Below are 72,089 nucleotides of genomic sequence, written 5' to 3'. Positions count from 1 at the left end.
TTAATCCCATAGAAAATCTGTGGAGGGAGCTGAAGGTTCGAGTTGCCAAATGTCAGCCTCGAAACCTTAATGACTTGGAGAAGATCTGCAAAGAGGAGTGGGACAAAATCCCTCCTGAGATGTGTAAAGAACCTGGTGGCCAACTTCAAGAAACGTCTGACCTCTGTGATTGCCAACAAGGGTTTTGCCACCAAGTACTAAGTCATGTTTTGCAGAGGGGTCAAATACTTATTTCCCTCATTAAAATGCAAATCAATTTATAACATTTTTGACATCCGTTTTTCTGGATTTTTTTGTTGTTATTCTGTCTCTCACTGTTCAAATAAACCTACCATTAAAATTATAGACTGATCATGTCTTTGTCAGTGGGCAAACGTACAAAATCAGCAGTGGATCAAATACTTTTTTCCCTCACTGTAGATGTAAACACACACTGTATAGCCTCAAAACATTGGTAAAACTATCATTTTGATATCATGGATGGTCAGTCCTTGCATCCATAGCTCTGTCTATGAATTTGAGAGTGGTTACATGTCTCCAGGCCCATCCCTCAACTTTGAACCAAAACAGAGGTGGAATGAACCCTTTGTTATTGTTTCAACTAAGGATTGTAGTTTTAAAACCTTTATCAAAGATCACAAGAAAATGTAAGCTTATTTCTATTTGGATATTATCACTTGGTGAATTAGGGTATGCCACGTCTCTATTTAATTTGCATAATTCAGAGTTACTCTTTCGGTTGTTGATAGTAGAAAATATATCATGATGGATTCATCCCCATAGAAAATGAAATATTTATTATTTGATGTAATGTCTAGTATTTTGATGGCCTTTCAGCTGCAGACAGGACACAAAGCTATATTATTGGAAAGGGTTGTCAGACAAGAGAAAAGGCCAGTGGATATTCACTCATTCTCTGATATGTGATGGATATAGATACTAATGACCAGTACAGCTATTACAAATTATAAACAATGGTAGGGAAAACACATTTAATAACAAAGATTTTCTGCTAATAACTAGCAAACCATATAGTTTCTATACAACAAACCTAAAGTGATTGAATTGAACTGAATAAACTTTATTTATCCCCTGAGTGGAAATTGGATGAGGAAATTTCCTCATAGAAAACATATGAAATATGTTGGTGTATAATTATGATGACAGTACAGGTGTTAGGTGTCAGGTGTGGCAGGAAAACTGAAACTCTCTCTGGTTTTCAAAGTCAATGAGATGAGGTTTCCATCCAAACTGCAGCGTAGAGTTGGGTTAATCTCATAGCTCAATACCCTTTTACGTCTTTCCCTCTACTCTTCCTCTCATCAATATCAACATCCTCATCCTCCTTCGCCTCCCCTCTGCTGTCCCTGCTGTGTGTGTGTGTGTGTGTGTGTGTTTGTTTGACAGTATCAGTATGCCCAGCAAGGTGACACCCAACATAGGACGACCTAATACCACCCATCATGAATAGGTTATAATCCAATGCACACACACACATACTCACACACCATGCTTGAGCCTCTTGCTATCGAAGAGAGGAGAGTGGTGTCTTGATTCCTAGACAGACACACTCATACACATTTAATAGGATTCCTCTCTAAAACATAGGGATTCCTCCAACCCATTTCCTACTATCCCTGTCTGCCCCTCTCACTGTGTGTGTGTGTGTGTGTGTGTGTGTGTGTGTGTGTGTGTGTGTGTGTGTGTGTGTGTGTGTGTGTGTGTGTGTGTGTGTGTGTGTGTGTGTGCGTGTGCGTGTGCGTGTGCGTGTGCATGTGTGCGTGTGCATGCGTGCGTGCGCGTTAGGGGCGAGTGGTCATTGCCTAACTCTGGTGTACATTTCATCTTGCCTGTGGGAGGCGAGGAGAGTGGTCCCAAGACCCCAAGACTAGACATCAGGATACCTACCCTACACACAACATACTGCTTCTCTGTTACAGTACTAAATGCATCACATTTTAATGACTTACTGTGATTATCCTTATTATCAATAAAAAGTAAAGATGTATATTACTTTTTTCTCTAATTTTCAGATATTGTAATAAGCTTTATTGCCAGTCTTTAATTTGAAATATAAAATGTAAAACGTTAGGACTAGATTTAAGATGTATTTTGCACATAGGCTTTTGGTTATTATTCTGTATGGGGGAATTCCGACCCGTGTTAAGTGTGTATACATGGAACATAATTTCCTTCTAATGCTTTTTTTCTTTCTATATGTATTATGAACTTTAACTTAAGCATGACATTAGCATGCTATTCACCCGCTATTCGTTAGGGGTGGAGATCAAATAAATGAAGGCGTCTACAGATGAGCCATATTCTGACCTTGACTTCATTCCCTCATAATTCCAGCATCCTTATGCGTGATGAAACTATGAATAAGGTTAGGCAACCTGTCGGTTCCAAGTGGAACAACATCTACTTTATTTTTTCCGATAGAAATAACACCATTCTCCATGCACTGTAATTTACTAATTGATAAGAGCTATTGATAAGAGCTAGGTAAATGAGTAAGCCGTTTGGATAAGAGGATTGTAAATATAAATGACTATTGTTTTCGATCTATTTTACCTTATGATCGCTGGAGACAAATGTGAAACCAGTTAAATGGCACTAATGGCAGCAAACTGAAGCATATCAATGTATCACCTTTTCCACAGTGAAGTTTATGAAATGCTGGCCTTATAACTTGCAGAGATGAAATTTGGAGACCCATGTTATAGGCTTCTGTATAGCCATCCGCAAATGACAGTATAGCGCCATACCTACCAAGTTGATTTATGATTTCTAGAATATTTTAATTATAGGCCCTGGCTTTCCCATGTATTTTCTGCAATTTGTATCCTGTTAAATATTAGACACTATCAGTAGCCACCATCAGTTATACCCATAGAATTAGGAATTAGAATAATAATACTAATATTTTAATAGTATCTTTATGGTTATACCGACATACATTTAGAACTGTCACTTTTGTGTAACTTTCCTTACATTGTGCATCATTCCATTACATCATTAGTTTACCTTTCTTTTCACTGACACATTTGTGTGGTTGTTCCTGAGGATCGTTAGCAATAGTGGATCATATTAGGGTAATATATTACAAGCTGTGCAATAATTTGGGACATGTAGCCTATTTGAATCATTATGGAACGCAGACCATACATGGCAGTTTAGACCTGGAGCCATGGCTCACGGTTCACGACGATTGAACAGTTGTCATCACAGTTCCATGATTAGTGAGGATTATTAGGGTAGATTTATAGACGACTGTTCAACTTTTCTCACCTTCCAATATTTTATGGTTTGAACAATAGAATATAGTAACCTTACTTTCAGGATGAACCAAACCACTGAATCAATACATGACAGCTGTTTTTTTTTTATGATTCATACATACCGTGACATCAGAAAGTTTTCACACCCCTTTATTTTTTCCAAATGTTGTTGTGTTACAGCCTGAATTTAAAATTGATTACATTTAGATTTTGTGTCACTGATCCACACACAATACCCCATAATGTCAAAGTGGAATTTTGTTTGTAGAAAATGTCAAAAAATATATAGAAAATGAAAAGCTGGATTGTCTTGAGTCAATAAGTATTCAACCCCTGTGTTATGGCAAGCTTAAATAAGTTCAGGAATAAATATGTGCTTAACAAATCACATAATAAGTGGCATGGACTCATTCTGTGTTCAATAATAGTGGTTAACATGATTTTTTAATAACTACTCCATCTCTGTACCCCACACATACAATTATCTGTAAGTTCCCTCAATCAAGTAGTGAATTTCAAGCACAGATTCAACCACAAAGACCAGGGAGGTTTTACAATGCCTCGCAAAGAAGGGCACCGATTTGTAGATGTGTAAAAAAAAAGACGCTGAACATCCCTTTGAGCATGGTGGTAATTAATTAGGCTTTGGATGGTGTATCAATACACCCAGTCACTACAAAGATACAGGCATCCTTCCTAACTCAGTTGCCAGAAAGTAAGGAAACTGCTCAGGGATTTCACCATGAGGCCAATGGTGATTTTAAAACAATTACAGAGTTTAATGGTTGTGATATGAGAAAACATTGTAGTTACTCCACAATACTAACCTAAATGACAGAGTGAAAAGAAGGAAGCTTGTACAGAATAAAAATATTCCAAAACATGCATCCTGTTTGCAACAAGGCACTAAAGTAATAATGCAAAAAAATAAAAAGGTGTTATGTTTGGGGCAGATCCAACACAATACATCACTGAGTACCACCCTTCATATTATGGGTATGCTTGCCATCGGCAAGGACTGGGGAGGTTTTAGGATAAAAATAAACGGAATACAGCAGAGGCAAAATCCTAGAGGAAAATCTGGTTAAGTCTTCTTTCCAACAGACACTGGGAGACAAATTCACCTTTAAGCAGGACAATAAAACACAAGGCCAAATCTACACTGCAGTTGCATACCAAGACGACAATGAATGTTCCAGAGTGGCCTAATTACAGTTTTGACTTAAACCGGCTTGAAAATATATGGCAAGACTTGACAATGGCTTTCTAACAATGATCAACAACCAACTTGACAGAGCTTGAAGAATTTTCTTAAGAATAATGGGCAAATATTTTACAATCCAGGTCTGCAAAGCTCTTAGAGACTTACCCAAGAAAACTCACAACTGTAATCACTGCCAAATGTGTTTCTAACATCTATTGTCTCAGGGGGGTGAATACTTATAAAAAATATATATATATATTTGTGTTTTATTTTTCATACTTTTAAAATAAATATTATAATTTTTCTTCCACTTTGACATTACAGAGTATTTTGTGTAGATCGCTGACCAAAAATGACAATTAAATCAATTTTAATCCCACTTCGTAACACAACCAAATGTGAAAAAAGTCAAGGGGTGTGAATACTTTCTGAAGGCACTTTACTTTCCTAACCCAACTTTTTTTCTAAATAATCTACAAGATCACAGTATTTTTAAATCTACCAGTTGGGACTGAAACGGAGACGAATATGCATATATTTAGATTGATTTCTTTAATTGATCCCTATATTCTGAACCTGTTTTCTCGATGTATTCTAGTGAGTCTGTCAACAAAATTCAAATGAAAGGTACACTGTATTTAAAGGGTTGGCTTAATATAAATGTGCTGAAAACCCTATTGAATGAATTACATTTATTCAGTGCACGCATGGTAGACATACCTGCAGGGCACATTACATGCCTGCATTACCAACTATTTGGAAGTCCATTGGAAAGGTGAACATTTACTAAATGTGAATCAGGCCCTATGAGAACAACCAGATATACTACAAGAATGTAGTTTAAATCTACTGATACAAGACAAAAAATACATCTCACTCTGAATGAGTCTGTCCACAACTATGCATGTGTTGATGAACTACGTCTCTGTATGCAGTAGCCTAGCTCTAGTGTGCATACATTGGTTTGTTTGTTGCTTTGTTTATTTATTTATTCTTAGTGAACAGGATTACCTCTAAATTATGGAGTAGCAGTCCCCTTTCTCTTCTAAAGAACAAATAACATCTGTCCGCCAAATGGAGAGCTTAGTGGTATTGTATAATTAATGGTAAAAGCCTCCAGAGCTGAGCATAAAATATACATCTACTAGCCTGGACCTCGATAACAAAGAGAGAGAGAGAGAATGTGGAGGGAGGAGACGAGAGGGAGGGTGAGCGAGCTAGTCAGTGAGGTAGAGAGAGAAGGAAATAAGAGATTAAGGGAAAAGGTTGAAAGGAAGCACAGAAGTATGTTTATCTCTTTGTAGCAGTGAGTGGATTGAAGATGGGGTCAGTGAAGATATAGTACGGTCACAAACTGACTCTCTCTCTGAAACTGTGAGTCTCACGTCCACGCTAAAATAATCTGTACTCAGAAAAGCAACCATGAGATCTGGCCCTGATCTGACTGGTACTCCTCCAACCCTCACCTCCAGTTCATCCAACCCCACCCTCTATCCTTCTCCAATCCCACACTGCCCCTTACACTACCATCCAACTTCCCCTGGGGCTGGAAGTGTACATGGCCCCTGCGTTGACACCACAGTGTCATTGGGAGGCTGAATTTGCGGGTGTTAAAATCTCGGTGTTGAGGTAAAAAGTGTTGTGAGTGTTATATCTGAGTGTTGATTGAAGTGGGGTTAACACCAGTGGGATTGAAATTGACACAACCTGCGGTGAACAAAAAAAGTGTTAACCAGGTGGTGTTGCTATTATTGGACTGGGTTGAGTTAATTTCCATGAACTGTCTCGGAGTGAAAAAGACATGGGAGGGGTCTCATGATCATATTTCCCAGCATGCTTTGTTGCAGGTTACTTTTTTATAATAGTTTGTTTAATAGCTATGTTTCTGCATGCACATTGATTGATGAATTGATCTTATACTACACAAAGATAAATAACATAAATGTTTCTGAACTAATCCAATCTGTAAGAGGTTGGATTTATTTCACCCGTTATTGAGCTGATTGTTCCAGTGTATATGATTTAGGTAGGGTCATTTATCAATCTTCCCTACCTTGGCAGTCATTCTAACTGCAGATTGCGGGTGATTAAAAGTTCAAATTGTTGGATATTCTAACTCCGGTTGGATTCCAATAGGAATTATATAACACTTTACAAGCCAGCATAATATGACTTCCCAATGTGACTACTGCAATAGTCTGAAACTGCAGTAATTTCAGACTACTGTATTAGGATAAAACTATGCTGTTGAAGTATGCTATTGTCAAAAATTAAATTGTATTGTAATCAAATTATGATAAAATATTCATTTAGGCACTCACTTGGTGAAGGCTACAGGAAGGACATACATTAATGCAACAACCATGTCTCTGTCGCTAGCAAACAAAGTCAGGGGTGGTACAGGTACCTCTAAAATTCACTCGAAAGGCAACCTGAAAAATAAATATGTAAATAAGGCTTTACACCCTACAGTATTAAAATAACACCAACATACGTGTTACATCACAGGTGTTAATTCCCTAACACTGAAAACTGTAACAGCATCAGCTCTAATAAAGTGTTAATTTAAGTCAGAATTTGCAACACCCATGGTGGTTGGGGCCCAACACTCTTGGGGTGTTAGTTTAACACTATTTCGGTGGGTCACATATACAAACTAAGAAAGTGTTAAATTGTACACTGTGGGTGTTAACATTCTTAGCTCAAATTTGCTTTTAGGGGAGAGGACAGGGTGTGATAGCTGACCTTCAGGTCGTCCAGGAGACCAAGCGGAATCGGAAGCCCCAGTGGTTCTGGAATGGAATCCAGATTGATGTATAATTGGTATGGTGAGAAGATGCAGAACCATGTACCTCGATACCAATGCAGCATCTGATTGGCTGTCAGGGTTGATCAGGAAGACAGGGTGGAGGTCCTTCGCTGAGGGTAGCGTAATGTAACCCTAACCTATTCTAAATACTAACACACACACACACACACACCTCACTGACAGACAAAAAATTATCTGCTGCTCAGAGGATATCACCATCACAAATACACACTCACCATGAAGCCAAGTTGTAAATTAAAGTGTGTTTGAGATTCCTTGTTCTATGATTGTTATCCACCCTAAATGTTGTTTTTTATACCTAGAAAATGCATATTGCGTACACAGGCACACACACACACAGATGCGTGCAGAAACAAACACTGCAGACCTCCCTGGGTTATCATCGTGTGGTGCTGGGCCCTGGCTTGGGTCAATATTTCCCAGTTGCTTTGTTCATTGATTACTGATTGAAAAATGATTGTCTGTGGAGTAAACACAGGAGCACTCTGCCTGAGGGTCAGGGGGAATACACATCCACTTAGATTTACAACTGGCCTGATAGGGAATGTGTGTGTGTGAGACAGAGAAAGAGAGTGAGTGTGTGCATGTGTGTGCGTGGGTAGTACAGAGGCATACAAATCTGTGTAGAATTATGCAAGAGGGGTTATAGGAGAGCATCATGCCATACATGACCCACTAGGGAGATGCCTTGCTTATTTATCTTTCTACTCTGTTATTTATTTATCTAGAGATGGGATGCACGAGAGAGTTCGTCCCAATGATTTGAAAAAAATCAATCCGTTTTCAGATCTCTCACTGTCTCTCTTTCTGTGCCTCAAATATTTAAATGCTGGCTTCTTTAGTGAGAACTATGTTACATGTATATCACATGCACAATACACCCACTTCAATGGATCAAAGCATTTATTTTACAAATAGCAATGTTTTCTATAATGGGTTCCCCGTTCCTCACAAATGGTCATAAATACACTACATTACCAAAAGTATGTTGACACCTGCTCATCGAACATCTCATTCCAAAATCATGGGTATTAATATGGATATGGTCCTCCCTTTGCTGCTATAACAGCCTCCATTCTTCTGGGAAGGCTTGTTGGAACATTTGTGCGGGGACTTGCTTCCATTCAGCCACAATAGCATTAGTGAGGTCGGGCACTGATGTTAGGCGATTACGCCTGGCTCGCAGTCGGTGTTGCAATTCATCCCAAAGGTGTTTGATGGGGTTGAGGTCAGGGCTGTGTGCAGGCCAGTTCTTCCACACCGATCTTGACAAACCATTTCTGTATGGACCTCGCTTTGTGCACGGGGGTATTGTAATGCTGAAACAGGAAAGGGCCTTCCCCAAACTGTTGCCACAAAGTTGGAAGCACAGAATCGTCTAGAATGTCATTGTATGCAGTAGCGTTAAGATTTCCCTTCACTAGAACTAAGGGGCCTTGCCCGAACCATGAAAAACAGCCCCAGACCATTATTCCTCCTCCACCAACTTTACAGTTGGCACTATGCATTGGGGCAGGTGGCGTTCTCCTGGCATCCGCCAAACCCAGATTTGTCCGTCGTCCTGCCAGATGGTGAAGCGTGATTCATCACTCCAGAGAACGCGTTTCCACTGTTCCAGAGTACAATGGCGGCAAGCTTTACACCACTCCAGCCGACGCTTGGAATTGCGCATGGTGATCTTCGGCTTGTGTTCGACTGCTCGGCCATGGAAACCCATTTCATGAAGCTCCTGATGAACAGTTCTTGTGCTGACATTGCTTCCAGAGGCAGTTTGGAACTCGGTAGTGAGTGTTACAACCGAGGACAGATGATTCAGCACTTGTTGTGGAAAAATAATCACTATACTTTATTAGAGTTTTTGTAGAATCAAGACTGACTTTATTACAATTTCAACAAAGCCAGGCTAATCTGCAGATTAGGCCCCCTCTCTCTTTTTGCTCCCCATCTATATAGTCCCATTCTCATCCCTTCTAGCTCAAAACCCCTCCCTCTTCAGTTTCCCGCTCTTTATTGCTCCGCCCACTTCCTTTGTCTGTGATGGCGGCTAAATTCGACTTTCATTCAGTTCAGAATCAATAGTAAAACAATCAATCAATCCCTTATCTTACAAAAACACTCATGTTTAGTTTAAACTCTGTTCAACCCCAGCTCTCAGAACCTTTGTTTAAGGAGAGATGCATTAGGCCACAGTCTGGTTTTAGTCTCTGATAAGGTGGCATCCTATGACGGTGCCACGTTGAAAGTCACTAAGCGCTTCAGTAAGGCCATTCAACTGCCAATGTTTGTCTATGGAGATTGCATGGCTGTGTGCTCGATTTTATACACCTGCTAGCAACAGGTGTGGCTGAAATGGCCAAATCCACTAATTTGAAGGGGTGTCCACATACCTTTTTGCTTGCAAAAGTATTTACCCCCCTTGGCATTTTTCCCATTTTGTTGCCATCTATATAGTCCCATTCTCATCCCTTCTAGCTCAAAACCCCTCACTCTTTAGTTTCCCGCTCTTTATTGCTCCGCTCACTTCCTTTGTCTGTGATGGCGGCTAAATTCGACTTTCATTCAGTTCAGAATCAATAGTAATACAATCAATCAATCCCTTATCTTACAAAAACACTCATGTTTAGTTTAAACTCTGTTCAACCCCAGCTCTCAGAACCTTTGTTTAAGGAGAGATGCATTAGGCCACAGTCTGGTTTCAGTCTCTGATAAGGTGGCATCCTATGACGGTGCCACGTTGAAAGTCACTAAGCGCTTCAGTAAGGCCATTCAACTGCCAATGTTTGTCTATGGAGATTGCATGGCTGTGTGCTTGATTTTATACACCTGCTAGCAACAGGTGTGGCTGAAATGGCCAAATCCACTAATTTGAAGGGGTGTCCACATACCTTTTTGCTTGCGAAAGTATTCACCCCCCTTGGCATTTTTCCTATTTCGTTGCCTTAAAACCTGGAATTAAAATTGATTTTTGGGGGGTTTGTATCATTTGATTTGAACAACATGCCTACCACTTTGAAGATGCAAAATAATTTTTATTGTGAAACAAACAAGAAATAAGACAAAAAAACAGAAAACTTGAGCGTGCATAACTATTCACCCCCCCCCCCAAAGTCAATACTTTGTAGAGACACCTTTTGTAGCAATTACAGCTGCAAGTCTCTTGGGGTATGTCTCTAAGGCTTGGCACATCTAGCCCCTGGGATTTTTGCCCATTCTTCAAGGCAAAACTGCTACAGCTCCTTCAAGTTGGATGGGTTCCGCTGGTGTACAGCAATCTTTAAGTCATACCACAGGTTCTTGATAGGATTGAGGTCTGGGCTTTGACATTTAAGCCATTCCAAGACATTTAAATGTTTCCCCTTAAACCACTCGAGTGTTTCTTTAGCAGTATGCTTAGGGTAATTGTCTTGCTGGAAGGTGAACCAGTCTCAAAATCTCTGGAAGACTGAAACAGGTTTCCCTCAAGAATTTCCCTGTATTTAGCGCCATCCATCATTCCTTCAATTCTGACTAGTTTCCCAGTCCCTGCCGATGAAAAATATTCCCACAGCATTATGCTGCCACCACCATGCTTCACTGTGGGGATGGTGTTCTCTGGGTTTGCCCCAGACATAGCGTTTTCCTAGATGGCCAAAAAGCTAAATTTTTGTCTCATCTGACCAGAGTACCTTCTTCCATATGTTTGGGGAGTCTCCCACATGCCTTTTGGTGAACACCAAACACGTTTACTCATTTTTTTCTTTAAGCAATGGCTTTTTTCTGGCCACTCTTCCGTAAAGCCCAGCTCAGTGGAGTGTACGGCTTAAAGTGGTCCTATGGACAGATACTCCAATCTCCGCTGTGGAGCTTTGCAGCTCCTTCAGGGTTATCTTTGGTCTCTTTGTTGCCTCTCTGATTAATGCCCTCCTTGCCTGGTCCCTGTGTTTTGGTGGGCGGCCCTCTCTTGGCAGGTTTGTTGTGGTGCCATATTCTTTCAATTTTCCGTGGGATGGTCAAAGTTTCTGATATTTTTTTTATAACCCAACTCTTATCTGTACTTCTCCACAACTTTGTCCCTGACCTGTTTGGAGAGCTCCTTGGTCTTCAAGGTGCCGCTTGCTTGGTGGTGCCTCTTGCTTAGTGGTGTTGCAGACTCTGGGACCTTTCAGAAAAGGTGTATATATATACTGAGATCATGTGACACTTAGATTTAATACTTATGTCATGCAATAAAATTCAAATTACTTACTTAAAAATTATACAATGTGATTTTCTGGATTTTTGTTTTAGATTCCGTCTCTCACAGTTGAAGTGTACCTATGATAAAAATTACAGACCTCTACATGCTTTGTAAGTAGGAACACCTGCAAAATCGGCAGTGTATTTTATATATATATAATTTGCATTTTATTGCATGACATAAGTATTTGAGACATCAGAAAAGCAGAACTTAATATTTGGTACAGAAACCTTTGTTTGCAATTACAGAGATCATACGTTTCCTGTAGGTCTTGACCAGGTTTGCACACACTGCAGCAGGGAATATTGGCCCACTCCTCCATACAGACCTTCTCCAGATCCTTCAGGTTTCGGGGCTGTCGCTGGGCAATACAGACTTTCAGCTCCCTCCAAAGATTTTCTATTGGGTTCAGGTCTGGAGACTGGCTAGGCCACTCCAGGACCTTGAGATGCTTCTTACGGAGACACTCCTTAGTTGCCCTGGCTGTGTGTTTCGGGTCGTTGTCATGCTGGAAGACCCAGCCACGACCCATCTTCAATGCTCTTACTGAGGGAAGGAGGTTGTTGGCCAAGATCTCACGATACATGGCCCCATCCATCCTCCCCTCAATACGGTGCAGTCGTCCTGTCCCCTTTGCAGAAAAGCATCCCCAAAGAATTATGTTTCCACCTCCATGCTCCATGGTTGGGATGGTGTTCTTGGGGTTGTACTCATCCTTCTTCTTCCTCCAAACACGGCGAGTGGAGTTTAGACCAAAAAGCTATATTTTTGTCTCATCAGTCCACATGACCTTCTCCCATTCCTCCTCTGGATCATCCAGATGGTCATTGGCAAACTTCAGACGGGCCTGGACATGCGCTGGCTTGAGCAGGGGGACCTTGCGTGCGCTGCAGGATTTTAATCCATGACGGCGTAGTGTGTTACTAATGGTTTTCTTTGAGACTGTGGTCCCAGCTCTCTTCAGGTCATTGACCAGGTCCTGCCGTGTAGTTCTGGGCATCAATGATCACCTTCCTCATGATCATTGATGCCCCACTAGGTGAGATCTTGCATGGAGCCCCAGACCGAGGGTGATTGACCGTCATCTTGAACTTCTTTCATTTTCTAATAATTGCGCCAACAGTTGTTGCCTTCTCACCAAGCTGCTTGCCTATTGTCCTGTAGCCCATCCCAGCCTTGTGCAGGTCTACAATTTCATCCCTGATGTCCTTACACAGCTCTCTGGTCTTGGCCATTGTGGAGAGGTTGGAGTCTGTTTGATTGAGTGTGTGGACAGGTGTCTTTTATACAGCTAACGAGTTCAAACAGGTGCAGATAATACAGGTAATGAGTGGAGAACAGGAGGGCTTCTTAAAGAAAAACTAACAGGTCTGTGAGAGCCGGAATTCTTACTGGTTGGTAGGTGATCAAATACTTTTGTCATGCAATAAAATGCAAATGAATTACTTAAAAATCATACAATTTAGATTCCGTCTCTCACAGTTGAAGTGTACCTATGATAAAAATTACAGACCTCTACATGCTTTGTAAGTAGGAAAACCTGCAAAATCGGCAGTGTATCAAATACTTGTTCTCCCCACTGTATATACTACCATTCAAAAGTTTGGACACACCTACTCATTCAAGGGTTTTTCTTTATTTTTTACATTGTAGAATAACAGGTCTGCCTTCATAAAAGTTAATTTGTGGAATTTATTTCCTTCTTAATGCGTTTGAGCCAATCAGTTGTGTTGTGACAAGGTGGGGGGTGGGGGCAAGAACTGCTCAAATAAAGAAAGAGAAACGACAGTCCATCACTACTTTAAGATATGAAGGTCAGTCAATCCGGAAAATGTTAAGAACTTTGAAAGTTTCTTCAAGTGCAGTCGCAGAAACCATCAAGTGCTATGATTAAACTGGCTGTCGCTTGGGCCAAGAAACACAAGCAATGGACATTAGACCTTTGGTCTGGAGTCCAAATTGGAGATTTTTGGTTCCAACCACCGTATCTTTCTGAGACGCGGTGTGGGTGAATGGATGATCTCCGCATGTGTAGTTCCCACTAAAGCTTGGATGAGGTGTTATGGTGTGGGGTTGCTTTGCTGGTGACACTGTGATTTATTTAGAATTCAAGGCACACTTAACCACCATGGCTACCACAGCATTCTGCAGCGTACACCATCCCGTCTGGTTTGGGCTTAGTGGGAGTATCATTTGTTTTTCAATAGGACAATGACCCAACACACCTCCAGGCTGTGTAAGGGCTATTTGACCAAGAAGGAGAGTGATGGAGTGCTGCATCAGATGACCTGGCCTCCACAATCCCCCGACCTCAACCAAATTGAGATGGTTTTTGATGAGTCGGACCGCAGAGTGAAGGAAAAGCAGCCAACAAGTGCTCAGCATATGTGGGAACTCCTTCAAGACTGTTGAAAAAACATTCCAGGTGAAGCTGTTTAAGAGAATGCCAAGAGTGTGCAAAGCTGTCATCAAGGCAAAGGGTGGCTATTTGAAGAATCTCAAATATAAAATATATTTTGATTTGTTTAACACCTTTTTGGTTACTACATGATTCCATATATGTTATTTCATTATTTTGTTGTCTTCACTATTATTCTACAATGAAGAAAATAGTAAAAATAATGAAAAACCCTTGAATGAGTAGGTGTCCAAACTTTTGACTGGTACGATACGTAGAGCAATAGTTTTTCCTCCTATGAAGTCACTGTGCATAAGAATGTCGTACAAAACTAAACTACAAAACATCAGTAGAAAAACTAAAAATCACATAACATAGGATGCTGCTGAGGGGAGGACGGCTCATATTAATGTCTGGAACGGAATGAATGGAATTGCATCAAACACATGGAAACCATATGTTTGATGTATTTGATACCATTCCACTAATTCCGCTCCAGCCATTACCATGAGCCCGTCCTCCCCAATTAAGGTGACACCAACCTCCTGTGACATATAACGATTGAAGTGCCTTGTGGGTAGTCATTTGTTCCCAACAATCAAGATGACACAAAGAGAAACAAAGAAAACGTTTACATCAAAAACTCTAGAACACTGGTCGGAGCACAGAATGCATTAACATGGCTACCGCTTTAAATTCACTGGGTGCTTCAAGAAGATGAACAAGGCTTTTTACGTGTCTATTTTCAAAGGATTAAGCTAAGAACATTAACAACTTAATAGTTAACAACACTATAACAATATGGAAGAAAATGAAACATTCTCCAAGAACCAATATCACTCCCTAAAAATACAACCTTATGGAACAATCCTTGGATAGCTTTTCAGAATTCAGATAAATTGGTCCACATGGAAAACTAAAGGCATAGAAACCGTAAATTACTTGGTAACAGGAAATACATGTATTTCCATGACAGAATTTAAAAGTAATTTTGGACTGACCAATATAGTTTCAAATACATGCAACTTAAAAGTTACATATCTTTTGGACATCAGAGCAACCTTGAGGGAATTTTATTTGAGTCAGAAAATAATGTTCATATGATAGGAAGATTGCAGAGAGCATATCTCTTAGAAAAAGTGATAAACTATTGGAACCAAGACTTAAAAATAACTGATGTTGGCAAAAGATGGAGGGAAAGTTGGAGCATAACCAATGAAATTACAGTTAACGAAAATGTATGCTTAATCCAGTATAAACTAAATCTATAGAATTGATGATATAGTATAAGAGACAAAATTCACAAATTCTACAGCACAACAGCAGAGTCATGTCCCAAGTGTAAAACGAATAATGGAGTGCCAGAGTGCACTGAAAGTGCGCTCTGGGCGTTCGTAAATTCAGAGCGGATATCAGATTGTCCATTCTTAATTGTAAATTCAGAGCGTTTTGCTCTCGGAGCGTTCAGAGCACACAGTGGAAGTTGGAAATCAATTAATCCGCCATCATTAACACAATGGAAAAATCAAATGATTTATTATCTAAAAATTGAAAGTGCGTAGGCTACAGAGAGAAACAAAATGATGCAGTTTGAGGCCATGTGGCGGAAAATGATGCGGGCGCTGGAGATGGGGGTGTGTGTTAGTGTGTCTGGGCAGGTGTGATGTAGTTGATGTTTGTGTGATGCTGTCATTTGTGTGCTTTGTATTGTTTGTAAAATATCAAATCAAATCAACAACAAAGAAGATTCACAATGCTCTAGCTTGAGAAAGTAAGAGCTAAACTCAGGACCTGAATGGATGTAGGTGTGGTTGTTGTTTTTACTGTTGAGAGTCGAGAGTGACCTCATTAAGACTGGAGTGGAAAAGCAAGACTCTGGGATACAGTAACTAGTACAGTAAAACAACATGTTTTCAACATTAAGACAACATGATGATGTGGTCTTTAGACCATAAGTTGTAGTTTGACAGTAAGTCCAGTGCTGTTTATCTTCTTCAGTCTCTCTAATGCCCTTTAGCTGTATAGTAAGTAAGCTACAATAAAACTGGGCCACAACTATTAGTCTATTTTAAGACGTAATTTACACGATGCTCTTAACCCCTTCAGTGACAGATTTTCCTTGCTTTGCTGCAATAATGCATTCCAATATCTAGGAATATCCAGTCATATACAACACATCCTTGTATTGTAACATGTCATTCCCTGAGTGGTTTGTCTGTCTATAGCACAGTCTGAAATGGCACCCTATTCCCTAGTGCACTACCTTTGGCTGGTAGTGCACTGTATGGAATAGAGCACCATTTAAGCTTGCCCTCCGTCTATCTCAGTACATGGATTCACTGTCTCTGAGGTTTCCAAACGGCAGACTGAAGGTGCTGCCCAGTCTCTTGGTGAATCCTCCCCCTCCCCTGTTTTTCTTCCTGTTCCAGTTGAGTAAGGAGGCGGAGCTCTGGCCCTTAGCCCCACCCATGGTCCGTTGCCAAGTGTTCTCTTTGTCTCTGTTGGGGGAGAGCATCACTGACCTCCTCTCCACCTGAACAAACACACAAAACACACATTACTGATGCAGAAAAGTACTCAAACACACATGCAGACACAGTAATACATACAAACACACAGACAATCACTCGAACGCACACACAGACACGGACGCATGCACACAAACACACACAGACCCACCTACCTGTGTTTTGTGTGTGTGCAGTGTTATGAAACATACCAGTGTATCGTGTGTGTGCAGTGTGATGACGCTGAGCTCCACTCCTCTGTCACTGCAGCTCTTCAGGTTGTGGACCACCTCTCCATGTTTAGCCCACTTACAGTCCTCTCCATCTACCGCCACTATGTAGTCCCCCTCTCTCAGACCTGCCTCCTGAAAAACACACAAACAGTATATTTCAGTGGTGCTTGAAATACTGTACATTTTCAGTTTGAGAATCTTAGGAAATAGGAAAGCAATAATAGGAAAGCAAAGAGGGTTAAGACGAGAGACAGGGTACTACTATCTCACCTCAGCACATCCCCCCGACACCACTCCAGCCACCAGAACAGGAGAATCTCCTCTGACAGTTAGTCCCAGACCCCCCTCCCCTCGCTGGAGACAAACCACACGCACCGGCCCCCAGCGCGCCCGTGCACAGAACACTGACAGGGGCCCCTGCAGGGGAGACAGAGAGAGACCATCATCATTATCATCAAATGACTCTTCATTAATTTAAAAAACATCACCATCAAAATCAGTCAGTCATCGGCGTCATTTACATTTGACTAATTTAGCAGACGCTCTTATCCAGAGCGACTTACAGTTAGTGCATTCATCTTAAGACAGCTAGGTGGGATGAACATCATCATCGTCATTTTCATTATTGTCACAATCAGACTCAGAATCTTACCACCCAAAAAAAACATACAATAAAGACTCTTACCAGCCTTTGGAAGATGTCAGTGACTGGGACAGTGGAGAAGTTGGGTGGAATTATATCAGGCTTCTGCTGGGTTTGAGCTGAGGAAGAATAGAGAGACAAATGATCAATTACTGTTTCTCACACCTACAGATAACAGCCAAAATCAAGGAAACACTTGAGTAAATGAGTGATACAAAGTATTTTCAAAGCAGGTGCTTAGGGTCATATAGAAAAATGCCCAGCGGCTCGTTATTTTGGCTACCATAGCTAAAAGAAGAGATCTCAGTGACTTTGAAAGAGGGGTCTCAAAGGAGCATAGGGGGTTTAAAGTGTGTGCGTGTGTGTGTGTCTGTCTCTCAGTCACTAGATCTGGAGATTCTGGAGTGACGCCTGAGACAGCACTTTCCACTACAATCAACAAAACATCAAATTATGGAATTTCTTGTGGAAGAATGGTGCACAGCAAATTGGCCAGTGTTGATTTTTCAGTGTAACATTTCCAGCGTTGATTCAGGAGTTAAATTCACTCTGCAAGAGTGAAATTAATACTCAGTGGTGTAAAATAACCCCCAGTGTTGGTGTTAATAACCAGAGTTCTTGTTTTACACTGGAGAATAAAACAGTTTAATCAAAACCACACCCATCATTTTCATATTTCCCAGCATGCTCTACTGCAGGTTGATTGTAATACTGTATATAGTGTATCATTATACTCCTGGGTAAAGTATTTATTTTTATGGCAATATCAGTAGAAAACATACAAATACGGAGGTTCAGGACCTTCGTAAGACTTCATAGCAAAATGGAGGGATGTATTGCAAACGGAAATAGCAAAATTGCATTATACAGGGAAAGATGGGTTAATCTGTGGACATCAGTGTTGGAGTTAAGATCAGAATGAATGGTGGATTGGCCACTGTGGGTGAAAATCCAGCACTTGAAGAAAGAGGAAGTTAGGAATATATGTAGAATTATTTAACTACAGGTACCATAGATGCCAGCGAAATAGCTGTAAGTAGCAGTGGAAGTATTGTTGTCTGTCAGTTTACTCCAATTAGAGTAGGGGGAAAAGTATAGAAAAACCCTCAAAAGAAATGGAAACAATTAAATTGATAGAACCTACAATCTAGCTGTAATATTAAAGCTGATCTACCCACTCCACAAAAAAAACACCACAATCAAGTTAATTTGAACACTTTAAGAGTTGAATGAGGAACACTGTAACAGAGTTAAATCTTGAACACTTTCAAAAGTCTTATTTTAACACCAGCTCAGTGGGACTCATATGTTCACTGAAAACAGTGTACATTGAACACTTTCCCTGTTAAATGTACACCACTAATTTTGTCTAATTACTGGTGCTCACACTTACAAAACACACTCACAATGTATCTCGGGAGCTTCTGCTGTCTCGTCGAAGTCGTCCTCTCGGTCCATCTCAGAGTATTTGTCCAAAGAGCGTTTGTGCATGAAGGAGAGCACCTCCTGTAGAATATCCATCTTCCTTAAGATCTTACACAGACCGTGTACTCTCATAGCTTCCTCATGTCTGATCACCGCACGACGCAGGTGGGCCTTACCTAGAGCACGGACACACAGACAAAGACACACAGGAAGAGCTTTAGTAGGATCTCACAAAGGCCATGCACGCGTATCAAATATAAACTCAGCAAAAAAAGAAACGGCCCTTTTTCAGGACCCTGTCTTTCAAAGATAATTAGTAAAAATCCAAATAACTTCACAGATCTTCATTGTAAATGGTTTAAACACTGTTTCCCATGCTTGTTCAATGAACCATAAACAATTAATGAACATGCACCTGTGGAACGGTCATTAAGACACTAACAGATTAGACGTAGGCAATTTAGGTCACAGTTATGAAAACTTAGGACACTAAAGAGGCCTTTCTACTGACTCTGAAAAACACCAAAAGAAAGATGCCCAGATTCCCTGCTCATCTGCGTGAACGTGCCTTAGGCATGCTGCAAGGAGGCATGAGGACTGCAGATGTGGCCTGGGAAATAAATTGCAATGTCCGTACTGTGAGACGCCTAAGACAGCGCTACAGGGAGACAGGACGGACAGCTGATCGTCCTCGCAGTGGCAGACCACGTGTAACAACACCTGCACAGGATCGGTACATTCGAACATTACACCTGCGGGACAGGTACAGGATGGCAACAACAACTGCCCAAGTTACACCAGGAACGCACAATCCCTCCATCAGTGCTCAGACTGTCCGCAATAGGCTGAGAGAGGCTGGACTGAGGGCTTGTAGGCCTGTTGTAAGACATGTCCTCACCAGACATCACCTGCAACAATGTTGCCTATGGGCACAAACCCACCGTCGCTGGACCAGACAGGACTGGCAAAAAGTGCTCTTCAATGACGAGTCACGTTTTTGTCTCACCAGGGGTGATGGTCGGATTCGCATTTATCGTCAAAGGAATGAATGTTACACCGAGGCCTGTACTCTGGAGCAGGATCGATTTGGAGGTGGAGGATCTGTCATGGTCTGGGGCGGTGTGTCACAGCATCATCGGACTGAGCTTGTTGTCATTGCAGGCAATCTCAACGCTGTGCATTCCAGGGAAGACATCCTCCTCCCTCATGTGGTACCCTTCCTGCAGGCTCATCCTGACATGACCCTCCAGCATGACAATGCCACCAGCCATACTGCTCGTTCTGTGCGTGATTTCCTGCAAGACAGGAATGTCAGTGTTCTGCCATGGCCAGCGAAGAGCCCGGATCTCAATCCCATTGAGCACGTCTGGGACCTGTTGGATCGGAGGGTGAGGGCTAGGGCCATTCCCCCCAGAAATGTCAGGGAACTTGCAGGTGCCTTGGTAGAAGAGTGGGGTAACATCTCACAGCAAGAACTGGTAAATCTGGTGCAGTCCATGAGGAGGATATGCACTGCAGTACTTAATGCAGCTGGTGGCCACACCAGATACTGATTGTTATTTTAGATTTTGACCCCCCTTTGTTCAGGGACACATTATTCAATTTCTGTTAGTCACATGTCTGTGGAACTTGTTCAGTTTATGTCTCAGTTGTTGAATCTTGTTATGTTCATACAAATATTTACACATGTTAAGTTTGCTGAAAATAAACACAGTTGACAGTGAGAGCACGTTTCTTTTTTTGCTTTTTTTATATATACAATACCAGTCAAAAGTTTGGACACACCTACTCATTCAAGGGATTATCTTTATTTTTACTATTTTCTACATTGTAGAATAATAGTGAAGACATCAAAACTATGAAATAACACATATGGAATCATGCAGTAACCAAAAAAGTGTTAAACAAATCAAAATATATTTGAGATTTGAGATTCTTCAAATAGCCTTGATGACAGCTTTGTACACTCTTGGCATTCTCTCAACCAGCTTCACCTGGAATGCTTTTCCAACAGTCTTGAAGGAGTTCCCACATATGCTGAGCACTTGTTGGCTGCTTTTCCTTCACTCTGCGGTCCAACTCATCCTAAACCATCTCAATTGGGTTGAAATCAGGTGATTGTGGAGGCCAGGTGATCTGATGCAGCACTCCATCACTCTGCTTCTTGGTCAAATAGCCCTTACACATCCTGGAGGTGTGTTGGGTCATTGTCCTATTGAAAAAGAAATGATAGTCCCACTAAGCGCAAACCAGATGGGATGGCGTATTGCTGCAGAATGCTGTGGTAGCCATGCTGGTTAAGTGTGCCTTGAGTTCTAAATAAATCACTGACAGTGTCAACAGCAAAGCACCCCCACACCATCACACCTTCTCCTCCATGCTTCACGGTGGGAACTACACATGCGGAGATCATCCGTTCACCTACTCTACGTCTCACAAAAGACACAGCGGTTGGAACCATCAGACCAAAAGGACAGATTTCCACCGGTCTAATGTCCCCATTGTGCGTGTTTCTTGGCCCAAGCAAGTCTCCTCTTCTTACTGGTGTCCTTTAGTAGTGGTTTCTTTGCAACAATTCGACCATGAAGGCCTGATTTACGCAGTCTCCTCTGAACAGTTGATGTTGAGATGTGTCTGATACTTGAACTCTGTGAAGCATTTATTTGGGCTGCAATATCTGAGGCTGGTAACTCTAATGAACTTATCCTTTGCAGCAGAGGTAACTCTAGGTCTTCCTTTCCTGTGGTGGTCCTCATGACAGCCAGTTTCATCATAGCGCTTGATGGTTTTTGCGACTGCACTTGAAGAAACTTTCAAAGTACCAAATAGAGCTATCTTCTGTATACTCCCCCTACCTTGTCACAACAACTGATTGTCTCAAACGCTTTAAGAAGGAAATAAATTCCACAAATTAACTTTTAACAAGGCAAACCTGTTAATTGAAATGCATTCCAGGTGACTACCTCATGAAGCTGGTTGAGAGAATGACAAGAGTGTGCAAAGCTGTCATCAAGGCTATTTGAAGAATCTCAAATATAAAATATATACAAATTATATATATTTTTTGGTTACTACATGATTCCATATGTCATTTTTTCCCGGTTCAAAAGTTTTGGGTCACTTTCAAATGTCCTTGTTTTCGAAAGAAAAGCAATTTTTTTGTCCATTAAAATAACATCAAATTGATCAGAAATACAGTGTAGACATTGTTAATGTTATAAATGGCTATTGTAGCTGGAAATGGCAGATTTTTAATGGAATATCTACATAGGTGTACAGAGGCCCATTATCAGCAACCATCAGTCCTGTGTTCCAATGGATTCGTATTTGCTAATCCAAGTTTACATTTTAAAAGGCTAATTGATCATTAGAAAACCCTTTTGCAATTATGTTAGCACAACTGAAAACTGTTGCGCTGATTAGTTGAGTATGTGTGTGTTTGGTGAGTTTGTGCGCTTACGTGTGTGCTCACCCAGTTTGCGTCTCTCCTCGGGGTCTCTGAGCACCTGGCTGAGTGGTGGTCCGGCAGGATTACTGACATGGAGCTGGAGGAGAGCCTTCTCTCCCTCTTCATCACACTCTTCTTCATCAATAGACTCTACGGGACACAACACACATATACACTGGCACATAGACACACATTTACTGGAATTCACACACACACACACACACACACACACTCTAACAGGCCAATTTTCTGAACCACCACTATCATCAATATCAGACTCAACTCAACACACACTGCACAGTGGTACTTACGTGTGTGGTCACAGAGAGCGACAGCAGCATAATAGTGTGAGAGAGCTCTGAAGTGTTCTGTTTTCACCTGAACCATGGAGGCCCAGGAGAATGGGACATAGTCCTTCACTAGGGGCTGAGACATGGTCTGGAGCACCAAGCTATACACGTCTGATACCTATAGCGAAAGAGGGAAAGAGAGGGATGGAGAGAGAGAGAGAGAGAGAGAGTCAGGAGAACGGAACATAGTCCTTCACTAGGGGCTGACATGGTCTGGAGCACCAAACTACCGTAAAACATCTAATAAAGTAGAATAGTCTTACTGAAGAGCTCAGTGACTTTCAATGTGGCACCGCCATAGGATGGCACCTTTCCAACAAGTCAGTTCCTCAAATGTCTGCCCTGGTAGAGCTGCCCCGCTCAACTATAGGTGCTGTTATTGCAAAGTGGGAACGTCTAGGAGCAACAACGCTTCAACTGCGAAGTGGTAGGCCACACAAGCTCACAGAACGGGACCGCCGAGTGCTGAAGCACATAGTGCGTAAAAATCGTCTGTCATCGGTTGCAACACTCCAAAAGGCCTCTGGAAGCAAAGTCAGCACAAGAACTGTCCGCCATTGGACTCTGGAGCAGTGGAAACGCATTCTCTGGAGTGATGAATCACGCTTGACCATCTAGCAGTCCGACGGACAAATCTGGGTTTGGCGGATGCCAGGAGAACGCTACCTGCCCCAATGCATAGTGCCAACTGTAAAGTTTGGTGGATGAGGAATAATAGTCTGGGGCTGTTTTCGTGGTTCGGGCTAGGCCCCTTAGTTCCAGTGAAAGGAAATCTTAACGCTACAGTATACAATGATATTCTAGAAGATTCTGTGCTTCCAACTTTGTGGCAACAGTTTGGGGAAAGCCCTTTCCTGTTTCAGCATGACAATGCCCCCGTGCACAAAGCGAGGTCCATACAGAAATGGTTTGTCGAGATTGGTGTGGAAGAACTTGACTGTCCTGCACAGAGCCCTGACCTCAACCCCATCAAAATCCTTTGGGATGAATCTGAATGCCGACTGCGAGCCAGGCCTCATCGCCCAACATCAGTGCCCGACCTCCCTAATGCTCTTGTGGCTGAATGGAAGCAAGTCCCCGCAGCAATGTTCCAACATCTAGTGGAAATCTTTCCCAGAAGAGTGGATGATGTTATAGCAGCAAAGGGGGGACCAACTCCATATTAATGCCCAGGATTTTGGAATGAGAGGTTCGAGTAGGTGTCCACATACTTTTGGTCATGTAGTGCACCATGCCATGTGGCTTTTCAGTCATGTAAAACTAGCCTACTACTATTACTTTTATTTAATATTATTCTCATTACTATTGTTGTTGTAGTTACTGTTAATATCATTCCCACTACTACGAGTACTAGGCCTACAATTATTATTATTTTATTACTGTTAGTCCGACCATTGTTGTTATACAGTATGTGTCCTTCGACAATGTAAGTAATTTAACTTGCCATGTCAATTAAGTCTATTGAATTGAGAGAGAGAGAGAGAGAGAGAGAGAGAGAGAGAGAGAGAGAGAGAGAGAGAGAGAGAGAGAGAGAGAGAGAGAGAGAGAGAGAGAGAGAGAGAGAGAGAGAGAGAGAGAGAGAGAGAGAGAGAGAGAGAGAGAGAGAGAGAGAGAGAGAGAATGGAACATAGTCCTTAACCAGGGTTTGGGACATGGTCTGGAGCACCAAGCTATACCAATCTGATACCTACGCACGCACGCGCATGTACAGTTGTGGTCAAAAGTTTTGAGAATGACAAAAATATAAATTTTCACAGTCTGCTGCCTCAGTTTTTATGATGGCAATTTGCATATACCCCAGAATGTTATGAAGAGTGATCAGATGAATTGCAATTAATTGCAAAGTCCCTCTTTGCCATGAAAATGAACTTAACCCCCAAAAAACATTTCCACTGCATTTCAGCCCTGCCACAGGACCAGCTGACATCATGTCAGTGATTCTCTCGTTAACACAGGTGAGAGTGTAGACGAGGACAAGGCTGGAGATCACTCTGTCATGCTGATTGAGTTCGAATAACAGACTGGAAGCTTTAAAAAGGAGGGTGGTGCTTGAAATCATTGTTCTTCCTCTGTTAATCATGGTTACCTGCAAGGAAACACGTGCCGTCGTCATTGCTTTGCACAAAAAGGGCTTCACAGGCAAGGATATTGCTGCTAGTAAGATTGCACCTAAATCAACCATTTATCGGATCATCAAGAACTTCAAGGAGAGAGGTTCAATTGTTGTGAAGAAGGCTTCAGGGCGCCCAAGAAAGTCCAGTAAGCGCCAGGACCGTCTCCTAAAGTTGATTCAGCTGCGGGATCGGGGTACCACCAGTGCAGAGCTTGCTCAGGAATGGCAGCAGGCAGGTGTGAGTGCATCTGCACGCACAGTGAGGCGAAGACTTTTGGAGGATGGTCTGGTGTCAAGAAGGGCAGCGAGGAAGCCACTTCTCTCCAGGAAAACCATCAGGGACAGACTGATATTCTACAAAAGGTACAGGGATTGGACTGCTGAGGACTGGGGTAAAGTCATTTTCTCTGATGAATCCCCTTTCCGATTGGGGCATCCGGAAAAAAGCTTGTCCGGAGAAGACAAGGTGAGCGCTACCATCAGTCCTGTGTCATGCCAACAGTAAAGCATCCTGAGACCATTCATGTGTGGGGTTGCTTCTCAGCCAAGGGAGTGGGCTCAATCACAATTTTGCCTAAGAACACAGCCATGAATAAAGAATGGTATCAACACATCCTCTGACAGCAACTTCTCCCAACCATCCAACAGTTTGGTGACTAACAATGCCTTTTCCAGCATGATGGAGCACCTTGCCATAAGGCAAAAGTGATAACTAAGTGGCTCGGGGAACCAAACATCGAAATTTTGGTTCCATGGCCAGGAAACTCCCCAGACCTTAATCCCATTGAGAACTTGTGGTCAATCCTCAAGAGGTGGGTGGACAAACAAAACCCCACAAATTCTGACAAACTCCAAGCATTGATTATGCAAGAATGGGCTGCCATCAGTCAGGATGTGGCCCAGAAGTTAATTGACAGCATGCCAGGGCGGATTGCAGAGGTCTTGAAAAAGAAGGGTCAACACTGCAAATATTGACTCTTTGCATAAACTTAATGTAATTGTCAATAAAAGCCTTTGACACTTATGGAATGCTTGTAATTATACTTCAGTATACCATAGTAACATCTGACAAAAATATCTAAAAACACTGAAGCAGCAAACTTTGTGAAGACCAATACTTGTGTCATTCTCAAAACTTTTGACCACGGCTGTAGGTACACACAGACAGAGAGAGAGTGAGGTGAACGGAAGAGAAGTCTTTAACAAGGGCACTGGATCAAGGTCTTGAGCACCAGTGAATACAACATGTTGGATATCTACACACACACACACACACACACACACACACACAACACAGACAGACTGGTCCCCTCACTCGTGCGGCCTCTTGAGCCACTTGTAGCTGGGAGGTGAAGTGTGTGTCCTGTGTGGTGAGTGTGACCCGTTCGAACACACACTCCTGCACTTGGGCGATCATCAGCCGGACCAGCATGCATAGCGACGTGCCGCTCATATCCAGACTGGGAGCGTTGGAAAAGTTGTCCTTCAGGTAGTTAAATGCACCTGGACACATACAGATTGAATACACTTGTAAGAACAGAAAAACTGTCAAACGCAGATAAAAAAAATATTCATACAAAGAGAAGATGACAGTTGAGTATGGGTATGACATGTATGATCTGCAGGAGTTGTGTGTGAACTCCAACTGTGGTGTGTTAATGTGTAGATTCTCAGGCACTGGTATTTCCTCACCAGGGCCCCTTGTGGTTGTGTTCCTGTATCAGTAGTTTGTGTGTGCGTGTGTTTAGGCCTACCTGCGGCTCTCTGGAAAGCGTCTATAGCCCTGTCTATGCCAGCTGCAGCAGAGCGGTCCTGTCTGGCTCCCATCTGTGTGTAGAGAGCTCCCACGTTGAACAGCACACTGCCCTTCTCAAATGCCAACGCACGCTGGCATGACGGCACACCCGTCAGAGAGTCATACCTAGAGACAGTGGTGGGGGGGACGAGGGGGAGAGAGAGAGACAGAGAGAGAAGGAGAGTGAGAGGGGGGAGTCAATCTAAACTTAAAAAACAGAGAGAAGATTGGTGAGACACACAATTCCAAGGTTAGGAGTGACTAAGAAAAGAAAGGTTGAGTGGGTGTGCCTTCAGAAAGTATTCACACCCTTTGACTTTTTCCACATTTTGCTGTGATACAGCCTGAACTTTGTGTCACTGGCCTAAACACATTACCCTATAATGTCAAAGTAGAATTATGTTTTTAGAATAGTTTAAAAACTATTTACAAATGAAAAGCTGAAATGTCTTGAGTCAATAAGTATTCAACCCCTTTGTTATGGCAAGCCTAAATATGTTCAGGAGTAAAAATGTGCTTAACAAGTCACATAATAAGTCCCAATGCCTTGCAAAGAAGGGCACCTATTGGTAAATACAAAATAAAAAAGCAGACATTGATTATCCCTTTTAGCATGGTGAAGTTATTCATTACAATTTGAATGGTGCATCAATACACCCAGTTACTACTAAGATACAGGCATCCTTCTGAACTCAGTTGCCGAAGAGGAAGGAAACCGCTCAGGGATTTCACCATGAGGCCAATGGTGACTTTAAAACAGTTAAGAGTTTAATGGCTGTGATAGGAGAAAACTGAGGATGGATCAACAACATTGTAGTTACTCTACAATACTAACCTAAATTACAGAGTGAAAAAAATGAAATATTTAAATAAAAAATATTCCAAAACATACATCCTGTTTGTAATAAGGCACTAAAGTAAAACAACAAAAAATAACTTCATGTCCTGAATACAAAGCGTTATGTTTGGGGCAAATCCAACACATCACTTATTACCACTCTTCATATTTTCAAGCATGGTGGTGTCTGTATCATGTTATGGGTATGCTTGTTATTGGCAAGGACTAGGGAGTATTTTAGGATAAAAAGGAAACAGAATAGAGCTAAGCACAGGCAAAATCCTAGAGGAAAACCTGGTTCAGTCTGCTTTCCAACAGACACTGGGAGACAAATCCACCTTTCACCAGGACAATAACCTAAAACACAAGGCCAAAATATACACTGGAGTTGCTTACCAAGACGACATTGAATGTTCCTGAGTGGCCTATTCTATGGCAAGACTTGAAAATGGCTGTCTAGCATGATCAACAACCAACTTGTACAACCAATATTGTACAATCCAGGTGTGCAAAGCTCTTAGAGACTTACCCAGAAAGACTCACAGCTGTAATCGCTGCCAAATGTGATTGTAACATGTATTGACTCAGGCGTGTGAATACTTATCTAAATGAGATATTTCTGTATTTCATTTTCAATAAATTTGCAAATATTTCTAAAAACATGTTTTCACTTTGTCATTATGGTATAGTGTGTAGATGGGTGAGATCAACAACAAAAAAATCAATTCTGAATTCAGGCTGTAACACAACAAAGTGTAGAATAAGTCAAGGGGTATGAATACTTTCTGAAGGAAAGAAAGAGAAGGAGGGAAACCAGAAAGGTTTCTGTGTGCGTGTCTCTGTATGCATGTGTGCATTTGAGTGTGTATCCTTTCTGAAGGTACTGTAAGTGAAGAGTTTGTGTGAGAGTAATAGAGTCTGACCAGTGGAAGTGGACTCCTAGTGTTCTGTGTGTGGGGAAGAACCTCTGGTCCAGATAGTACAGCTGGTTATAATACTCCACCAGGAGCTCCAAACCTGCCTCGTTACGACTGGGTGTACGCATGGCCTGATAATCACAGAGGCATATATTAGCACATACATATGAAAACACACACTCATATTTTAGAACACACACTCAATGCAACATTTGATGACATGACTATATAATACTATATTTACAAGCTATGTCAACAACATTAATATGAACACATTTACCAACTAAAATATAATTGTTTATTCACAAAACAGAATATCGTATAATTTATACTCCCACAGTGTATAAATGATATGATTCTCTGAGAATTATTAAACAGTTAGCCACCAGTTTATATTGTTAGTGATTTAGCTAGCTAAAGCCACTAGGTGGCAGTGGTTTTAAGAGCAGTTGACTTTAGTTCTAACCTGTCTGAGCTCCATAAACTCATTGATCTCCTTCTCAAACAGCGAGCTGTCCTCCCCGTAGTGCTCACAGATATAGTCCTGAGAGAGAAGAGGACAAGATCGGTCACTTTCGAAAGAAAGAAAGAAAGAAAGAAAGAAAGAAAGAAAGAAAGAAAGAAAGAAAGAAAGAAAGAAAGAAAGAAAGAAAGAAAGAAAGAAAGAAAGAAAGAAAGAAAGAAAGAAAGAAAGAAAGAAAGAAAGAAAGAAAGAAAGAAAGAAAGAAAGAAAGAAAGAAAGAAAGAAAGAAAAGAAAGAAAGAAAGAAAGAAAGAAAGAAAGAAAGAAAGAAAGAAAGAAAGAAAGAAAGAAAGAAAGAAAGAAAGAAAGAAAGAAAAGAAAGAAAGAAAGAAAGAAAGAAAGAAAGAAAGAAAGAAAGAAAGAAAGAAAGAAAGAAAGAAAGAAAGAAAGAAAGAAAGAAAGAAAGAAAGAAAGAAAGAAAGAAAGAAAGAAAGAAAGAAAGAAAGAAAGAAAGAAAGAAAGAAAGAAAGAAAGAAAGAAAGAAAGAAAGAAAGAAAGAAAGAAAGAAAGAAAGAAAGAAAGAAAGAAAGAAAGGAGGCATATGAGAGAGAGAGGCATATGAGAGAGAGAGAGAGAGGCATATTTTTCTCCTGACCTTGAGAGGGACAGTGAGGTCCACTTCCTTGGTCTCCTTCAGACCGAGTGGGATCATGGGAACATTGATGGCTTCACTGAAGGAGAGAGAAGAGAGATCAATATATGTGTGAATGACATGTCACATACATCCACATCTGCTTTGCTATCTGCCTCCCCCCACCCCATCCCTATTATGACAGTAACCATTTTGGTCAGTAGCACATCACCCCTCCACCCCCTGCCTGTTAATTACAGTTTTTATTATCACTTTGGTACTATTTTCACAAGAATGTGGTGATTTTTTTTCCTCTTAGTACAAAACTCAAAACAGGTAACACTCCACTTTTCTGGGAAGGCTTTTCACTAGATGTTGGAATATTGCTGCAGGGACTTCAGTTCAGCCATAAGAGCATTAGTGAGGTCGGGCATTGACTGATGTTGGGCGATTAGGCCTGGCTCCCTAGTCGGCATTCCAATTCATCCCAAAGATGTTCAATGGGGTTGAGGCCTCTGTGCAGGCCAGTTAATTTCTTCCACACTGATCTCGACAAACCATTTCTGTATGGACCTCGCTTTGTGCACGGGGGTATTGTCATGCTGAAACAGGAAAGGGCCTTCCCCAAACTGTTGCCACAAAGTTGGAAGCATAGAATCGTCTAGAACGTCATTGTATGCTGTAGCGTAAAGATTTCCCTTCACTGGAACTAAGGGGCCTAAACTAGACCATGAAAAACAGCACCAGACCATTACTCCTCCTCCAGCAAACTTTACAGTTGGCACTATGCATTGGGGAAGATAGAATTCTCCTGGCATCCGCCAAACCCAGATTCCTCCTGCGGACTGCCAGATGGTCAAGCGTGATTCATCACTCCAGAGAATGTGTTTCCACTGTTCCAGAGTCCAATGGCGGACAGTTCTTGTGCTGACGTTGCATCCAGAGGCAGTTTGGAACTCGGTAGTAAGTGTTGCAACCGAGGACAGATTATTTTTTACACGCTTCAGCACTCAGCGGTCCTGTTCTGTGTTCTTGTGTGAACAACAACTTCGTGGCTGAGCCGTTGTTTCTCCTAGAAATTTCCACTTCACAATAACAGCACTTACAGTTGACCGGGGCAGCTCTAGCAGGGCAGAAATTTGACAAACTGACTTGTTGGATAGGTGGCATCCTATAACGGTGCCACATTGAAAGTCACTGAGCTCTTCAGTTAGGCCATTCTACTGCCAATGTTTGTCTATGGAGATTGCATGGCTGTGTGCAACGGGTGTAGCTGAAATAGCAGAATCCACTAATTTGAAGGGGTGTCCACATACATTTGTATATATAGTGTACTTTGAAGAGCTAGTCAAATGATTGCGATCAGACAGCTCTGCAGCATACTTAGGCAGGCTAGCCTAGCTAAATAGGATGCCTAAAGAGTGTACAGTATGGTGAGCACATAGATTACATTGTCTGTCTGGCTTGCTGCTACTGCCTGAGCAGAGATGCGATGATGGCATTAAAAATAATAAAGTCAACTATACACAATTGAAATATTGTATTATTTCATAGTAATTTCCTATTTTTCTATTGATGTTTACAAAATGTGGACCTGACAAGACAATGGAATATTTTCAATGTTTTAGCAATCGAATGATCACTATTTTTGGCTTATCGAAGAGGATGTTGTTGCTAAATTGTTAGCTTCTCCCTTTTCAAGAATAACTTTCAAAAAGAAGTTAAGTTTAAAATGATCTGGTGAGTGGAACTGTGTTTTTTATTGCAGCTCACTTGCAGTTGTTAGATATCTCTTTCAAAATAACTGAAACATATAACTGAAACATTGTGGCATTTAAACTTTAGATCACCCGTTACTCTGTGTGCTAAACGTTAAATGTGTTTTGCAATGGGAAGTAATAATTGTACATGTCAATTGGGAAATGCTTAGCCTAATGGTTGTGTTTTTGTATTCTTCTGATTGGGACTTACTGGCTTATTATGTCCAAGTGAATGGACTGCTTATCCTTGAACATCATGCTGCGTGTGACTTCCATCTGCCCTATGCAGTGGTGTAGTGGTGCCTGGAGAAGCGGGTAGAGTTACATTTTGGCAAAAATTCCCAAATGGCCCGCCCGGCTAAGGAAAGGTGCCCTGTGTGAAAAATCCTGTTTTCCTGTTTTTCTATGAGTTTTCCTATATATTTTTCAGATTTTCACTCTCAAAATCACATTTTTTAAATAAAAAATAGACATAAATGGGATGTTCTAAGCACAACAATGCTTAAAGCCCTCCCCATTGATACAAATCAGCATGATATCATTCTGTCAGGTAGGTCTACTTTGCAGTAAACATTTAATTGAGAAGTTTTTTTTGGGAAAGCCTTTAGAAACTGTTCATGCAAACTGTGCATGATGACTGAATTGCCCATCGCAAATCGCCTACTAACAAAGACTTCAGACAAAACTTTTTCAATACCTGGTTTGCATACCCATTTTTGTCTTAGTTAGCATTTACTGGTAGATATCATAAGTTAAAAAGTATTTCCTACCTACCCCACAGGTGTGGTGAGATAACTCGATCCGTTGGAATACTGCGATACTAGCACTTATTTCAAAGAGCGCTCCGTAAGCCTAGCCCCAGTGGGCACAGCTAGGCATGTTGCACTGGGACACACTTTAATACAGCGAAAATACTCAGATTTTACACAATGGGTCCGCCGTGGTTCTGTGTAGCCTAGTATGCAAATATATTTGAGATCAGTGTATTGCAGTTCATTTCGTCTTTGACTTAATAAGTCAAATATCTTTGCGTAGTAAAGAGCAAGCCAACAACGAGTCCCAGACAGTTCGCAATAGATCATACCAGAGGGGGCATCATTTAATAGGCTACCTAAATTATTGGGATCATCTGGTTACCACAAGTATTTGGAATACATTGAGCTCGTTGACAAAACAGACCGTGGGATGCCTTTTCATACGAAGGTCCGCGGTGGGTCTGTGTAAATTATGCGATTATATTGGAGACAGGTTTATAGCAGTGAATGTCATCTATTAATTTACATGAAACACTGATTAAGTTTGGTGAAAAAGTGACTGTATGATTTTGTGTGTTGTACTTGGTTAATTGAAAATGTGCTTAGAGTTTTGAAACAACTACCTTTTTGATGATCTGTTTTGAGTTTTGTACTAAGAGTTGTGAAAATTGCACCAAAGCGACTGAAAAAAACTGTAATGAGAGTCTAAATCAAAGGATTTGCACCACTTGTGACCCTGAGCTTCAGCTGGGCTGGATTACTAGCGCCTCATTACTAGCATTCCAGGCCACTCTCATTAAGCTATAATTAAAGCAAATAGGTCATCAGCGCATTGAGTGTCCACACCCTCCACCATGATGTGTGTGTGTGTGTGTGTACTGTATGTGTTACCTCTCGGTCTGGTAGACCTCCATATTGCTGTTGAGTTCCTCTAGTTCTTCCTTCAGTAGCTGCAGGTTGGAGTTGACAAAGCTCAGCTCTAGAGCCACAGTCTCCTTCACCTTGTTGTTAGTGGTGGCTCTGCAACACACAAACACATTCATATGAGACACACAAACACCCTACCTGCAAAACATACAAACATCCTGTATATGCATTACACAGGCCCATAGGAATAGGAGGATGTACTAACTACACCATGAGTCTTTCATCATTGTCACCTTATGTGACCTTTATCCAGCTCAATCCGGCTCGACATAGTTCTCTCTTACGCACACATTCTCCCTCTACCTCCTGTTTTCCTTATTCCCTTTATCACTTTCGCTCCACTTCACTCTAGATAAAGGGAAGCAGTGTGTTCGGTGACTAAAGCTTCCATTGCTGTGGATGTTCTGATGTAAACAACCCACCCATCTTATAACGTTCCTCTGACTCTGATGCGTCACTTAGTTGTCACGGTAACTGACAATCTCACCATGTCACAGGAATCCTGGGTAATTCTCCTGGTAATGCAATAATGGACACTGTCTGGATCCCCGAGCAGTTTGGGCCTGATAACACAGCACACTACACACACACACACACACGTCTTGCAGGCAAGCACAAACACATCATGCACAAAAATCACACACACACACACACAATCACAAGTCAATAATAGCAGACGATATTGCCACTCTTATTGTCACGACTTCCTCCGAGGCTGCCTCCTCTCCTTGTTCAGGCAGGCTTCGGCATTCGTCGTCACCAGGCCTTCTAGCCACTGCCGCTCCTCATCTCATCATTCCATTTGTTTTGTCTTGTTTATTACACACATCTGGTTCATATCCCCTCATCAGTACCTGTATAAGTGTTCCCTCTGCCCCTTGTTTTTGTGTGTGTTTGTTTATTTAGAGCATAGTGAAGCTCGGTGGAGCTCCTTGCCGGGTTATTTTCCCTGTGTTACCTTGTTGGTTCCAGTGCGCCTGTTTTGTGAACTGGACTGTTTTTACGCTTTACTGCGTACACTGTATTCCGGAATAAGTCCTGTTATTCTGTGATTTACCCTCCTGTGCCTGACTCCTTCAAATCACCCATCACACCTATTTGCTATATTTTCAATTTAAGCCTACAGCAAATTAAATGACTGCAACACTTAACAAAGAGCTGCAGTTAGTTTCAGAGTGGGTGGCAAGGAATAAGTTAGTCCTAAATATTTCTAAAACTAAAAGCATTGTATTTGGGACAAATCATTCACTAAACCCTAAACCTCAACTAAATCTTGTAATAAATAATGTGGAAATTGAGCAAGTTGAGGTGATTCAAGTGCTTGGAGTAACCATGGATTGTAAACTGTCATGGTCAAAACATATTGATACAACAGTAGCTAGGATGGGGAGAAGTCTGTCCATAATAAAGCGCTGCTCTACCTTCTTAACAGCACTATCAACAAGGCAGGTCCTACAGGCCCTAGTTTTGACACACCTGTACTACTGTTCAGTCGTGTGGTCAGGTGCCACAAAAAGGGACTTAGGAAAATTGCAATTGGCTCAGAACAGGGCAGCACGGCTGGCCCTTGGATGAAAAACAAAGAGCGAACATAAATGATATGCATGTCAATCTCTCCTGGCTCAAAGTGGAGGAGAGATTGACTTCATCACTACTTGTATTTATGAGAGGTATTGACATGTTGAATGCACCGAAATGTCTGTTTGGCGCACAGCTCGGACACCCATGCATACCCCACAAGACATGCCACAAGAGGTCTCTTCACAGTCCCCAAGTCCAGAACAGACTATGGGAGGCGCACAGTACTAAAAGAGCCATGACTACATGGAACTCTATTCCACATCAAGTAACTGATGCAAGCAGTAAAATTAGATTGAAAAAAAAAAAAAAAGATAACAATACACCTTATGGAACAGCGGGGACTGTGAAGCAACGCATACATAGGCACAGACACATGCATACACACACGATAACATACACACTATACACATGCATGGATTTTGTGTTGTAGATATGTGGTAGTGGTGGAGAAGGGCACACAGTGTGTTGTGAAATCTGTGAAGGTATTGTAATGTTTTTTCAAATTGTATACCTGCCTTAATTTTGCTGGAACCCTGGAAGAGTAGGTGCTGCCCCAATACACACCTTCATGTAACACACACACACACACACACACACACACACACACGTAGGCCTACAGACACACACAAAGGGTCAAGAGGCACCACTCAACACGATTCTGTGATTAACTTGGATGAGAAAGCTACTCCCTTTGCCAGAAGAGTATTAGGAATCAACAAGAGTGAGTCTTTCAAGGACAAGCACAACAAACATACCACCCCAGGTGGTAAGGGTAGGTAACAACACATCTGCCACACTGATCCTCAACACAGGGGCCCCTCAGGGGTGCGTGCTCAGTTCCCTCCTGTACTCCCTGTTCACCCATGAATGCATGGCCAGGCACGACTCCAACACCATCATTAAGTTTGTCGACGACCCAACAGTGGTAGGCCTGATCACCGACAACGACGAGACAGCCTATAGGGAGGAGGTCAGAGACCTGGCCGTGTGGTGCCAGGATAACAACCTCTCCCTCAACGTGACCAAGACAAAGGAGATGATTGTGGACTGCAGGAAAAAAAAAAGAGGACTGAACACGCCCCCATTCTCATCGACGGGGCTGTAGTGGAACAGGTTGAGAGCTTCAAGTTCCTTGGTGTCCACATCACCAACAAACTATCATGGTCCAAACACACCAAGACAGTCGTGAAGAGGGCACGACAAAGCCTATTCCCCCTCAGGAGACTGAAAAGATTCTGCATGGGTCCTCAGTTCCTCAAAAAAAATCTACAGCTGCACCATCGAGAGCATCCTGACTGGTTGCATCACCGCCTGGTATGGCAACTGCTTGGCCTCCGACCGCAAGGCACTACAGAGGGTAGTGCGTACGGCCCAGTACATCACTGGGGCCAAGCTTCCTGCCATCCAGGACCTCTATACCAGGCGGTGTCAGAGGAAGGCCCTCAAAAATTGTCAAAGACTCCAGCCACCCTAGTCATAGACTGTTCTCTCTGCTACCGCACGGCAAGTGGTACCGGAGTGCCAAGTCTAGGTCCAAAAGACTTCTCAACAGCTTCTACCCCCAAGCCATAAGACTCCTGAACAGCTAATCATTGCTACCCGGACTATTTGCACTGCCCCCCAACCCCATCTTTTTACGCTGCTGCTGCTATTTATGCATAGTCACTTTAACTCTACCCACATGTACATATTACTTCAACTACCTCAACTAGCCGGTGCCCCCGCACATTGACTCTGCACCAGTACCCCCTTGTATATATAGCCTCCCTACTGTTATTTTATTTTACTTCTGCTCTTTTTTCTCAGCACTTTTTTGTTGTTGTTTTATTTTACTTTTTTATTAAAAATAAATGCTACATAAGGTGTGCGACTATGATTAGAAAAAGTCGCCCTACTGTTATTTTATTTTACTTCTGCTCTTTTTTATTAAAAATAAATGCACTGTTGGTTAAGGGCTGTAAGTAAGCATTTCACTGTAATGTCTGCACCTGTTGTATTCGGCGCATGTGGCCAATAAAATTTGATTTGATTTGATTTACTACAGGAGACTTGTCCCCTATTTTAAGGTTATCAATAACATTTAAAACAACCTCCGTCCTCACACACAACACACGTTGCAAGCAAGCACACACATCTGTGACCCCTTTCCCCATGCCCAACACAGGCTAATCTGACGTCAGACCTCATACCCTCCTCTCCTCACCCCACAAACATACACCTCTCTCTCTCTAGGACAAGCCAAGGCCAATCTGATTACAGTTAGCTTTAAAGGCTTCACACACACACACACACACACACACACACACACACTCGCTAGCACGCATGATCTACAACAGAGGGAAAAGAAACATCCAAGTATTGCTGTTAAACTAAACTGTCTGATACCGCCAGTGTATAATGTGTGTCTGTGTTGAGTGAGTCACATAAAACTGTTATTTTACTCTAGGAAAAACATCAGGGCCTGTGTGTGCTCTTCACTTCAGTTCAAAGTCACGGTCATACCACCCCCATTAAAATCCCCTGTACTGCTCTCATTTCCAGTAATGAACTGAGTGATGTCATCCTCCACAGGATTAGACTAGTTACGGTCTCCCTCTTTCTCCCTCACTAGAATTCCTTTCCCAAGGTAGATAACACACTGGCCTGTTACACCAGCATGTCAGCACATAATGAAATGTTCATCAGCCAATCAGAAGCTCTAATGAGATGAGGTAAAAAATAAAAAAAATGTAAAAATAAAAGGAAAACCCTGGAATGAGTAGTCCAGGGTTTTCCTTTATTTGTAATTTTTTTTTAAACTATTGGCTTTGTGAGATGCGGTGTGGGTGAACGGATGATCTCCGCATGTGTATTTCCCACCGTAAAGCATGGAGGAGGAGATGTTATGGTGTGGGTGTGCTTTGCTGGTGACACTGTCTGTGATTTATTTTGAATTCAAGGCACACTTAACCAGCATGGCTACCACAGCATTCTGCAGCGATACGCCATCCCATCTGATTTGGGCTTAGTGGGACTATCATTTGTTTTTCAACAGGACAATGACCCAACACACCTCCAGGCTGTGTAAGGGCTATTTTACCAAAAGGGAGAGTAATGGAGTGCTGCATCAGATGACCTGGCCTCCACAATCCCCCGACCTCAACCCAATTGAGATGTTGGGATGAGTCGGACGGCAGAGTGAAGGAAAAACAGCCAACAAGTGCTCAGCATATGTGGGAACTCCTTCAAGACTGTTGGAAAAGCATTCCAGGTGAAGCTGGTTGAGAGAATGCCAAGAGTGTGCAAAGCTGTCATCAAGGCAAAGTGTGGCTACTTTGAAGAATCTCAAATATAAAATATATTTTGATTTGTTTAACACTTTTTTGGTTACTACATGATTCCATGTGTCATTTCATAGTTTTGATGTCTTCACTATTATTCTACAATGTAGAAAATAGTAAAAATAAAGAAAAACGCTTGAATGAGTAGGTGTGATTAGTCCCCTGTAGCTCAGTTGGTAGAGCATGGCGCTTGCAACGCCAGGGTTGTGGGTTCATTTCCCACGGGGGGCCAGTATGAAAATGTATGCACTCACTGACTGTAAGTCGCTCTGGATAAGAGCGTCTGCTAAATGACTAAAATGTAAATGTAAAAATGTGTGTCCAAACTTTTGACTGGTACTGTATATATATTATGGAACACTTATTCGTGGCCATCTCAGTGAACTAATCCTTTGCGGAGGCCGAGACTAATCCATTGCTGCGGGGATGGCACAGTCCAAGAAGGGGAGTGTGGCTGCACAATGCACGTCTCTCTCCAGAATGGGCTCTCTCCCGCCAATTTGTGCACATTAATTGTTTCAATAACTTCTTTGTGTGAATTGTTTGCGTTTGATTGTTAGTGTCAATTAATTCCCAATTATATATATCACCAGTAGTACATTTACCGCTCATTCCTATAATTTCTAATCTACACTTGATTGGTTACGCTAACTTCGGTTAATGCGTTCAATATATTATTATTCCAGTCCTTTACCGTTCTCATTGACGGAGTGGACATGTTGTTTGCAGAGCGCACAACCTATGCCAGACTTGTGAGAAATCATTTTTTGTTTATTTCATTCCATTTACGAGTTTTGTTAATTTAGTCATTGTCTTTTGTTTGGAGCTCTCCTGTCAATGTTGAGTAAGGACGCGCACGCATAGAAGTAGGCCTATAGGCTACCTGGCCTGCATATAAAATGTGCCCATTTGGGGATCTGATAGTATTTCTAATTGGCTTAATGTACCACCACTAATGAGCTGTGGAGCTTCTCAAAGTAATGTTTTCACCTCAAACAGCAACCAAATGAAGTCTGTTTTTACATCCATTGTGAATGACAACAATTCCTCAATGCATTCGAAAAACCTTTCCAGCTCTCTCCCTTTCGATAACCACTCAGCGTGAAAGGGAAATGTCATGCTCCGATCCAGTGGAAACGTCATAAAGTAGGCCTACCTGATTACTTCTTATCCCTTGCGCAAATAGCCTACAGCTGTGTCTGTCCCGAGCTCACTGGCACGGAAACTCTGAGTGCCCATAATATGTTATACAATGTTGCAAGGAGCTTCAGGCCGGACCCAAGTTAATAGTTGATACAATGTTTAAAGTTTGTTGCAGACAGGCCATGCGTAGCCAATATCATTTATAGGGTATTTATTTTTATCAGGATGTTCTACCTGCAGGCAGCAATGTTTTCATTTGTTGGCTTTCTAAGCTATTTTTACATAGTTGGCAATGGCAATAGAAGTTACAAACTTAAAAAGTATCAATTTCATTTAGATTTGGATAGAATTTTGATTAACCACATGACAATGATTGAGACATGAAGACATTTTTATAAATTCAATGAAACTGTTCCACGAAAATGTGCAAATTTAAACCATAACTGGCACGCAGATCGGTAGAAATGTTAAGATACATTGGCATTCCATATGAGAAAGTCTGCCAACTCCTTGTGTAGCGTATTACCGGCAACTTCAGAAGAGTAATGGCAAAATCTGCGAACGCCAGTAGGAGCAGGAGGAGGATGGTCGATACAGGTAACGTTTTTTTTCTTCTGATTATCTTGATCTCTGGCTCCCTCTTGAGTCATTTGTGTCTTATTTCATCAAACAGTGAGCTTAAAGCATCAGACAAGCTCAATGCATATATAGTTGATTTTATTCAAACACAGGGTGTGTCTATATATGGAAAAATACACGTTTTAAGATTTTGACCAATCGATTAGTCGAAAGAACAGACTTAAGACTTAAGTTTTAGTCGGGGATAGCCCTAAATGAGATACCCCCCCCCTGTTCTCCCATCATTAGCCTCAGTCACTCCATTCCCCTCCTCCCCCTACCTCCTACCAACACAAACCAGTTTACTGACAACAATTCATCATCCGTGTGTGTGTGTGTGTGTGTTATATATATATATATATATATATATATATTCCTGCAGACAGCTGTCCTCCCTGGGAATCGCTCTCTCTCTGCCTGGGAATGGGAAGGGAAAGATGCAGCAGTGGGACCGGACACAAAGCCTGTTGATTGGTGGCTGACTGGGGGTCTATTTGTCTATGTGACCTAGTCCCAAAAAAGGGGGAAGGGAAGGGCTGGGTTTTGCTGGTGGGTGTTATTACCCCCATCCCCTAGTCTTCCCTTTTTAATGGTGGTCTCTATCAGGCCAAGCTGCAAATTCAGAAGTATGACAATGTGATTCATGTCCTAGCCTGAATCAACCCTGTCAACCCTGACTCGACTAATCTTATTCTTAATTTCACTTGCCAACTTTTCTCAAAACCTAATTACGTCGGACAAGAAAATAAAAATACAAGTAAAAGGGAGGGTTGACACACACACAGGGGAGGGTTGGTTTTCTTTCAATTAGCTTGATGTTGTTCTAGGTGTTTATGTTATTAGAGCCTGACTGAGCCAAACAGACCACTAAAGCAGAAGAAGAAAGCACACTGCTTTAATTAAGTCCTTCTTCTCCTCCTCTCTTCCTCCTCCTCTTTTCAGATGAATATGGATGTTAAAGAGAGAGACAGAGAGACAGTGTCCTATCATACCACTCTACACCACCACTCAGACCACTCCAATACACCATGTCCTTCAGTGGCTCCCACACTACTAATAAGTGTAGGATAAACTTGATGAAATAAGAGTTGGGGGGCGAAGGGGAGAAGAAAAGGCAGAGAGGGAAAGGATCAAAATGATGATAATGCTCTAAGATGGTTTGATGTGCTTTAAAAACCTCAGCTTTGATGTCCTGCCACCAGCTTTTATTCCTATCTTTCTTCCACTGGAAAGAAAAAGACTAATTACTTTAAAGGAGACAGAATGAGAACAGGCTGTATTCTAGCTGTTCAAGTTCAGCACAGGTCAAGTAGTGTGTGTGTGTGTGTGTGTGTGTGTGTGTGTGTGTGTGTGTTTGATATGCATGTCTAACTGGCAAAATACACTTTTTTTTAAATGAGGGGAGAAAATAATAGGAATCAAACCTGCGGACTGGCAATACACAAAACCCACACACACACCATGGGACACAAACAGAGTGATAAAACAGGGTGGTGTGTGTTTTGGAGGTGTTCCCCATATACCCTAAAATAGTTGGATATTTCCATCTGCTAGTGTTTGTATATGATAGAGCTCAATGTTTCCACAGGTAGTTTGGCTTGGGGTTCCTTTTTCCACCACAGGGGAGGGGAGGGAGTGGATGCCCCCCAAAGCTGTGTACACACAGGATCAGAGACAGCATTCGACAACTTGTACAATGACCTGTCCCTTCCCTGACACCTGCCCCCACCCCAGCTCACCTGAAGAGGTTTTCAGCCCCGGCCCTCATCCTCATCTCCTTGTTTATCTGCTGGTTGATACGAGCTCTACGGTGCTGCAGCTTACTGCGCTGGGTCTGGGAACAGGGATCACAACCCTGGAGAGAAAAGAGGGGGATTGGAAGAGAGATTGTGGTTAATGCATAACATGCTAGAGCACAATATGTCTGTCTATCTCTTCTTGCTTGTGTCTAAACCCTATGTGTAGTTCTAGTTCACATGCCTTTGTATATCAGTGTATAATAGGCATGTAATAAACACCAACTGTACGTAAAGAAGAGTGTATTCCTAGCAGAACAGGTAGGGGTTGATGGACTATTCAGTGCATTACATTACACAAACCTGTCACAGATAGACCTGACTGAGGGAGACATACACCTGAGCACCTGGTTAGTTTCCCTCCCTGATTAAGTATGGGTGATTAAGACCACCTGCCTCCATCACAGTTAGAATCAGATATCCTGTTGTCAATGTAGTAGGCTATCTGTGGTGATGGTTGCCAGGAGACCAAGCCCCAGCAGATCTCGGTCGGTAGCCTGCTGTCCTTAGACGTTACAGTCCAAAGAACGGAGGAGACTTGAAGACCTCTTACAACTGACCTTTGCCTACCACACACATACAGGCACCAAAAGATACCAATGCTCTTCTTTTCAATACTGTAACTTTGTCACCCCACCATGTCTGTAAGTGATCAACTCAAGGTGTGGATCTGTACCTCTACACGTGGTATTCAGTTACAAGGTCTACACCTTCACATATGATCTTGAACATTGAGGAAAGCAGTAGACCATATGATCCATGATTATGCAGAGCGCACTCTGATGGAAAGGCTAAAATTGCTCTGAGATCTCAGCTTAGAAGACATATGAGGCTGGGAAGAGGGTTCAAAGAAAGGGTGAGCAATCGTCACTGGTTATGAGGCTGGGGTGCAGCTATGAGATCAAGTTAAGACCTAGATCAGGACTGTACTAGTGACTAATGATGCTGTTGACGATTAGGGAATTTTGTGTGACATAACTTATCAAGAGAACATCCCTGGTCATCCCTACTGCCTCTGATCTGGCAGACTCACTAAACACAAATGCGTCGTTTGTAAATTATGTCTGAGTGTTGGCTATCCGTAAAAAAAGATGGTTTGCTTCATATAGGCAATTTGAAATGATTCATACTTTTACTTTTGATACTTAAGTATATTTTTGCAATTACATTTACTTTTGATACTTAAGTACAGTATATTTAAAATAATTTTACTCAAGTAGTTTTATACTTGGTGACTTTCACTTGAGTCATTTTCTATTGAGGTATCTTTACTTTTACTCAAGTATGACAATTGCGTACTTTTTCCACCACTGCATATACATTTACATTTTAGTCATTTAGCAGACGCTCTTATCCAGAGCGACTTACAGTTAGTGCATACATTATTTTATCGAACCCACAACCCTGCCATGCTCTACCAACTGAGCTACATCCCCTGCCGGCCATTCTCTCCCCTACCCTGGACGACGCTGGGCCAATTGTGCGCCGCCCCATGGGTCTCCCGGTCGCAGCCGGCTACAACAGAGCCTGGATCATATGCCATTGCTACAGGTCCAGTTACAGACAGACACCTGACTCGGCTGTAGTCTGCCTTTAGTCTTCCACTGTAGTCTGCTAACTGAAGGACAAGTGCATTCGGAAAGTATTCACACCCCTTGACTTTTTCCAAATTTTGTTACGTTACAGCCTTATTCTAAAATTGATTAAATAAATGTTTTTCCTCATCAATCTACACACAATACCCCATAATGACAATGTGAAAACAGTTTTTTTTAGCAAATGTATATAAACGGAAATATCACATTTACTAAAGTATTCAGAGACCCTTTGCTATGAGACTCGAAATTGAGCTCAGGTGCATCCGGTTTCCATTGATCATCCTTGAGATGTTTCTACAACTTGATTGGAGTCCATCTGTGGTAAATGTAATTGATTAGACATGATTTAGAAAGGCTATATAAGGTCCGACAGTTGACAGTGCATGTCAGAGCAAAAACCATGCCATGAGGCCGAAGGAATTGTCCATAGAGCTCCGACACATGATTGTTTCGAGGCACAGATCTGGGGAAGGGTACCAAAAAATGTCTGCAGCATTGAAGGTCCCGAAGAAGTTTGGAACCACCAAGACTCTTCCTAGAGCTGGTCGCTGCGCCAAACTGAGCAATCAGTGAAGCATGGTGGTGGCAGCATCATGCTTTGGGGATGTTTATCAGCATCAGGGACTGGGAGACTAGTCAGGATCGAGGGAAAGATGAACGGAGCAAAGTACAGAGAGATCCTTGATGAAAACCTGCTCCAGAGCACTCAGGACCTCAGACTGGGGCGAAGGTTCACATTCCAACAGACAACGACCCTAAGCACACAGCCAAGACAACGCAGGCGTGGCTTCGGAAACAAGTCTCTGAATGTCCTTGAGTGGCCCAGCCAGAGCCCGGACTTGAACCCGATCGAACATCTCTGGAGAGACCTGAAAATATCTGTGCAGCGATGCTCCCCATCCAACCTGACAGAGCTTGAGAGGGTATGCAGAGAAGAATGGGAGAAACTCCCCAAATACAGGTGTGCCAAGCTTGTAGCGTCATACCCAATAAGACTCAAGGCTGTAATCGCTGCCAAAGATGCTTCAACAAAGTACTGAGTAAAGGGTCTGAAAACATATGTAAATGCGATATTCAGTTATTTACTTTTTATACATTTGCAAAAAATCCTTAAAAGATGTTTTTGCTTTGTCATTATGGGGTATTGTGTGTAGATTGATGAGGGGGGGGGGACAATTTAATCCATTTTAGAATAAGGCTGTAACGTAACAAAATGTGGGAAAAGTCAAGGGGTCTGAACACTTTCCGAATGCATGTCTTGTCAACACGTAGGCCTACAATTGTTGAGAAATAAAAATAAAATGACGGCCGATGTTCTGTGGTCAGAGGCGATAGGACAGCCACCCGCTGCTTTTAACCGTTCATCGGCATGGTGTGTTTTGTCCTTAAAGCCAGCTGACTAGGCTCTTACTCATACAGTACAGAGAAACAAGGAAGAAACAGACCACAACACGGAAGGAAAGGCCATAATAGGGTATGCTAACCCCAAAATGAGAAACTCTCTCTCCTTATTCCTCCCTTTTTCTCTCTCCCTCTCACAGCCAAGCCAACCTCCCTCCATCTCCCTTTCCCCTCACCTTATTTTATTCTCTCTCTCATCCCTCTCTCTTAGTGAGGCGATTGTTTTGTGAGTGTGCGCCCATTAATCCTCAGTGCTTGTAGGGATTAAGGTGCTAGCCTAGCCATGCTTCAGCCCCCTGCCTCCAGTCCCAGCTCAGCCATAGCCATGCTACAGTCATCTAGCTCCAGCGTCAGCTCAGACCCAGCACTCCTTGATGCATGATGACTCCGGAGCCGCAATGTAATTGGTCAATAATCAAACACATCTAGGGTGTGTTTTATGGTTTTCAGCTTTTAACACATAAATTGCAGGACCTGACACAAAATGTGTTGAAAAAATGTACACAAATCATGTTGTACCAACACACTGATTGTGTTAAAAGTTCACAACATGTGTCAACCCTAACAAGACACACAGATGTGCTAAATAACACATCTTTTATAAGAGTGTACCCCCGGCCGGGGGACAGCAGGGGGTGGAAGGGGGTAACTAGGCTCTCCCAGCAACATGCCATCAGTACCATATCTCCCCCTGGACAGCATCCTGCCACAATCTACCCCTCATGATGCAACAGCAGACCCCCCCCACCCCTAAGTCACCAAAGGTTTATCAACATAATGGCAACTCAATTCAGGACCAGGATAGCCCTCAATGAATATGTAATCAGTTCAGTAATGAAACTTTGTGTATGCAATGTGTGTCAATTATACATAACTTTCAATGGTGCACTTCATATGGTATTGATAATGTGGAACACCTATGCCGTATTGCATTATGAATCTGACAATTAGGCCAAAACATTATTGTCCTGTTCATAACAGATACACGTCCCAATGGAAAATGTACTTCAATATAAACGTGTGTTGGTACAGTATCGTGTTTTTCTAGCTACAACTGCGTATCGCTCACCTTTCTGATACTCCCGTCGTGACTCCCCTGCTCCATCATCGGTGTGGGAATCTCCAGCTCCTCGTCCGAGCCAGCGTCAGACATCTCCGGCTCTCTACAATAGAATGCCCAAAGGCCGTTTATTTATACAAAATAAAAACCACCACTTTTTCCCGTTCTACCCTAGCCACCCCTACCAGTTATTGTCACGGTATTTATTTAGCTAGCATACAGTGTTTGAACTACATTGAAACTAGAAACAAGTGAACTGGGACTGAATGGATGAGCTCGTTCTGGCTAGCAGTTTATGTTTAGCATTACCATGCATTGTTCCAAACAACTAGACAACAAACAGGTACACTAGCCTTGTCGCAGGTTCTTCTCCCATCCTACTCAAGCCAGGACGCTAGTAGGCAACTTGTTGCACCAATACTTTTGTAATTCCAAATGTCCACAGGCCAGAGTCTCTTGCGGTGAATGGGTAGCGAGAAAAATAAACATAGAAAATAATCAGAACAAAACAACCACTATCTGTTCCGCAAGTTGTATTCGTGCACCTCTAGCTCACCAGACCGATGAAGATACGTTTTTTGCGGCGTGGTCGTTTTCCAGGAGGCGGTGCATATGCATGCAAAATAGCCAATGAATAGCACCTCTATTGATTGACGTTAATTTCGACGAATCGAAATATTATATTTCTCTAACTGACAAGAAAAACTGTCCAATTGTGAATCCCATGGGCAGTGACAACATTTTGGAATTACAGTTGCCCATAACAACGCCTAGCCATCGAGGAAAGGAAAGCCTGGAGTAGGAAGTAACTCACTCAATTCACAGAATGGAATCACGAGGGGCCACGAAAGGACATGGATAGGTTTTTGGTCATTTCGTCATTTCGGACCTAACCAAAGATGATCTATATATCGCCTAAAACATGAAAACATTATAATCTATATCAAATAATGTTATTTTAACAATACAAATAAAATGAAACATATTTCACACAATGACATTGGATAGATATATTTTCAATGTCTGTAAAATACGTATTTTTGCGCCTCCCGAGTGGAGCAGCGGTCTAAGGCACTGCATCGCAGTGCTTGAGGCGACACTACAGACCCGGGTTCGATCCTGTATAAAAGACACCTGTCCACAGAAGCAATCAATCAATCAGATTCCAAACTCTCCACTATGGCCAAGACCAAAGAGCTCTCCAAGGATGTCAGGGACAAGATTGTAGACATACACAAGGCTGGAATGGGCTACAAGACCATCGCCAAGCAGCTTGGTGAGAAGGTGACAACAGTTGGTGCGATTATTCGCAAATGGAAGAAACACAAAAGACCTGTCAATCTCCCTCGGCCTGGGGCTCCATGCAAAATCTCACCTTGTGGAGTTTCAACGATCATGAGAACGGTGAGGAATCAGCCCAGTACTACACGGGATGATCTTGTCAATGATCTCAAGGCAGCTGGGACCATAGTCACCAAGAAAACAATTGGTAACACACTACGCTGTGAAGGACTGAAATCCTGCAGCGCCCGCAAGGTCCCCCTGCTCAAGAAAGCACATATACATGACTGTCTGAAGTTTGTCAATGAACATCTGAATGATTCAGAGGAGAACTGGGTGAAAGTGTTGTGGTCAGATGAGACCAAAATCGAGCTCTTTGGCATCAACTCAACTCGCCGTGTTTGGAGGAGGAGGAATGCTGCCTATGACCCCAAGAACACCATCCCCACCATCAAACATGGAGGTGGAAACATTAACTTTGGGGGTGTTTTTCTGCTAAGGGGACAGGACAACTTCACCGCATCAAAGGGACGATGGACGGGGCCATGTACCGTCAAATCTTGGGTGAGAACCTCCTTCCCTCAGCCAGGGCATTGAAAATGGGTCGTGGATGGGTATTCCAGCATGACAATGACCCAAAACACACGGCCAAGGCAACAAAGGAGTGGCTCAAGAAGAAGCACATTAAGGTCCTGGAGTGGCCTAGCCAGTCTCCAGACCTTAATCCCATAGAAAATATGTGGAGGGAGCTGAAGGTTCGAGTTGCCAAACGTCAGCCTCGAAACCTTAATGACTTGGAGAAGATCTGCAAAGAGGAGTGGGACAAAATCCCTCCTGAGATGTGTGCAAACCTGGTGGCCAACTACAAGAAACTTCTGACCTCTGTGATTGCCAACAAGGGTTTTGCCACCAAGTACTAAGTCATGTTTTTTGACATGCGTTTTTCTGGATTTTTTTTTCTTTTCTGTCTCTCACTGTTCAAATAAACCTACCATTAAAATTATAGACTGATCATTTCTTTGTCAGTGGGCAAACGTACAAAATCAGCAGGGGATGAAACACTTTTTTCCCTCACTGTAAACTGGTTTGTCTACTACAGATTTTAAGAGCTACATAATGAAAATGTGTGTGTGTGTGTGTAAAGTAGGAACATAAAAGGTATGATATACATTGAGTTTACAAAACATTATGAACACAATGACAGACTGACCAGGTGAATCCAGGTGAAAGCTATGATCCCTTATTGATGTCACTTGTTAGATCCACTTCAATCAGCGTAGCTGAAGGGGAGGAGACAGGTTAAAGAAGGATTTTTAAGCCTTGAGACAATTGAGACATAGATTGTTTATGTGTGCCATTGCAATGGCCTGTTTTACAAATCGTGGGCCTACCACATGGATGGGCATTCATAAAATTCCATTGCAGGCCAACATGGTAGGCTACAGCCCAGTAAGCACGAGCCAACATATTTTGGCCGTCTTTTTTTCGTCCTTTCCGGACGTAGTTTTTTGGTGTTTTACAAATGTTACGCTTACCACATAGATGGGCATTCATAAAATTCAATTTCAAGGAACACTGTAGGCTACACCTCAGTAAGCACGGACCGATGCCCGACGCCTTTTGGACGTCTTTTTTTGGTGCAGTTCCGGACTGGCCTTGATTTCCACATCCACGGACATTGGTTTTTGGTCAGGTCCGGTTTTTGGTTCAGATTTTGCCCGGTCTGGACCAGCCTGGATTTGGCCCAAACATAGACGTCTATAAATTACTTATTTTCAACTTTAATTCAGAACCAAAAATTAGCCTGATTTCAACATCCGGAAAATATATATTTTCAATGTCTGTAAAATACGTATTTTTGCACCTCCCGAGTGGAGCAGCGGTCTAAGGCACTGCATCGCAGTGCTTGAGGCGACACTACAGACCCGGGTTCGATCACAGGCTGTGTCACAACCGGCCGTGACCGGGAGTCCCATAGGATGGTGCACAATTGGCCCAGCGTCGTCCGGGTTAGGGGAGGGTTTAACAGGGGGGCTTTACTTGGTTAATAACGGTCTACCGACTCCTTGTGGCGGGCCGGGCACCTGCAGGCTGACTTCGGTTGTCAGTTGGACAGTGTTTCCTCCAACACATTGGTGCGGCTGGCTTCCCGGGTTAAGCGGGCGGGTGTTAAGAAGTGCGGTTTTGCGGGTCAAGTTTCAGAGGACGCATGACTCCACCTTTGCCTCTCCAAAGCCCGTTGGGGAGTTGCAGTGATGAGATAAGATTGCAATTGGATATCATGAAATTGTGGAGGAAAAGGGGATTAAAAATATATATATATACAGTACCAGTCAAAAGTTTGGACACACCTACTCATTCAAGGGTTTTTCTACATTGTAGAATAATAGTGAAGACATCAACGCTATGAAATAACACATATGGAATCATGTAGTAACCAAAAGTATTAAACAAATCAAAATATGTTTTATAGTCAAAGTAGCCACCCTTTGCCTTGATGACAGCTTTGCACACTCTTGGGATTCTCTTAACCAGCTTCATGAGGAATGCTTTTCCAACAGTCTTGAGGGAGTTCCCACAAATGCTGAGCACTTGTTGGCTGCTTTTCCTTCACTCTGCGGTCAACTCATCCCAATCCATCTCAATTGGTTTGAGGTCGGGTGATTGTGGAGGCCAGGTCATCTGATGCAACACTATCATTTCTCTTTGCTTATTTGAGCTGTTCCTTACATAATATGGACTTGGTCTTTTACCAAATAGGGCTATCTTCTGTATACCACCCCTATCTTGTCACAACAGAACTGATTATCTCAAACTCATTAAGAAGGAAAGAAATTCCACAAATTAACTTTTAACAAGGCACACCTGTTAATTGAACTGCATTCCAGGTGACTACCTCATGAAGCTGGTTTAGAGAATGCCAAGAGTGTGCAAAGCTGTAATCAAGGCAAAGGGAGGCTACTTTGAAGAATCTCAAATATAAAATATATTTTTATTTGTTTAACACTTCATGATTCCATATGTGTTATTTCATAGTGTTGATGTCTTCACTATTATTCTGCAATGTAGAAAATAGTAAAAATAAAGAACAACACTGGAATGAGTAGGTGTGTCCAAACTTTTGACTGGTACTGTATATACTGTATATATACAGTGCATTTGGGAAGTATTCAGAATTCTTGACTTTTTCCACATTTTGTTACGTTACAGCCTTATTCTATAATTGATTAAGTTGGTTTTTTTCCCCCTCATCGATCTACACACAATACCCCATAATGACAAAGCAAGCTTGGCATAACTGTATTTGGGGAGTTTCTCCCATTCTTCTCTGCAGATCCTCTCAAGCTCTGTCAGGTTGGATGGGGAGCGTCGCTGCACAGCTATTTTCAGGTCTCTCCAGAGAGTTTTGATCGGGTTCAATCCAGGCTCTGGCTGGGCCACTGAATGACATTCAGAGACTTGTCCCGAAGCCACTCCTGCGTTGTCTTGGCTGTGTGCTTAGGGTCATTGTCCTGTTGGAAGGTGAACTTTCTCCCCAGTCTGAGGTCCTGAGCGCTCTGGAGCAGGTTTTCATCAAAGATCTCTCTTTGCTCTGTTCATCTTTCCCTCGATCCTGACTATTCTCCCAGTCCCTGCTGCTGAAAAACATCCCCATAGCATGAAGCTGCCACCACCATGCTTCACCGTAGGCATGGTGCCAGGTTTCCTTCAGACGTGACGCTTGGCATTCAGGCCAAAGAGTTCAATCTTGGTTTCATCAGACCAGAGAATCTTGTTTCTCATGGTCTGAGTGTCCTTTAGGTGCCTTTTGGCAAACTCCAAGCGGGCTGTCATGTGCCTTTTATTGAGGAGTGGCTTACGTCTGGCCACTCTACCATAAACACCTGATTGGTGGAGTGATGCAGAGATGGTTGTCCTTCTGGAAGGTTCTCCCATCTCCACAGAGGAATCATTGGGTTCTTGGTCACATCCCTTATCAAGGCCCTTCTCCCCCGATTGCTCAGTTTGGCGCTGCTGCCAGCTCTAGGAAGAGTCTTTATGGTTCCAAACTTCTTCTATTTAAGAATGATAGAGGCCACTGTGTTCTTGGGGACCTTCAATGCTGCAGACCCCTGGTGGCATGTTTTGTAGGGTACCCATGGGTGTCTGAGCTGTGTGCTAGTCGTTTGAACATGTCAATACCTCTCACAAAGTCTCTCCTCCACTTTGAGCCAGGGGAGACATGCATGTCATTGATGTTAGCTCTCCGTGTATATTTAAGGGCCAGCCGTGCTGCTCTGTTCTGGGCCAACTGTAATTTGCCTCTGTCCCTCTTTGTGGCACATGACTGGGCAGTAGGCCAGGTGCAACAAAACTAGGGCCTGTAGGACTTGTTTTGTTGATAGAAATGTCAAGAAAGCAGATTAGTGCTTTATTACAGACAGAGCTCTCCCCATCTTGGCTCCCGTTGCATCAGTATGTTTTGATCATGACAGTTTACAATCCAGGGTTACACCAAGCAATTTAGTCTCCTCAACTTGCTCAATTTCCATATGATTCATTACAAGATTTAGTTGAGGTTTAGGGTTTAGTGAATGATTTGTCCCAAATACAATGCTTTTATTTGGTGTGTGGCCACTTGGAGACACCAGTATTGGTCCTCTTACTCATCAAACCCTTGTAATTTTTTGGTCTTATTTTAGGGTTAGGGTTAAGGTCTTCTGTTTCACCTATCCCACATTTTCCAGGACATTTCCTATCATGTTACTGAATGTATCCAAAGTATTCTCAGATTTTATTATCAACAAATGCGGCAAAAGGTACAGTAAATGTGAAATGCACATCAAATCAACAGTGTAATGTTTGGATTCAATTTTGATTCAGGTGAACAGTTGTGTCCTCATCTTTGGTCTAATAATTTTTTCCATAATCTCTAAACTGTTCCCTTTCAATTTCTACCATGGTTATGCACATGATTTTCATATTTATTCTGTAAGAAACATTTCAATTTAGCCCAGTCCATATGGGCCAATTCCCACGAGTGTAAAGGGTTTAACAGGAACAACCATTTCAGTAACAGGTGCAAAAAATCTAACTAACTGATTGGATTAATTTAGAAAAATGTATGTCATTTATCTTTGTGTAGAATAAGATTAATCAATCAATCAATGTACATACAAAAACAGAGATATATAAAAACAAAAACAAAAAACAAAAAAATTCAACCTGCAGTAGTGCATGCTGGTAAATATGATTATGATAATAATTATGGTACAAATTTGCCTTTTTAGGCTACATCCCCAGTGACAAAGCTGTTAATCATTGTGCCTTATGGTGGGTATTAAGGTTATTGTGGGTACACAAAATACATTTGTACCGTGGGAAACAGAAATGTACCTTCACATTGTACTTTTTTTTTTTTTGTGAGAGTGTGATGATTGTATCTGTATATTCAAAATAAGGGGGTACAAAAATGTACCATTACACTCTTTATCCGCACATGTACCCTAAAAGGTACGGAACAGTACTATGTGAGATCATTATGTGTACTTCTGAAGGTACATTATGTGTATTTTGTACCCCAGGGAGCAATACCATAACCTTATTTCTAAGAGTGTAGTACACTGTAAACCCCACACTGTAAACCCCAAGGCCTTTTTAACTCAAATACTTCTAGTAAGTTGAACTCAAAGTCAATGAAAAGTAATTTTTACTTAAATTGTTTATGTGGTACTGACCCAAAACTAAAGTTACATAATTTAGGACAACAAATTAACTTATTTACCAGCATGCTATACTACAGGTTAATTTTTTAAAATTGTGTTTAATATCTGTGTTTTTGCATGTACATTGAGTGAATGATTGATTAATCTTACGCCACACAAAGATACATTTTTTCTAAACGAATCCAATCATTGAGTTAGATTTTTTGCATCTGTTACTGAAATGGTTTTTCAGTTTAAATGGTTCAGGTAGTCTCCTCACACTATTCCTAACTCTGGCATTATGAGTGCAGGATGTGGGTGAATTTCAACTGTTGGATATCCTAACTCTGGTTGGATTCCATTAAAAATTACACATTGCTTTGCGAGCCTGTTTGGAAGATCCCTGGAAATCCTTCAACCAGGATTTAGAAAATTGGTGAATTTTGCAACCCTACTTGCAGGCCCAATGTAAGCGATGAGTTTAAAGCCATTTTATTAGGGTAAAGCTAGGCCTCAAAATATTATAATGATATCACCTAGGAACTCACTTAGTGAAGACCACAGGACTGAAAAGTAACCAATTCAACAACCATGTTTCTGTCACTAACAAATATAGTCATGGGTGGTAACTCTACAATTAACACGATAAAGCAAGACATACTGGGAAATTATATTGGAGGCGTGGCTTATTGGGTGCGTTATTTTAAAAAATCAAGCTGATACAACTCAAATCTGGACCACCTACAGCAGGGTTCCCCAACTGGCGGCCCGTGAGCCAAAACAACTTTAATACCAACAATAACAAAAAATAGACATAAAAGACTGTAAAAACACCAGCAAATCAGCTCCAAGTGATTTTAATTTTGGAAATCTGTTCCAAATTATTCCCACGCATAATAGAGAGATGTGATTGTATACAAATATAAGCAAGGTTTGAAATGATTATGTTTTGGTCAAATATTATATCTGTTTGAGCTTCTTGCAGTCAATTTGCAGTCTACAAATTATTTATAATTATGTTCCAGCCCCCTGACCATCCACTCAAGAAGAAATGGTCCCGAGGCTGAATCTAGTTGATGATCCCTGCCGCCTACAGGGTCAGTGACTCTATCAGTTTGAGTAATACTACAAAATCACTGCAAGCAACTGTACTCAGATATATTAAGTGCAACCGGTTTCATCAAAAGTTTTGAGGGGGTTTACAGTTCGCATTTGGAATAGTAATAAGCCTACTGATCTCAGTGACAATTGGTATTATGACAAACACTGTGTTTTGGATAGGTTAAACGTAGTTACAGTTTTAGTGTCTAAACAAGGTAGCAATTCACACGAGCCCCCCCCCACCCACCCACTTTATATTAATCTAATACAGCTAATCTTATAAAACCACATGAGCGAGGGAGAGGGGGGAGAAAGGGAAAGCTTTTACACAACACTCTAGACGTTGTGTTGTTGTAGCCTAGGCCTATAATCACAAACTTGTCTAGCTAATATATTTTTCCATAGCCTTGACATTATTATTACCTGGTAGGAATCTGCACGTGTCAGGGAGAGTATGGTAACTCAAAACTCTGTTAGACTTTTCACTGCTCTGCCCTCTAATCAGGCTTAGTCCAAAATGGCACCCTATTCTTTACACTGTAAAACATTTCCTGTAAAAATGTACAACAACTTCCTGGCAGCAATTGTCCAGTAAGTTACTGTAATTTTTTTTACAGTACAGCTATTGTAATCTATTTTATGGTTTTTCATTTTACGGTACCAACAATATTACTGTAATCTAATTTACAGTATATTACTGGAATGACCCATGCAGCAATATAGTACCCAGTGTTCTTTACAAGTTTTCATTTTTACATTTACATTTTGGTAATTTAGCAGGCGCTCTTGTCCTTAACAACTTACAGTCAGTGCATTCAACCAAGGTTGATTAAAAAGATATATAAATATCACAGTCATAGCAAGTAAAATGTTTCTGTAACCGTTACTTGATTCCAGAGCAATGAAACACAGTAAAAGTGATTATTAACATAGCAGCTGCATGTCATCCAGTAGGCCTATATGCACTTGTAACTTTGTTTCATTTGGGAAACTATCATTTTCTAATTTATTCTACTTCATTCCATGATATTGTTATTACAAAATAGATTTGTGTTGACTGTGACTAGGGCATGGGCATTGGGATATAAGAGTATCTGCTAGGCTAAATTAACAAACTAGGCATGCATAGGTCACTGCATGATCCTCAAACCAAAGACTGGCCAAACTCTTGTATCTAAAATTGAATTCAAAGCACTGTAGAATGACTGTATAGTCTAATAAGGATTTTTTTGTTTTATTAGTATTTCATTAAGTAATTTTTTTTGTAATGTCATTTTATACAGCCTAAATGTTAAATGTATAGGAATGTTGTTGAAGTGCTGTTGTTGATGTGTTGTTGAAATGCTGAGTGCTCCTGCCAGCCTGTAGCGTGTCACAAATGCTTCACAATTAATTAATTAAATTGCAGGCCTTGAACTAATAATAATATAGCCTGAGTAATTCATTTTTGTACCTTCTTAGGCTACCTGGCTTTCCCATTGAACATCAATTGATAGTGACAGAATCACACATTAATTCCCAAGCAAAGTACATTTTTTGTCTCCTTGGCTATAGAAGGCTGTAGCACAGCCTCTGAATGTCATAGAGACAAACCAATTATGTCCCATATGCATCAGAGTCACGTCTTTCCCCGGAATGTTACAGGTTGTTTCTAGCATAAAGCATTGCAGACTAAATCTTGTTATAGATCTATATAATCAGGTCCATTTTTTTTTTTTATTATTATCTTAAGCTAACAAGGGTTAGGCCTATGCTTTTAGCCATTTTCTTTAACAAAAGCCACAGTGCCCTCACATACCCCCTCAATTCAAGCCCTGCTTTTAACTTAACACACCAAGCCCTTCACTGACACAGAGCTATTTAAGGAGTGCATGGTGACTGAAAGAATTTGCTGACAAAATCTATGGATAGAAGGCTGTAGTTTTGTCTGTCAAACAGGTAGACCTACCTCTTATTTCTTGAATAGGAAGAAATAGGCTCCAACAAAAAGCCCCCTTGTTGTTAGTAGCCTAAAGTCAATAAAATGAAGACTGTTTAAATGAATTTGGCATTCTTGAATTAGCCTACATTCAGCACCCATGCACTGTCCATCTCTGTGGCTGCCGCTTCATAGTAATGTCAGTTATGTAAATTACTTGAAAATGGCTTATTGTGAGGTCAATAACTCTGACAAATAGCTTCATTATGGGCAATGAAACATATTGTTTTTATTATAGTCAATTATAGCAGTAGCAAGCTTACCTCTGGTCCTCCTTCTCATCTTAACTCTCTCCTTCTCAAACTGAACAGGACATATAGGCCTAGTCCGCATGCAGAGATATTGCATTTTTTGGGTCAAATAAAACATATTTTTCAGAAGAAGCCTTTGACTCGACTCAAGTACATTTTCTTAGAAATATAACTTTGCGGGTTTCTCAGAGCATGCTCTTTGTATAGCCTAGGCCTATAGCCTATAGTATAGCCTTTGGATCATTTGATTAAGACCACACTAGGCACACTTGATATTGCGCGCCCAGCAGAGAATCAAGGATGAAGGGCATCATCTCAAACCATGAGGAATATGACATTTAATCGATTACAAATTACATGACCCTCCCCTGGACTAAATAAAAAATACTAAACCCTCCCTCTGACTGAAATGGAAAAAGCATGACTCTCCCCCATTTTCCTCCTGGTAACAATTGTGACCCGTTCCAGGAAGCTAGGCATATTTCGCACGTCACTACTTCACAGGAGAGGCATTTGAACGTAAATATATATATATATTTTTATATCAAAATGTGTTTTTTGGCAGAAATATCTTCTGGAACATGTGGACTTTCATGTGCCTTAATAAGTAATTGGTATGCCGTCTGTAAGTGGCGGCAGGTAGCTTAGTGATTAAGAGCGTTGTGCCAGTAACCGAAAGTTCGCTGGTTCTAATCCCCGAGCCGACTAGGTGAAAAATCTGTCGATGTGCCCTTGAGCAAGGCACTTAACCCTAATTGCTCCTGTAAGTCGCTCTGGATAAGAGCGTCTGCTAAATGACTAAAAATGTTTAAAAAATGTAAAATGTAAATACAAATAAAATGGTTAAATTATGAGCCTCGTTGGTTTAGCCATGGAAAAAGACAGGAGTCTTCCCGTTAGCCATGATTTGCTGAGATAACGGATGGGCTGGACATGCCGAGACATTAATTCAGATTGATCTGCCATGTAGCATGCTTCTGTATATAACATGAGCTGCTCAGTATGTGTAGATAATCCTTTCTACCAAGGCTTTTTTGGAAGATATCGTGAAGAACTGCACAAGTGTGGCTACTGCTCTCATCATTCTGCCCTGAATTTAACAGGCGCTATCGACAAAGATCAGTGGAAAAAAGTTGTGATGGACTACTTTCTGGAGGACGACCGTGCCATGCTGACTCTCTCTGACTCTGAAAATTAATCAGACAATGAGGAAATCCCTGATTTAGGTAAAACATTTTCATTAAATCAGACATTACCGTCTTCTGATGACAGTGATGGGGAAGAAACGGCGATCAACAGTGTTGTTGTCACGGAAGAAGTTGACCGAGTTTTGAAATCAATGGAATGCCCGGTGGAAGCAGAGTATGATTGCAAATACGGTAGGAGCCGAAAAGAGAACACAGAAGGCTGTTGTATAAAACACCTGTCTCTGGATTACATTTTCAGATATTATACGTTTCTAATTTAGTCAGAAAGTCGTTTCATTGAAAGTTAAAGCGTACTGTTAGCTAACTAGCTAACGTTAGCTGGCTGGCTCACTAGCTAATGTTACATGTATGAGCTGTGTAGTAATATTATTAATATCTCAGAAATCCATTTGCATTGCTACTTATAGCCTAATGTTAGCTAGCTAGCTAACACTGAACCAAGTTGGTTAGCTTTAGCTACAGTACCTGCAGATTCATGCATGGTGCATGGTAGTGTGGGTTGTGATTATGGGTCTAAACAAAAGACTCCACTAGGCAAGTAATCATTTCACTTTACGTTTACACCTTCTGTAGCCTGTGCATTTGACAAATAAACGTTGATTTTATTTGATATAGTGTGTTTTTACCAGAGACGGTAATGTGAAGAACAACATGACCTGCACCAAAGTAAGATTAGGATATAGGCCAAGGACTAGATAGTGTGTTTTTACTATTACTTTTTGCTACTACTTTCACCACTTTTAGTCTTGAAATCTTTGGTTGTTTACTATACTACTCACTCTGTTTAGCACATGGCCTCACACGTAAATCCTTAAAGAGATGGGTGGGACTAAGGCTTAAGAGGGTGTGAACGATGCTGAATGGGTATAGACAAAGAATAACTCTTCAGTAGGTGTACCAAAACATCCACGGGCCATTTTCTCAAGTGGAGTTACAAGTTTATCAACTTTCAAAGCAGAATTAATCAATCAATCAATCAATTTTATTTTATATAGCCCTTCTTACATCAGCTAATATCTCGAAGTGCTGTACAGAAACCCAGCCTAAAACCCCAAACAGCTAGTAATGCAGGTGTAGAAGCACGGTGGCTAGGAAAAACTCCCTAGAAAGGCAAAACCTAGGAAGAAACCTAGAGAGGAACCAGGCTATGAGGGGTGGCCAGTCCTCTTCTGGCTGTGCCGGGTGGAGATTATAACAGAACCATGCCAAGATGTTCAAAAATGTTCATAAGTGACAAGCATGGTCAAATAATAATCAGGAATAAATCTCAGTTGGCTTTTCATAGCCGATCATTAGAGTTTAAAACAGCAGGTCTGGGACAGGTAGGGGTTCCATAACCGCAGGCAGAACAGTTTAAACTGGAATAGCAGCAAGGCCAGGCGGACTGGGGACAGCAAGGAGTCACCACGGCCGGTAGTCCCGACGTATGGTCCTAGGGCTCAGGTCTCTCAGTTGGCTTTTCATAGCCGATCATTTAGAGTTGAAAACAGCAGGTCTGGGACAGGTAGGGGTTTCGTAGCCGCAGGCAGAACAGTTGAAACTGGAATAGCAGCAAGGCCAGGCGGACTGGGGACAGCAAGGTGTCATCATGCCCGGTAGTCCTGACGTATGGTCCTAGGGCTCAGGTTCTCAGAGAGAAAGAGAGAACGAGAGAATTAGAGAGAGCATACTTAAATTCACACAGGACACTGGATAAGACAGGAGAAGTACTCCAGGTATAACCAACTAACCCCAGCCCCCCGACACATAAACTACTGCAGCATAAATACTGGAGGCTGAGACAGGAGCGGTCCGGAGACACTGTGGCCCCATCCGAAGAAACCCCGGACAGGGCCAAACAGGAAGGATATAACCCCACCCACTCCGCCAAAGCACAGCCCCCGCACCACTAGAGGGATATCCCCAACCACCAACTTACAATCCTGAGACAAGGCCGAGTATAGCCCACAGAGGTCTCCACCACAGCACAAACCAAGGGGGGCGCCAACCCAGACAGGAAGATCACGTCAGTAACTCAACCCACTCAAGTGACGCACCCCTCCCAGGGACGGCATGAAAGAGCACCAGCAAGCCAGTGACTCAGCCCCTGCAACAGGGTTAGAGGCAGAGAACCCCAGTGGAGAGGGGAACCGGCCCGGCAGAGACAGCAATTACTTTCACATTGTTCCTCAACTGCAGTGCATGATATACCATCATCTAGCTCTGAGTCTCTACTTTTATCCAATGTAAAAAACACAATTTAAAATGTTGCTACATAGGACCGAATCAAGGTGGTCGGTCACAATTGTGTCAATTTCGACCGCTCCTGTATTATGGCTAAATATTTCATACACAAATGTCCTTTCTGAAAAACTACCCCTCTGCTAGTAATCTTTTTGAATGAGGTTACATTGAACTCATTTCAAAAGATTTATTGTACAATCTGAATAGCCCTATGTCTTTATAATAACCTTTGTACTCTGATCCCTGATTAGACCACTTTGTGTCACAGTTTAGTTTTAATTTATTTTATTGTATTTTCTATTATTTATTTATGTTTTTTCTAGTTGCTCAATATGTTTATTAGAACAAGTGTTATTTTGTATGTAAAATGTGCCTATTTGATTGTGAACATTTCTGTGATGCTTCTACTTTTTCTTCTCTGGTGGGTGGAGTCAGTCACATGAACAACAAGGTAGGATAAATATTTTGGTGAGCTAACTGTGATCTCCACAATTTATGTTTTGGTTTTTGGATTGATAGTCTACTTGTGTCCCCCTTAGGGGTTGTTTTGTTTGCTTTTTTTGTCACAGTTGAACTGTTCCCAGTTCAGCAGCCTGGTCTCATAGACTAGTCGTAACATAGTAAAAGTACATCCGAGACATTCAAATTAGTATGATATGTTATGTTTGGTATGGTTACATGAGACAGAAGGTTACTTAATGCCAAAACAAAAGGAGGGTGGTTGTTTGGGGTGGATGGATGAATGAATGGATGAATGAATGGATGAATGAATGGATGGATGGATGGATGGATGGATGGATGGATGGATGGATGGATGGATGGATGGATGGATGGATGGATGGATGGATGGATGGATGGATGGATGGATGGATGGATGGATGGATGGATGGATGGATGGATGGATGGATGGATGGATGGATGGATGGATGGATGGATGGATGGGCGTATAACACAAATGTCTAATAACCCAAAGGCTGTGTGTTCGAATCCCATGAAAGACAAAATTAGAATTTTAGCTATTCAGCAACTTTTCAAGTACTTCATACTTTTTTAGCTTTTGCAACTACTTAGCATGTAAGCTAACCCTTCCCTTAAACCTAAACTTTACCCTTTTAGCTAACCCTAACCCCTAACCTTTTAATCTAACTGCTAACCTTAACCCCTAACCTAGCTAACGTTAGCCACCTAGCTAACGTTAGCCACAACAAATTGGAATTTGTAACATGTCGCCCCATGTAACAAGCCACACCATGTACTCCCGAGTGGCGCGGTGGTCTAAGGCACTGCATTGCAGTGCTAGCTGTGCCAATAGAGATCCTGTTTCGAATCCAGGCTCTGTCGTAGCTGGCCGCGACCGGGAGACCCATGGGGCGGCGCACAAGTCGTCCAGGGTAGGGGAGGGAATGGCCGGCAGCGATGTAGCTCAGTTGGTAGAGCATGGCGTTTGCAATGCCAGGGTTGTAGGTTTGATTCCCACGGGGGGGCCAGTATGAAAAAAAAAAAAACGAATGTATGCTCTGTATAAGAGCGTCTGCTAAATGACTAAAATTTAATGTCATACATTTGTAACATATTGTACGTTTTGCAAATTCGTAACATATTGTTCATTTTAGCAAATTCATACAATATCGTACGAATTGTAATTCGTAACATATCATACGAAATGGATGATGTACATCCACAAATTAATACAAACCATACGAAACGTAACATATCATACTAAATGGAGTGTCTAGGATTTACATAAAGAATAATACGAAATGCTCTGAGAACAGGTTGAGTTCAGAGCATAAATGGCTGTGGTCTCCGAGAATCAGACGTGGTTGAGACTTTATGGAGTGTTTTTACTTTCATGCCTATCAGAATGACATATAGGCTACAATCATTCTATTTCACAGCTTTTCTTTTTGCACAATCTATTCCACTGTGCCTCTATGTTCAAAAGTTGGGATTGTATGGCACGTTTTAGCCCAATAATGGACTAATGGAGCCTAACGTTACTCCTTATAGTTCAATAACCTTACATGTTCTGTTTAAAGGTGAGTTGGCTCTGGAAGCCAAAACAGCTGAATACTCCATCTAAACGTGAATCGATTCTCAATTGCGGTATGATTCTAGAAACATAAGTCTACTTTCATATCAAAATAATTTCACAAATGCAAAATAATACTGTTTTAACACAGTTGCAACCAATAGTATTTTTAAGTGACAGCGTGTTTATGGCATCCATCTTCTTTCAGCATGACAATGATCCCAAACACACCGCCCGGGCAACGAAGGAGTGGCTTCGTAAGAAGCATTTCAAGGTCCTGGAGTGGCCTAGCCAGTCTCCAGATCTCAACCCCATAGAAAATCTTTGGAGGGAGTTGAAAGTCCGTGTTGCCCAGCGACAGCCCCAAAACATCACTGCTCTAGAGGAGATCTGCATGGAGGAATGGGCCAAAATACCAGCAACAGTGTGTGATAACCTTGTGAAGACTTACCGAAAACGTTTGGCCTGTGTCATTGCCAACAAAGGGTATATAACAAAGTATTGAGAAACTTTTGTTATTGACCAAATACTTATTTTCCACCATAATTTGCAAATAAATTCATAAAAAATCCTACCATGTGATTTTCTAGATTTTTTTTTCTCATTTTGTCTGTCATAGTTGACGTGTACCTATGATGAAAATTACAGGCCTCTCTCAACTTTTTAAGTGGGAGAACTTGCACAATTGGTGGCTGACTAAATACTTTTTTCCCCCACTGTATGTGTCCAAAACCGTACCGCAAGCGATGCATGTTCATGTTTAGAGCAAGCATCGGAGCTCTTAACAAAAGGCCTCCCGGTCAGAAGATACTATTGCCAAAAGATGCTAAAGCAGTTAGTGTCTATGAATGGGGTAGGTACATTTATGACACTTAGTAACACATTGAGTATTTTTTCCCATGCAGGTATTAGCCAGCCTTCCCAACCGCACCGGGAGCAACGGGAAAGGGAGATAAACGGAGGGATCCCCATAAGCATCGGGAATACAGGCCACGACGGGAGCTGTGGCACGATGATAGACCACCGTCAAGCGACAGGTGTGTGTTCCTCGGATGTTCACACACACACACACACAAACACACAGAGAAATCAGAACCATGGACAGCCACGTCATATTTAGCTAACATTGATTGGACTAAGTAGTTTTTTGGTATATTTTAGTTGTCACTGTATTAGACTATGGATCTGTCCCACCTCCTTCACACACACACAATAGGAAACATAAAATACGTTTCCATCCACAGTTTTTATGCAAGTAAAGTCATTCCACATAAAGAAAAATCACAACAGCTGTGATGGAAATGCCTATAAATGCTGACAGATAATTTGACATGGTGGGATCTTTTTATGTACAGTTGCAGATGGAAGTTTACATACACTTAGGTTGGAGTCATTAAAACTCATTTTTCAACCAATCCACAAATTTCTTGTTGACAAACTATAGTTTTGGCAAGTCGGTTAGGACATCTACTTTGTGCATGACACAAGTAATTTTTCCAACAATTGTTTACAGACAGATTGTTTCACTTATAATTCACTGTATCACAATTCCAGTGGGTCAGAAGTTTACATACACTAAATTGACGGTGAATTTAAACAGCTAAATTATGTAATGGCTTTAGAAGCTTCTGATAGGCTAATTTACATCATTTGAGTCAATTGGAGGTGTACCTGTGGATGTATTTCAAGGCCTACCCTCAAACTCAGTGCCTCTTTGCTTGACATCATGGGAAAATCAAAAGAAATCAGCCAAGACCTCAGAAAAACAATTGTAGACCTCTACAAGTCTGGTTCATCCTTGGGAGCAATTCATCTGTACAAACCACGTTCATCTGTACAAAGGTACCACGTTCATCTGTACAAACAATAGTACACAAGTATAAACACTATGGCACCACGCAGCCATCATACCGCTCAGGAAGGAGACGTGTTCTGTCTCCTAGAGATGAACGTACTTTGGTGCGAAAAGTGCAAATCAATCCCAGAACAACTGCAAAGGACCTTGTGAAGGAAACAGGTACAAAAGTATCTATATCTACAGTAAAACGAGTCCTATATCAACATAACCTGAAAGGCCGCTCAGCAAGGAAGAAGCCATTGCTCCAAAACCGCCATAAAAAAGCCAGACTACGGTTTGCAACTGCACATGGGGACAAATATCTTACTTTTTGGAGAAATGTCCTCTGGTCTGATGAAACAAAAATAGAACTGTTTGGCCATATTGACCATCGTTTCTTTGGAGGAAAAAGGGGGTGGCTTGCAAGCCGAAGAACACCATCCCAACCGTGAAGCACGGGGGTGGCATCATCATGCTGTGGGGGTGCTTTGCTGCAGGAGGCACTGGTGCATTTCACAAAATAGATGGCATCATGAGGAAGGAAAAATATGTGTATATATTGAAGCAACATCTCAAGACATCAGTCAGGAAGTTAAAGCATGGTCGCAAATGGGTCTTCCAAATGGACAATGACCCAAAGCATACTTCCAAAGTTGTGGCAAAATGGCTTAAGGACAACAAAGTCAAAGTATTGGAGTGGCCATCACAAAGCCCTGACCTCAAACCTATAGAACATTTGTGGGCAGAACTGAAAAAGTGTGTGCGAGCAAGGAGGCCAATTACACCAGCTCTGAATGGGCCAAAATTCACCCAACTTATTGTGGGAAGCTTGTGGAAGGCTACCCGAAATGTTTGACCCAAGTTAAACAATTTGAAGGCAATGCTACCAAATACTAATTGAGTGTATGTAAACTTCTGACCCACTGTGAATGTGATGAAATAAATAAAAGCTTAAATAAATCATTCTCTCTACTATTATTCTGACATTTCACATTCTTAAAATAAAGTGGTGATTCTAATTGACCTAAGACAGGGAATTTTTACTAGGATTAAATGTCAGAAATTGTGAAAAACTGAGTTTAAATGTATTTGGCTAAGGTGTATGTAAACTTCCGACTTCAACTGTAGGTAAAATCAATTATGCGAGAAATGGTGTGGGAAACAGCTTTAAGCGCAATTTCTTCATTTTAAATTTTTTAAAGTCATTTAGCAGACGCTCTTATCCCGAGTGACTTACAGTTAGTGAGTGCATACATGTTTTTAAAGTTTTTTTCATACTGTTCCCCCGTGGGAATTGAACCCACAACCCTGGCGTTGCAAGCGTCATGCTCTACCAACTGAGCTACACGGGGCCCAAATATTGATATAATAACCATCATGATGAAGTAAACATGGAGTCGTGCGATGATATGGTGTGTGGTCCTCCCACTACGATTCGGGAAACCATGCAGTTTATTAGGCTACAGATGAAATAAGTTATGATGAACTTCACAGCGTGGTGAATGTGCACGGTGATCTTGATGCTCTTTTCCAATAAATATCGAGGTTCTTATTCTGGTGACATGATGATCGATGCTTGACTGCAGTTTGACAAATATTCTCCATAATAATCTCATCGAGTAGACTATCCTACCAGAACATCCAACCCACACTTTATCTGCGAGATGTTGGCTAGAGTTCATGTGTCAAGACCAGAGTAGGCACATTTGCTATTCAATGCAACAGTTTTTGTGACAAAACTATCGGTAGAGTTGAAAATACAATGGAAACACATTGAACTTTAGATTTTTATTCAGTACATGAAAACTTAAGCGAAAAAATACATTTTGTGTGCACTATGTCACTATTGTGTGCACCAAGTCTGTTGTGTGGAAACACACCACTGGTGGGAAAATGTGCATATTTTCTTTATGCGGATTTTAGAATATTCGCATGAAAATCTGTTGCCAATTGGATGGAAACCTAGCTATAGAGCAGATTATATTTGAGCTGTTAAATTATCCCCTGTAATGAATGTTATAATTTCTGTGAGCGTGTTCACTCAACCTTAAAGCACCATAAATCCAGAGAATGGCAGAATGTGATGACAAAGTTTAATGACAAAATTAGCCTACAAAAAGGACTGCAGCCCCGCCTTCCTGTTCAAGTGAGCACAGCACATCTAGGTGAGTCCAAAAATGTATTTTATGCTGCTGCATCAATTATGTAATATGCCAGGGAGATATGTATACTGTAGCTTAGACAGTAATACTAAGTGTATGTTGTGTAGTAAGCTGTTAGTAGCCCATGTGCCTCACCCTAATAATTTATTTATCCTATGGTTCTGACTTGGTGTACAGGGAGAATACTGTAAGAACGGCCCATGTTCTGAATTCTGTCACTGTACATTTCAAAAGTGCTGAACAAAAAGTAATATTGACTATGTCCGTCCTAGCTCGCTCATTAATGTCTTAATCGAAATTACGGATTGCCTCTTATCCCTTCGTCGTCCTTATGCCATAGTTTGTTCATCTCAATTGTCAGTAGAAACCATGTTTGTTTAAGCAAGTCAGCCATATCAGCTATGGCAGTAAATGAGGCTGAATGAACTGTTTTGCTGCCAGACAAGGCTCTGCTGATAGCCAAGTGTAGCAGTAGTAACGGGATTGGAAGTGATGCAGACAATTACATTGATAGAAGTGACAATCTATCTGCAATATTAAGCTGATCCACCCCCCCAAAAAAAAATTAAAAAAGAAAAAAAACAGTAGTAAGGATTTTCTCCTGCAGTGTCCCCAGGCAGCATGCCCGCTATGATTTGACAATGGGTCTCCTATGCACTGTTGTCACAATGGGCCACTCAGAACATTCTACTGTGAAGAAACAAACTGTCTTTATGACATCATAATGCATCAAACACAACGTTCTGCAGTGTGATGTAACAGTGGCTGGAACAATGACATAACCATGGCACCTGCAGCCTTGATTTCATAATGCAATATGATGTGGTGTCTGGAGACACAATAGTGGAATCAAATTAGCCATTCCAAGCTGTGTGGGAGTGCAGTCTTATTTTAACACTCACCATCACTGCCACTTCCCATCTCTCCCAAAACAAGTCAACAACAACCTTTTATGATAATTTGAAAATGTAGATTTATTATAGAAAAAAGTAGCTTTCTTGTGTGATTTGCTTAGATACAACAATGCCTTCGTCGAGAAGTCTGAGTTCATCACATCAGTAGCCCCACACATTCATTGAGCGGCGTACTGCCAGTATTATCCCCCTCTCCCTCTCTCTCTCTCTCTTCAGTGTTCTCCCCAGGCCTTACACTTCTACCTCCCTTTCTCCATCCGTCTCTCCCTCACATTACTCAGACAACATCGGTCTTCATCATCAATCTTATGAAATAAAAATAAAAATATTTTCTCTCAGAGAAGATTAGTACACTTCAGTGACTAGGTCACCCTTATGAGTATACAACTCCTAGGAGTTAGTCTGTCTCTCAGTCTCAGCATCAGTCTCTACTCAACATCCATCCCTAGCACTTTAGAGGCTTACAGGCCAAATGGCATCATATAGGGAACAAGGTGCCATATGGTACGGAGCCACAGCCTGGCTGGCTGTGGGAAAGAAAATAGCCACTACTCTAACAGGAATAGTTCAGTCAGTCTAGCAGAATGTACCATTCAGCTTTATAATAGTTCAAATAAAAGTCTTGCTCTGTATAAAAAAGGTGCTTCATTTATTCATCACATAAAATAATATGATACAAATGTGATATATGTGACATAACTTAAACTTTGTGATGCAAGTAAATAATGCCTGAAACAAAAATTATGTTTATAAAAATGCATTGCATTTCCTGGCTTGGGTCATAAATAAGGAATATCAAATAATGTAAAGAATTAAAGAATTAAACAACACAGTCTTGCTAGTCTGTAGCAGGTAGCAGGTATGAGGCATCATCAGGACAGTCAGAGGGTGGTTGGGTGTGTTTTGGGAGGGGCTGTGCATGTACACACACCAATAAGGTCCAGTGAAGTTTCCCCAGTAACTCCTCTATCTCTGATCCCATTCATTGTTCTCCTGAGTGGCGCAGTGGTCTAAGGCACTGCATCGCAGTGCTAACTGTGCCACTAGAGATCCTGGTTCAAATCCAGGCTCTGTCGCAGCCGGCCGCGACCGGGAGACTCATGGGCGGCGCACAATTGGCCCAGCGTCGTCCAGGGTAGGGGAGGGAATGGCCGGCAGGGATGTAGCTCAGTTGATAGAGCATGGCGTTTGCAACGCCAGGGTTGTGGGTTCGATTCCCACGGGGGGCCAGTATAAAAAATATATATATGTATTCACTAACTGTAAGTCGCTCTGGATAAGAGCGTCTGCTAAATGACGTAAATGTAAATGTAATTGTTTGCGTCACAAATGGCATTCTATTGAATAGGGTGTCATGTCCTATTGAATAGGGTGTCAGCGTACACAGCTTCTTGGCTGCCGCTAGGGAGTCTGGGACGTTACGCACCGTCTCCACCCCCTCGCAGGGGGACATGGTATCCCACAAGCCCCGGCTGGCCAGGATGAAGAACTCGTCCTGTGAGGTGAGGAATACCGTGGAGATGTGGGTCGTGGGGTCACGGCAGGGCACAGGAAGGAGTAGCCCATGATCCTGGTGGAGTCGGTCACGCCGTTCACCTTGCTGTCCTGAGGAGGGGGGAAGGAAGGGTTAGGACCTCTCAACAGACACACAGACAGACGGACAGTACAGTGTGTGTGCGTTTGTTATTTTTAGTACCTCAGTGATGATAGCGTGGTGCTGGCGTGCTCTCTGGTACTCCTGCTCCTGTCTCACGGTGTGTGTGGTGGAGAGAGGGAAGGCTTTGTCGTCACAACACAGCACTGCCTGACACCTCCCCACGTTAGCCGCAGTCACCATGAAACAGCTGCCGCCGCCGCTGCTATGGTCGCCGGGGGCAACCAGGTCATGGTGGATGTGGCAGAGGGCCGCGGAGTTTCCCAGCCTCTGGCCTGCCTTGCCCAACTTCCTGTAACCACGACAACATGACATGTACAAGAGTTAGTGTGTGTGTGTGTGTGTGTGTGTGTGTGTGTGTGTGTGTGTGAGTGATGTGTTTGAGATAGAACTGCTGTGTGTGTGTTACTCCTGACGTGTGTCACGGTTTCGGCCGAGGCGGCTCCTCCTCCTTGTTCGGGCAGGTTTCGCCGGTCGTCGTCTCCGGAGTACTAGCTGCCACCGCTCTATGTTTCTTGTTTGATTGGTTTTGTCTGTTAGTCACACCTGTTTTGTGTTATGTCTCATTTAGCACCCTATTTAGTTTCCTTGTTGTTAGTTTAGTGTTGTGTGTAATTGTTCGTGTCGTGTTGTTGCGCTACCCGTGTCGGTACGCTATTTTCATAGCTTCCTCCTTGTGTTTAGGAGAGTATTTTCGCACCTGTGTGTGCGCTCGCTTATTTACGCCTGTGTGCGTCCTTTTGCCTCCGGGCTGTTTGGATTATTTTTTGTGTGCTCTAGTAAAGTCTTGTTGGACTTATCCTCTGCTTCCTGCGCCTGATTCTACACCACACCAATCCACAGCAACGTGACAGAATTACACACCTCACATGGAATCAGCAGGAGCACCCGTCGACATCATGGAGGAGCGTCTCCTTGGTCAAGAGCACCGAATCAACCAGATCGGGCACGCCTTGGAGGGCGTCATGGACACCCTTCGTCGATGGGAAACCAGCGGGGTTCCCACAGCCCCACCTATCGCACCATCACCACCGGACAGCCAGCCCGTCCATCGACCGGAACCCAGTGGGATTCGGCTCTCGCTCCCGAGGGCGTACGACGGCACCGCTGCCGGGTGTCAGGGGTTCCTCTTACAAGTGGAGCTCTACCTTGCCACTATACACCCGGCGCCCTCGGGATACGAGAGCGTTTCCGCCCTCATCTCCTGTCTCACCGGCAAGGCGTTGGCCACTGGCAAGGCGTTGGAGTGGGCCAACGCCGAATGGAGGGGAATAGACGCCGCCACAGTCACCTATGCGGAGTTCTCCCGCCGCTTCCGTGCTGTCTTCGACCATCCACCAGAGGGGAAGGCGGCGGGGGAGCGTCTATTCCACCTCCGACAGGGGATGAGGAGCGCTCAAGAGTTTGCGCTGGAGTTCCGGACTCTAGCGGCTGATGCTGGGTGGAATGAGAGGGCCCTCATAGACCACTTTAGATGTAGCCTTCGGGAGGACGTCCGCAGGGAGTTAGCATGCAGGGACACTACACTAACATTTGACCAGCTGGTGGACATGGCCATTCGACTGGACACCCTGCTTGCGACCCGCGGACGTCCCAGGTGGGGGCCTCCCATTCCACCCTCCAGCGCCTCCGAGCAGAGTCCGATGGAGCTTGGAGGTGCTGGCGCTAGAGGGAGAAGAGGTAGGAGCCCGAGGGGGGCAGTCTCCTGCACCAAGTGTGGCCGCGGAGGGCACACCGCGGCTAGGTGCTGGGGAGGGTCCCCTGGTGAGGGAGATGGCAGGTCATACAGTGGGGAGTCCTCCCAGGTGAGTAGGCGCCCTACTTACCCAGAGCTTTCTGTCGTACACATTACATTACCTGTTTGTTTCCCACAGGTTGCACCTCGTTCCCAGCATAAGGCGCTAGTCGATTCAGGCGCAGCTGGGAATTTTGTAGATCGGAAATTCTGTGTTAAGTTAGGGATTCCCCTCCTTCCAGTCGAAAAGCCCTTTCCTGTACATGCCTTAGATAGTCGTCCGTTAGGATCTGGGTTGATTGGGGAGGTCACAGCGCCACTTAGGATGATGACGCTGGGGGGGTCATGAGGAGACGATTCAACTCTATCTGATCGACTCTCCTGCGTATCCGGTGGTACTGGGGCTTCCCTGGTTGATTACCCATGATCCTACTATTTCGTGGCGAGAGAAGGCTCTTAAAGGGTGGTCTGCTCAGTGTGAGGGGTTATGTCTGGGTGTTTCCGTAGGGGCGACCTCGGTGGAGAGTCCGAACCAGATGCCAGCACTGCACATTCCTCCTGAGTATGAGGATTTGGCGCTCGTGTTTAGTAAGACCAGAGCGGCACGGTTGCCACCTCATAGACAGGGGGATTGTGCGATAGACCTCCAGACAGGAGCCACGCTTCCGCGGAGCCATGTGTATCCTTTGTCACAGGAGGAGAAAAGGGCAATGGAAACTTACATTGCCGAGTCTCTGAGACAGGGATACATACGGTCCTCCACTTCTCCCGCGTCCTCGAGCTTCTTTTTGTGAAGAAAAAGGATGGAGGTTTGCGTCCGTGTATTGATTACCGCGGTCTCAATCAGGTAACTGTGAAATATAGTTATCCACTCCCCGCTGATTGGGACCATGAAGGAGTCATTACACGGGGCACGGTTCTTCACAAAATTGGACCTCAGGAGCGCATATAACTTGGTGCGCATTAGGGAGGGCGATGAGTGGAAGACAGCATTTAGTACTACCTCCGGCCATTACGAGTATCTCGTCATGCCATATGGGTTAATGAATGCTCCATCAGTCTTCCAATCGTTTGTAGATGAAATTTTCCGGGACATGCAGGCGCAGGGAGTAGTGGTGTACATAGATGATATTCTTGTGTACAGTTCTACTCGGGCCGAGCATGTAGCCCTGGTGCGCAGGGTATTGAGGAGACTGTTGGAGCATGACCTGTATGTCAAAGCTGAGAAATGTCTGTTCTTTCAGGAGTCAGTTTCCTTTTTGGGTTACCAGTTGTCTGCGTCAGGGGTGAGAATGGAGGTGGACCGAGTGGCAGCCGTGCGTAATTGGCAAACCCCAACTACGGTTAAAGAGGTGCAGCGGTTCTTGGGTTTTGCGAATTACTACCGGAGGTTTATCCGGGGTTTTGGACAGGTGGCAGCTCCCATAACGTCTCTTCTGAAGGGGGGTCCGGTGCGCTTGCAGTGGTCGGCTGAGGCGGACAGGGCCTTTGGGAGACTGAAGGACCTGTTTACCTCGGCTCCGGTGTTGGCGCACCCGGATCCCACTTTACCCTTCCAAGTTGAGGTGGACGCGTCTGAGGCCGGTATCGGGGCAGTTCTTTCTCAACGATCTGGTACACCACCTAAGCTCCGCCCCTGTGCTTTTTATTCTAAGAAGCTCAGTCCGGCGGAGCGGAATTATGACGTAGGGGACAGGGAGCTGTTAGCCGTAGTACAGGCCCTAAAGGTGTGGAGGCATTGGCTTGAGGGGGCTCAGCACCCTTTCCTCATTCTGACCGACCATCGTAACCTGGAATACATTCGGGCAGCTAGGAGACTGAATCCTCGCCAGGCTCGATGGACTATGTTTCTCGCCCGGTTTGTGTTCAAGATCACTTACATCCCTGGGTCCCAGAACGGGAAGGCAGATGCTCTGTCCCGTCGGTATGACACGGAGGAGAGGTGCGTGGAGTCCATTCCCATACTACCGGAGTCTTGTCTGGTGGCACCGGTGGTGTGGGAGGTCGATGCGGAGATCGAGCGGGCATTACGCACCGACCCTAGTCCTCCACAGTGTCCGGTGGGTCGGGCGTACGTCCCGCTCGAGGTCCGGGATCGGCTGATTTATTGGGCTCACACGTCCCCCCTCCTCTGGACATCCAGGTATTGGCCGGACGGTGCACTGCCTTAGTACGAGTACTGGTGGCCAACGTTAGCCAGGGATGTGAGGGTTTATGTCTCCTCCTGCTCAGTGTGTGCCCAGTGTAAGGCGCCCAGACACTTGCCCAGGGGTAAATTACAGCCCCTGCCCGTTCCACAACGACCCTGGTCTCACCTCTCGGTGGATTTTGTTACCGATCTTCCCTCCTCACAGGGGAATACCACCATCCTGGTCGTTGTGGATCGGTTCTCGAAGGCCTGTCGTCTCCTTCCCATGCCGGGTCTTCCTACTGCCCTACAGACCGCTGAGGCTCTATTTACTCACGTCTTCCGGCATTACGGGGTGCCCGAGGATATAGTGTCCGATCGAGGCCCCCAGTTTACCTCCAGAGTCTGGAGAGCATTTATGGAACGTTTGGGGGTCTCGGTGAGCCTTACCTCGGGTTACCACCCGGAGAGTAATGGGCAGGTCGAACGAGTCAACCAGGATGTGGGTAGGTTTCTGAGGTCATATTGTCAGGGCCGGCCGGAGGAGTGGGCGAGATATGTGCCCTGGGCCGAGATGGCACAGAACTCTCTCCGCCACTCCTCCACGAGACTAACCCCTTTCCAGTGTGTGTTAGGGTACCAGCCGGTTCT

At 42.7% G+C, this 72,089-nt stretch overlaps 1 protein-coding gene across 3 annotated transcripts; it reads right to left on the bottom strand.

The window, feature by feature from the left end:
* Positions 1 to 15,437: 15,437 nt before the first annotated feature.
* Positions 15,438 to 45,827, bottom strand: LOC121540033 (rhophilin-1). Of its 3 annotated transcripts, none has more exons than XM_045207675.1 (16): positions 45,604 to 45,827; positions 45,260 to 45,353; positions 41,135 to 41,250; positions 32,698 to 32,826; positions 29,316 to 29,391; positions 28,665 to 28,742; positions 28,205 to 28,329; positions 26,403 to 26,569; positions 25,964 to 26,151; positions 22,497 to 22,653; positions 22,198 to 22,335; positions 18,719 to 18,913; positions 17,355 to 17,431; positions 16,940 to 17,086; positions 16,649 to 16,801; positions 15,438 to 16,462 (listed from the first exon to the last, which is right to left on the bottom strand). In XM_045207675.1, exons 1-16 carry the CDS (start codon positions 45,624 to 45,626, stop codon positions 16,253 to 16,255), a joined length of 2,073 nt encoding a protein of 690 aa, XP_045063610.1. In that variant the 5' UTR covers positions 45,627 to 45,827; the 3' UTR covers positions 15,438 to 16,252. The 3 variants fall into 3 exon arrangements, with proteins under 3 accessions (XP_045063610.1, XP_045063611.1, XP_045063612.1); XM_045207676.1 differs by having other exon boundaries at positions 22,210 to 22,335; XM_045207677.1 differs by lacking the exons at positions 41,135 to 41,250; positions 45,260 to 45,353; positions 45,604 to 45,827 and adding an exon at positions 33,221 to 33,317.
* Between the last annotated feature and the right edge of the window lie 26,262 nt (positions 45,828 to 72,089).

This window comes from Coregonus clupeaformis, chromosome 26, assembly GCF_020615455.1.
Source record: "Coregonus clupeaformis isolate EN_2021a chromosome 26, ASM2061545v1, whole genome shotgun sequence".
NCBI classification, from domain to species: Eukaryota; Metazoa; Chordata; class Actinopteri; order Salmoniformes; family Salmonidae; genus Coregonus; species Coregonus clupeaformis.
The sequence above is the reverse complement of the archived record's forward strand: the minus strand, read 5'-3'. Positions and strand labels throughout refer to the sequence as shown.

What these genes read in the sequence shown, in the direction of transcription:
- LOC121540033 (XM_045207675.1), bottom strand. Translation starts at nt 45,626, where the DNA reads ATGGGAGAAGAACCTGCGACAAG. An exon ending in CGCTTTCCAGAGAGCCGCAG is followed by an intron (nt 26,152 to 26,402) that starts GTAGGCCTAAAC and finishes GTATGTGTCCAG; the next exon opens with GTGCATTTAACTACCTGAAG. An exon ending in TGGCTCAAGAGGCCGCACGA is followed by an intron (nt 22,654 to 25,963) that starts GTGAGGGGACCA and finishes CTTTCGCTATAG; the next exon opens with GTATCAGACGTGTATAGCTT.